The sequence below is a fragment of the Convolutriloba macropyga genome, chromosome 2, assembly GCF_964194025.1.
Source record: "Convolutriloba macropyga chromosome 2, txConMacr16.3, whole genome shotgun sequence".
NCBI classification, from domain to species: Eukaryota; Metazoa; Xenacoelomorpha; order Acoela; family Convolutidae; genus Convolutriloba; species Convolutriloba macropyga.
In genome coordinates this window covers 55,188,764-55,260,852 of record NC_134469.1, presented here as the reverse complement: position 1 = coordinate 55,260,852, position 72,089 = coordinate 55,188,764, and the positions used below count along the sequence as shown (strand labels likewise).

Below are 72,089 nucleotides of genomic sequence, written 5' to 3'. Positions count from 1 at the left end.
AAAAAACGGGGTAAAACTGTTTTAAAATAGTTTAGGGCTCAGATGTTTTGAGATCAAATTTGATTTTCAACGTCAAGTTTTTCGTAGTTATAGCTTGCAGATCATATACCAGGTTGGGGTGGTGATACAATTGTCATTCAAAAATTTTGTTTTTCTACTGGTAGTTTGATATTCTCTTCATGTTGTATATTTGATGTGACCGGGTTTTCCGATGAAGATTTTTTGTCAGCGTGTTATCAGTATGACAATTGTGAATTTTATATCTTCTATATTTTTCTTGTGTTCTTTTATGTGATTACTAATTTTTTCCTCAACCGTCCCTTCGTGAGCAGGGGAGGACGATTCGCATGTTCCCACCAATCTGTTTCTCACATTTTTTGTACTGAATTTGTTGATATCGCTGTTTCTCATTGTCACTTCTACTAAACCGGGTTCTTTGACTACAGGAATTGTAGGAGATAATTTCTGGGTGTAGAAAACAGTGCCCAAAACCTCGAACAAACACTTAAGGTCTCTATTTGAGTGTTTGTTACACTTTTGTGCAAGCTTCACACCAAGGGACTTTTCTGGTTGTGGAATAAAGTTCAACACCTGAGGATGCAGATGAAATGCGACACTGAAGTGTTGTGATCACCATTATTCTTTTTGCCTGTATCTAGTTGAGCCTCTGTCATGGTTTCTTCTATCTGTATTTCACTTGTGTCGACCCATCTTCTTTCTTCAATGATAAAAATTTTCCCATACAGTTTGTGCTTTTTTGTTGTGTGCTTTTGTAACTTAGGAGAGTGTTTGGTGTTCTGCCGCAATTTGCCTGCATAGATAATGCAAATGTTGTTTTTTCTTTAGATATGCAAAGTTGATAGATAATTGATTAAAAAGAACTCTTTATTGTAAATGAATCCATTATTCTCGTTAGTTAAATGCAACCTAGTCTTCATTTCAATGTTTGTATTAACCGCTCGACTAATCCAATAGATATATGATCATTTGCAGCAGCAGTAAATATGTTATTGTTTGTGTTCTTACAGAGATTTTGCGCTTTTTTCAATTGACCATATAGCTTGATCTAAACGTTTGTTTCTAGATAAACCATTTCTGGTTATAGGATCTTCTACAAACTTTAAAAGAATTGGATTTTTTGCTATTTCGAATACTTCAACCTTCGGGTACTTTGGACAACAATCGATTCATGCAAGAAAGTTTACATCTTGTTCCTCTTCATCAGTTATTTGACCACCAAAAACTCTCCTTGTTCGATTCAAGACACTCTTTAGAAAATTTTCATTGGGATTTCGATATAAGAGTTTCACTGTTCTTACTTAGGTCAGTACAGGGTTTACAAGTACCTGACTTATTCAGGACTTCGCGTGCATATGGGCCAAAGTTTATAATGCCCCGACTACATCAAGCTTCATCCACTAGGGTGTGTGGCTGCATTGATTGGAGAACGGAAATCTTAAAGCGGTATATACATTCTTTCGTCTATACAAAAAGAAACGAAACAGATTTGCAGGTCCCGCCAGAAAGAATGCAGGTACGGGCTGACGTCCCTGCAACGTTGTTCCTCAATCGGCACGTAACTTTCTAAAATTCCTTAAATGGGAGTTCAATGGCAGATGAGTGGGTGCCTTCAGTTGAAGTCTTGATGACTTTTCCATTAGAGTTTGTTCCGGAGTGAAGGGTTACACAGCCGGCCGTGCTGCTATGGGTAGTTGTTCAATCTTTATTGAGAAGATAGATGGTTGTAATTGCGACGCGTTTTTAGGTCTTTTTAGAAGCAGTATGTTTTGTTCGAGAGATTAAGGCGAAAAGCAGTGCAAAATTGTTTGCTTTACTATCTTTCGTGGCGCGAAAGGAATGTTGGCTGTTCAGTGCGCTGTGCTGTCATTGACTTTTCCTGAGGGAGATTGAGAGTAGACAGATGAATCCGCGTCACAAATGCGGACAAAAATTGTTAACGGAAATTTTTTTAATTGCTTTTGCTTTTTCGTTTAGTTGTCATTCTATACAAATAATGTTTGTATTTTCTGTAGGGGCTAAAAGGGGTGACATAATTGTTATATGAACTTAACAAGATAGTGGACAAAACATAGAAAGGATATCAGTTGATAAAGGTTTTTAGGTACCGATATTTTGAGTATTGCGAATGTTTTCAATTTTAATGGAGATACAGCTGATTGATTAAATTTCTAGCCTAATTATTCACATTTAGGGGCTGCAAGAATGACATATGGGTAAAGTTGTTCTAAGATTTTTGCCATCTAGTTATTCGCCATCAAAACATTGGTACATAACTTCAAATAGCCTTCTTAAAAATCACGACTAACAAACAAGTATAATTTCATCTAGAAAGCATTGAATGATTTTAAAACCAACTAGTGTGTTTTCCAATTTTTTTTGAATCGCTGCCCGCATGTCTGTCAAGCTACAAATACAAGTTACAGACCTAAAACATCCAGTAGAATTGAAACTATTGATGTTGAAGTTTAATGGCGAGAGATCGTATCGATCAAATGGTCCATACTTGCATACTTGGCATTTGGTAATTATTTTAGAGTGTCACGTAAATTAAATTTTTATAGTCCAAATAAAGTTGAACTTATTCGTCTCCTTTTACGCTGATTACGATTGAAAATATAAAACATCATTTGTTATCACCGTAAAGAATATCTATCTGAAGATATAAAAAACACTTTCATCAATTAATGTTTTCGTTCACTAAAATATCCTTTAATTACCAAATCTTGCATATTAATTGGAACTGAACGCCACTTCTGGTCTGCAGGATTAAATTTTTTTTGAAATGATGATTTTATGAGGAATTAGAGATCCGTGAAATTAGAGGAAAATCATTATGTGTTTCTGTTTTTCTAGGATGTCGATATTGATCAATAGATTCCATTTCTCTAACTGATTTTGTGTAACCCGACAATGCAAAAAAGTTTCTTCCAATAAGATGTCAATGATAATCTTCTGCAATTTTAACTATTTTCAACGTACTCTGCAGTCTAACTGTTACACTTTACAGCCGTATTCACTATATCAATTTTCATTATTAACTCTTGAGAGAAGGTATTCAAAGCCGGACGTTGGTTGAGTTGGTTGTCAATAGCTCTGATTGTCAATATTAATTTCTGCATGAAACAATTTTTGTGTTTGATTGTGCGCACGCTGCCCGAATCCACCAAAATTTTCGTTTAAATGTTCCCAAATTGAATTTGTAGATAAACGGTTTCTGAAGTACGAAAGTTGCCGTTGTCTGATATGAATGCCACGCAATTGCCACGGTATTCGTTGTAGTCAGAGTCGCCAGTGTTCTCAAGCAGATGAATTGTTGAAGATCATGAAAGAAATGGAAAAAGACGCTTTTACAGAAAAGAACACAAAAATTTAGAGTCCGGGCAAGCAATCACTTAAATTCTGCGGAAAAATGCAATCAGATGGGCAGAGAATATTCAGAAAAGCTAGAAGTTTTATAGTAAACATGACAATTTTGTAAAATTTTGACAAAAATTGTTGGTTTTAAATTCTTGTTTTTCCACAAGTTGGTGCTTTTTTGCAAAACACTGAAATCATTATCAAATTCTCCAAAAAAAAGGAGAGGGAGATGCTGGGATAATAACCAAATAGATGCCATCTGACTCAATTGAAAATTGATCTGCAATAATGGGGCAACAATTTTGAAAAAAGATAGTACTTTGTACAAATGAAACAATTGAATGGGGTAAAATTGTTTTAATACAGTTTAAGGCTGTTTTTTTGTGATCAAATCTGATTTTCGGCGTCAAAAACCGATATGTTGATCTCCCATTCATTACTTTGTAATAATAGCTCGTGGATTGACTACCAGGTTGGTGTGGTGATACAATTGGCATTTGATTCTTCTGGTGGTTTGACATTCTCTTCATGTTTTACGCGCCGAACTAGTTTTAGAAATATCAGATTTCATTGGGGATACTTCGAATGTGTTATCAGTAAGACGATTGTGCTTTTTATCTCCTCTATAATTTCCTTGGGTTCTTTTATGTAAATACTAATTTTTTCCTGAGTCGTCATTTCGGAAGCAGAAGCGGACGATTCGCATGTTCCCACGATTTCGCATGTTCCCACAAATTAGTTTCCGTCGGCATTTGTGCTGAACTTGTTTATATCGTTGTTTCTTATTGCCAATTCTACTTAACCGAGTTCTTTGGCAACAAGAGTTGTAGGAGACGTTTTCTGGAGTAGAAAACAGTGCCAGTTCCCCGAACAAACCCTTAAGGACTCCTTTTGTGTTTTTGTTACCTTTTCGTGCAAGCTTCACATCGAGGGACTTCTCCGTTTGTGAATTGAGATTTAACGGCTGGGGATGCAGGATAAATTGCAACACTGAAGTGTTGTGATCACTATTAAATTTTTTGCTTGTATCTATTTGAGCCTCGGTCATTGTTTTTTTCTATCTGCATCTTACTTCTTTCAGTGTTGATTAATCCTCTGTACTCAATAATAAAATTTGAAAACTTTCTCAAACAGTTTGTGTTTCTATGTTGATTGCTTCTGTTATTTAGAGGTGTGTTTGGTGTTCTGCGAAAAATTGCCCTGTTATATGATGCGTTGGTTGTCTTTTCTTTAGATATGGGAAATTGATAAATAATTGATTAAAAAGAAGTCTATTGTAATTGAATCCGTTATACGCCCTATTTTATTGCAACCTAGTCTTCATTTCATTCTTTGTATCAATCAATTGAATAATCAAATAGACCTATGATCATTTTCAGCAGCAACGATTATGTCAGCTTTAGTTGTTCTTACAAAGATTTTTCTTTTTTTTCAGTTGAGCATGTAGCTAGACCTAAGCGCTTAATTCTAGGTATACCATCCCTGTTTATATGATCTTCTTCAAATTTTTAAAGAAGTGGATCATTTTCTTTTTCGAATACTTCAACCATCGGGTAATTTGGGAAACAATCGATTCATGAAAAAAAATTTACATCTTGTTCATTTTCATCAGTTACTGGACCACCAAATCCTCTCCTTGTTCAATTCAAGGCGCTCGTTGGAAAATTTTCATTGGGATGTTGATATGGGAGTTTCAGGGTTCTTACCTAGGTCGGTACAGGGTTTACAAGTGCCTGAATTATTCAGGACTTCGCCTGCATATGGGCCAAATTGTATAATGCCACAACGAAATCAAGCTTCATCCACTAGCGTGTGTGGCTGCATTAATTCGAGAACGGCTTCTTGAAGCGGTATATACATTCTTTCATCTATACAAACACAAACGATACAGATTTACAGGTCCCGCGAGAAGAAATGCAGGTACGGGTTGAAGTACCTGCAACGTTGTTCCTCATTCGGCACGTAACTTTCTAAACTTCCTCAAATAAGAGTTCAATGGCAGATGGTGAATGCCTTCAGTTGAAGTTCTGATTACATTTACATTAGAGTTTGGTACAGAGTGAAAGGTTACACGATTGGCAGTGCTGGTAGAAATAGTTGTTGATTGAATTGTCTCGATCTTTTTTGAAAAGATTCACAATAGAGTATGGCATAGTAAACAGTTACACGGTTGGCACTGCTGGTAAGGATAATTGGTGAATAAATTGTTTCACTCTTTATTCACTGGATGGATAACATTTCCATTAGAGTGTTGCAGAGTGAACGGTTACACGGCTGGCAGTGCTGGTAGGGGTAGTTGTTCAGTCTTTATTGAAAAGATGGATGGTTGAAATTGCGAAGCGCTTGTAGGTCTTTTCAGAAGCAGCATATTTCGCTCGAGAGATTAAGGCGAAAAGCAGTGCAAAATTGTTTGCTTTACTATCTTTCGTGGCGCGGAAGGAATGTTGGCTGTTCAGTGCGCTGTGCTGTCATTGACTTTTCCTGAGGGAGATTGAGAGTAGACAGATGAATCCGCGTCACAAATGCGGACAAAAATTGTAAACGGAAATTTTTTTAATTGCTTTTGCTTTTTCGTTTGCTTTTTGGCAGAAAGCAATCGGGAATTGTTTGCTTTACCATCATTCGTGGCGCGAATGGTATGTTGGCTGTTTAATGCGTTAACGTGCTGTGATTAGAATTTTCGTAAGGGAGATTGAGCGTAGACAGTTGCATCTGCGCCACAAATTCGGACAAAGGTGTTATTGGAAATGCCTCGTCATCTTTGTTAATTGCTTTTGCTCGTTCGTTCGGCTGGCGCAAAGTGTAGTCTACCAACCCCTCTTTAGCAGCCGGAATGTGTTTAACTATAAAAAATAATGTTATTGAAGGATGCACCTAAAGACCGAAGGAAAATAATGACAGTGAAGGACCAACCAAATAGATAGTTTTTCTAAAAAGTCTTACCAACCAAAACACTTCAAAAAATTCTAATTCATTAACACTATATCCATCTTCATTTTTCTAAAGAAAAAGTGCAGCAAATTTTACTGTTTGCCAACCAGAAGTTGAACGTTGTTAAAGTACAGCTCCTTACCCTGAATGAGAGGTGTCGAAATTGACGCCGGCTTCCGAGTTCGAATTATAATGTGCACTTTCTGTTTCTTTGAGAATTGATTATTAATTTGCTGGAATTGTGCCTCAAATGTGTCATCCTAAACAACTATTGATTGCTTTTTCAGTAGTAGTCTAACAGGATGTGGCATAATTGTTGAATGATCTTAACAAGATCGTTAACCTAGAAAGGATCACAGTTGACAAAGATTTTTAGGTACTGATATTTTGAGTATTGCGAATGTTTTCAATCATAACGGAGATACAGCTGATTGATTAAAATTCTATCCTAATTATTCAAATTTAGGGGCTGCAAGAATGAAATTTGGGTAAGGTTGTTCTTAGATTTTCGCCATTTAGTATTTGAAGACATATGTACCAAAACTTCAAATGGTCTTCTTCAAAACCACGACTCACAAGAATAATTTCAACTAAAACGCAATGAATGTTTTTAAAACCAAGTAGTGTGTAATCCAATTTTTTTTGTATAGCTGCCGGCATGTCTGTCACACCGCAAATACCAGTTACAGACCTAAAATTTCCAGTAGAATCGAAGCTAATGATTTTGAAGTTTAATGGCGAGAGATTTCCAGGTCTTAGAATAGATGACTGTATGAGTATTTTAAAACCAATGTTGAAAAGTAGGCAGTTTCATGTGTTGTGTAGGATTAAAATTTTAATGAATCGTATCGATCAAATGGTCCATACTTTGCATTTGGTAATTATTTTAGAGTGTCACTTAAATTAAATTTATATAGTCCAGTTCAAGTTGAACTTTTTCGTCTTCTTTTACGCTGATTACGATTGAAAATATAAAACATCAATTGTTATCGCCGTGAAGAATGCCTATCTAAAGACATACAGAACATCTATCTAAGTTAATTGTATGTCTTTCATCAGTTATTATTTTAATACAACAAAAATTTCTTTATTTAACAAATCTTGCCGATTAATTGGAACTGGTCGCTACTTCTGCTGTGCAGGAGTAAAGTTCTTTTTACATATTCTTTTTTTCGTCTGTCTGTTTAACATAGAGATCGGTGAAATCAGATCAAGAAAATCATGATCTGTTTGTGTTTTTCTAGGATATTTATTTGGATCATGAGGCTTTACTTGTTTTAACTGATTTAAGGTTAAACCGACAATGCAAAAAGGTCTCTTCCAATAAGATGCGGATGATCATCTTCTGCAAATTTAACAATTTTTAACGTCCTTGCAGTCTAACGGTTCCACTTTACAGCTGTATTCACTATAGCAATTTTCATGATTAACTCTTAAGAGAAGGTATTCAAAGTCAGACGTTGGTTGAGTTTGTTTCCGATAGCTCTGATTGTCAAGATTGGTTTCTGCATTAAACAATTTCTGTGTTTGATGGTGCGCACGTTGCCCGAAACCACCAAAATTTTTGTTTAATTGTTCCCAAATCGAATGTGTAGATTAACGGTTTCTGAACTACGAAAGTTGCCGCTGTCTGATATGAGTGCCACGCAATTGCCACTGTATTCATTGTAGTCAGAGTCGTCAGAGTTCTCAAGCAGAGGACTTGTGACAGATCATGAAAGAAGTGGAAAAAGACTTTTTGACCGAAAAAAACACAAAAAATTAGAGTCCGGGCAAGCAATCACTTAAATTCTGCGGAACAATGCAATCAAATGGGCAGAGAATATTCAGAAAAGCTAGGAGTTCTATAGTTTACATGACAACTCTGTAAAATTTTGACAAACATCCTCTGCAGTCTAATGGTTCCACTTTACAGCTGTTTTGACTATGCCAAGTTTTTTTGATTAACTCGTTAGAGAAAGTTTTCAAACCAGAACTTGCTTGAGTTGGTAGCCAATAGCTCTGATTGTCAACATTCGTTTTCGCACCAACCAAACTTTTGTGTTTAATAGTGCGCACGCTTCACCAATCCACCAAAACTTTTGTTTAAATGTTCCCAAAATGATCTTGTAGGTTGACTTAGAGTCTTAGTTAGCGTTGCAGATATTACGCTCCGTCATCAGTGAAATAATTTGATTTTACTTGTTTTGATAGACATGAGTTACCACTCAGCATCAGATTGCGCGTCTTCGGCGATATTTAAACAAGGCTTCGGTTCCAATTCCTTTTTTTGTTTTCTACAAGAGTTTTTTTCATTTCTTTTTCTGCAAGACAGCTTTGTCGATGACCAGAATTTGGACAAAACGATAAGTTCATGGAAACGACCTGAAACAGACTCACACTGTATGTTACTGACTTTTCGATTCGTTCTCCCCGTGTTGATGCGGTAGTTGGAACTTCTGGCCATCTTCAATTGATTCTGAAGATGATGATTGCTAACTTTAATGCTTTTTAGTAGGGTTTGTCTACCTCAAAAACTCTAGTTGAAATTTTCAATTGAGCATATTGCGATAAATACATTTCGTGTGACCGACTTTCAACATCTCAATTCAACGACAGTTCGCGGAGAGATCCAAAATTTTGTTCGATTGGTTCTCTCTTTTGTTGTTTTTGGTTTTAAAAAAACATATTGATACAACGTGATGTAGCGTTGTTTTTTAAATACATCATCAAGCAGCCCCCGAGCTCTTATGTTGTCATCTTGTCATTTTCATAATTAAATTCTTGGTATTAACAATACATTAACTAGTAACAAGGAACGGCTTTATTGCCACAAAGTTTTCATCGTCAATCCTCATCGTCAATCAAGTTTAATGGCGAGAGATTTCCAGGTCTTAGAACAGATGACTGTATGAGTATTTTAAAACCAATGTTGAAAAGTAGGCAGTTTCATGTGTTGTGTAGGATTAAAATTTTAATGAATCGTATCGATCAAATGGTTCATACTTGGCATTTGGTAATTATTTAAGAGTGTCACTTAAATTAGATTTTTATTGTCCAGTCTAAGTTGAACTGTTTCGTCTTCTTTTACGCTGATTACGATTGAAAATATAAAACATCAATTGTTATCGCTGTGAAGAATGCCTATCTAAAGACATACAGAACATCTAAATTAATTGTATGTCTTTCATCAGTTATTATTTTAGTTCAAGAAAAAGTTTTTTATTTAACAAATCTTGCCGATTAATTGGAACTGGTCGCTACTTCTGCTGTGCAGAAGTGAAGTTCTTTTTACATATTCATTTATTCGTGTGTCTGTTTAACATAGAGATCGGTGAAATCAGATCAAGAAAATCATGATCTGTTTGTGTTTTTCTAGGATATTTATTTGGATCATGAGGGTTTACTTGTTTTAACTGATTTAAGGTTAAACCGACAATGCAAAAAGGTCTCTTCCAATAAGATGCGGATGATCATTTTCTGCAAATTTAACAATTTTCAACGTCCTCTGCAGTCTAACGGTTCCACTTTACAGCTGTATTCACTATAGCAATTTTCATGATTAACTCTTAAGAGAAGGTATTCAAAGTCAGACGTTGGTTGAGTTGGTTTCCGATAGCTCTGATTGTCAAGATTGGTTTCTGCATTAAACAATTTCTGTGTTTGATGGTGCGCACGCTGCCCGAAACCACCAAAATTTTTGTTTAATTGTTCCCAAATCGAATTTGTAGATTAACGGTTTTTGAAGTACGAAAGTTGCCGCTGTCTGATATGAGTGCCACGCAATTGCCACTGTATTCATTGTAGTCAGAGTCGTTAGAGTTCTCAAGCAGAGGACTTGTGACAGATCATGAAAGAAGTGGAAAAAGACTTTTTGACCAAAAAAAAACACAAAAAATTAGAGTCCGGGCAAGCAATCACTTAAATTCTGCGGAAAAATGCAATGAAATGGGCAGAGAATATTCAGAAAAGCTAGGAGTTCTATAGTTTACATGACAACTCTGTAAAATTTTGACAAACATCCTCTGCAGTCTAATGGTTCCACTTTACAGCTTTTTTGACTATGCCAAGTTTCTTGATTAACTCGATAGAGAAAGTTTTCAAACCAGAACTTGCTTGAGTTGGTAGCCAATAGCTCTGATTGTCAACATTCGTTTTAGCATCAACCAAACTTTTGTGTTTAATAGTGCGCACGCTTCACCAATTCACCAAAACTTTTGTTTAAATGTTCCCAAAATGATCTTGTAGGTTGACTTAGAGTCGTAGTTAGCGTTGCAGATATTACGCTCCGTCATCAGTGAAATAATTTGATTTTACTTGTTTTGATGTGTTGTGTAGGATTAAAATTTTAATGAATCGTATCGATCAAATGGTTCATACTTGGCATTTGGTAATTATTTTAGAGTGTCACTTAAATTAGATTTTTGTAGTCCAGTTCAAGTTGAACTTTTTCGTCTTCTTTTACGCTGATTACGATTGAAAATATAAAACATCAATTGTTATCACCGTGAAGAATGCCTATCTAAAGACATACAGAACATCTAAATTAATTGTATGTCTTTCATCAGTTATTATTTTAGTTCAACAAAAAGTTCTTTATTTAACAAATCTTGCCGATTAATTGGAACTGGTCGCTACTTCTGCTGTGCAGAAGTGAAGTTCTTTTTACATATTCATTTTTTCGTGTGTCTGTTTAACATAGAGATCGGTGAAATCAGATCAAAAAAATCATGATCTGTTTGTGTTTTTCTAGGATATTTGTTTGGATCATGAGGGTTTTGTTTTAACTGATTTAAGGTTAAACCGACAATGCAAAAAGGTCTCTTCCAATAAAATGCGGATGATCATCTTCTGCAAATTTAACAATTTTCAACGTCCTCTGCAGTCTAACGGTTCCACTTTACAGCTGTATTCACTATAGCAATTTTCATGATTAACTCTTAAGAGAAGGTATTCAAAGTCAGACGTTGGTTGAGTTGGTTTCCGATAGCTCTGATTGTCAAGATTGGTTTCTGCATTAAATAATTTCTGTGTTTGATGGTGCGCACGCTGCCCGAAACCACCAAAATTTTTGTTTAATTGTTCCCAAATCGAATTTGTAGATTAACGGTTTCTGAAGTACGAAAGTTGCCGCTGTCTGATATGAGTGCCACGCAATTGCCACTGTATTCATTGTAGTCAGAGTTGTCAGAGTTCTCAAGCAGAGGACTTGTGACAGATCATGAAAGAAGTGGAAAAAGACTTTTTGACCAAAAAAAAACACAAAAAATTAGAGTCCGGGCAAGCAATCACTTAAATTCTTCGGAACAATGCAATCAAATGGGCAGAGAATATTCAGAAAAGCTAGGAGTTCTATAGTTTACATGACAACTCTGTAAAATTTTGACAAACATCCTCTGCAGTCTAATGATTCCACTTTAAAGCTGTTTTGACTATGCCAAGTTTCTTGATTAACTCGTTAGAGAAAGTTTTCAAACCAGAACTTGCTTGAGTTGGTAGCCAATAGCTCTGATTGTCAACATTCGTTTTAGCATCAACCAAACTTTTGTGTTTAATAGTGCTTCACCACGCTTCACCAATCCACCAAAACTTTTGTTTAAATGTTCCCAAAATGATCTTGTAGGTTGACTTAGAGTCGTAGTTAGCGTTGCAGATATTACGCTCCGTCATCAGTGAAATAATTTGATTTTACTTGTTTTGATAGACATGAGTTACCACTCAGCATCAGATTGCGTGTCTTCGGCGATATTTAAACAAGGCTTCGGTTCCAATTCATTTTTTTGTTTTCTACAAGTGTTTTTTTCATTTCTTTTTCTGCAAGACAGCTTTGTCGATGACCAGAATTTGTACAGAGTGTTGACTGCTGTTTTATGTTTACTTGCGTAAAACAATAAGTTCATGGAAACGCCCTGAAACAGACTCACACTGTATGTTACTGACTTTTAGATTCGTTCTCCCCGTGTTGATGCGGTAGTTGGAAGTTCCGGCCATCTTCATTTGATTCTGAAGATGATGATTGCTAACTTTAATGCTTTTTAGTCGGGTTTGTCTACCTCAAAAACTCTAGTTGAAATTTTCAATTGAGCATATTGCGATAAATACTTTTCGTGTGACCGACTTCTAACATCCCAATTCAAGACAGTTCGCGGAGAGATCCAAAATTTTGTTCGATTGGTTCTCTCTTTTGTTGTTTTTGGTTTTAAAAAAACATTTTGATACAACGTGATGTAGCGTTGTTTTTTAAATACATCATCAAGCAGTCCCCGAGCTCTTATGTTGTCATCTTGTCATTTTTATAATTTAATTCTTGGTATTAAACAATACGTTAAGTAGTAACAAGGAACGGCTTTATCGCCACACAGTTTTCATCGTCAATCCTCACACTATATACCAGCGGCCTCAATTTTTATTTTTTTAAACCTCTGATAAGCCAAGCATTTTTGAGTTGTTCATTAAGGATTCTGCTGTATTTGATGTTCTCACATTGAGCCGTGCCGTTTTCAATGCTTTGCTTTTGAACGGGCTTGGATGACAGAAATAATTTATCTGGTGGAATTTCTTTTAGAATATTCTTCTTTTGCAATTACAGAAAGCTTTAAAATCACATGCCATTTTTCCCAGCGTAGACGTAGTTCCAATAAACGTTTGTTCCAATGCAGTTCTATACCAAAAAGCGTCCACGCTTTAGGTGCTAGTGGCGCTAAGTGGTATTCTCCATTATTATATAGTATCAAACGCGCAAAGAAATCGTACCATTTATTTAGCAGTGGATTGCGTTACGAAATGAAGTTATATTGAAGCACAATTGAACAATTCTATTTCAATTAGGAAAACCGTTGCAATTCCAGTAAACTTCATGTGTTTTGCAAATGTCAAAGAATTCTTCCAAACTGAAATATCGGGACGAAAAAAATGTAGATTATAATTGAATTTCAAGTTTGCTATCCCAAAAATAAAAAATACCAAACGATTTCCTCAGACGGAGATAAATTTAATTGATATCAACAAATAGCAACGCAAAGGTTAACATAACTTTGAGTGGTACAAATATTTTGTGTACCATTTATCTACCCTCACATCAATTTAACGCTTATATTGTATTCAATAAATTGTGTATTTTCTAAACTCTTGGTAATGGAGAACTAAGTGGTCGAACTCGGAGGTCAGGCCCAGCAGGCAACTTTCTTGTTAAGACTCACAAAACATTTCAGCCATAGTTTTTGCTTTAGTGACATTAATCAGACAAGAATTGCAACTTTTCTTCAAATAGTATTCAATTCCGAGAAAAAGAATTGGTTTTATCACTTATTGAGAGCAATCGCTTTTAACTGCCTTTAAAGACTCGTAGATGTTGCATCGTCCATTTTTTTTCAAATTGATTCTTCAGATGTTTATTATTGTTCTACAGTAAGGCTGTATATCAAGCCATAGCAACACAAAAGCCACAGCTGAAACCTAATTTTTGTTCTGGAGTTCAAAACTGCTGTCGCGGAGCGGTTTTATTCCTTTCCTAATTATAAATTTGCCTTTTCATGATAATTGTAATTTTTGTAATAATTGTTAATTCCGGAATATAAAATTCGCACTAACGAAAAGTGACTGTTTTCAAAGTTTTCCTTGAAAAATGAACCCGTCAAAAAGACGTTAAGGAATTGATTCACACAATTCCCACGATTGACTAGTTTTATCTTTTTTAGCCATTTTCTATTTTCTGCCATATATAACCTTTTTATGTGGGCAATCGTTTTCTTTTTGTTAGTTTAACGTTCATTATATGAAACCTCTATTGAAAAAGTGCAAAAAAAGATTCGATTGAGATTTTAGTGACAAATCAAGTGAAATTGGTTAAGAGATTTGGCTATTTACTGGCATCAACGACTTGTAGAAGGTTTTGCATTTTTCAGTTTTATTTTTTCAACCCGTTTGCTCACAAGCTTAATAGTGTTATAGAATTAGGATATATCTGAAGCCATAGGATGTATCTAAAAAACCAAATCCTTTTTGTTCCTGAATCCACATTTATTGTCGCTGAGCCTTTTTGCTTTCTTTTTCTCTGTGTGAATTTATGCTAATTATGATTTTAATACCGAAATAAACAATTCGCACGATGGCAAAAAGAACTTGCCTCATATCAAGTTGTAATCTCATATTTTCTCACTTTTACGTTTTAACATTTTCCATTATCAGATATGTTCTGAATTCACTCACTTGACTTTTTAAAAAATATATAAACACGGGTTCTGTGTAATTGAAGATACCAAACAGTTTTTTTAAATGTTAAAAAGAACTGTGTAATTTTTTTAGTTTAAGAAGAACACCTTTGATCAGAGTAACCTATATTGACAAAGACTGATGACTAATTGACTTATATTGAATTCTGTTCCATATTTGGAAAAGTATTTGAAACTGTTTTCTTTACAATTAGATAATCGCCGATCGCTTATTGAGTTGCAAAACGAATGGCTGATTTATCTTTTTCTTACGCTAAGAAAGTTCTCAAGTGAGAATTTGTTTTCATCTTTTGTTGACATGACGTTCATTATATGAACCCTCTTCTGAAAAATGCAAAACTTACGTGCCAATACAAAATTTTGATTGAATTTGAATTTGCAATTTACGTAAAATTCGTTGAGAGACCATATTTCGACAGTTTTTCAGAGTTGCTGCAGGTTGTTGTTTTTGGATCTTATCAAGTTATAATTGTCTCCTTAAACTTATTCAGTTGCAGTTTCGTTTCTCTCAGCCGTTCAAAATCAATTTAAACAATGCGTGCTTTTTAACTAAATTATTATAGAATTGAATAACTGATTATTAGTTTCAGCCGTTTTTACAGATCTCAGATGCCAAAACAACCCAAATTTCGAGTGGTTTTTGATTGAATTTGAATTGGCAATTTACGTAAAATTCGTTGAGAGACCATATTTCGACAGTTTTTCAGTGTTGCTGCAGGTTGTTGTTTTTGGATCTTATCAAGTTATAATTGTCTCCGTAAACTTATTCAGTTGCAGTTTCGTTTCTCTCAGCTGTTCAAAATCAATTTAAACAATTGGAGCTTTTTAACTAAATTATTATAGGATTGAATAACTGATTATTAGTTTCAGCCGTTTTTACAGATCTCAGATGCCAAAACAACTCAAATTTCGAGTGGTTTTAAATGGCCAAAAACTTAAAATTTCATGTAAATTCCACAAGAAATCCTGATGCTCAATCCCAGAATTTCAAGTTAGTAGATGAAATTCATGTTTACATGAACACCCAGATTTAGGTGCGCGACCCTAGACTGCTCTGATCAGTTCATTTGAGTTGCACACTGGTCGCGTGGGGCGACCCAAAATTTATGGTCTGGGAAACGCTTGAGTCTCACAATGGTCTAGACAATGGTCGAACTACGGACTGATCAGAGGGCAAAGTTTGGGAAATGGTCTGGACAATGGTCTAGCTATGGTCTGATCAGAGGATAAAGGCGCACTATAGTCTGATCAGAGATCGCACGAAAGTTTGGACAATAGTAGCACCACCGACTGATAAGAGGATATGTCGCACTATAGTTAGTCCCACCCCCTATTAAATCTATAACAAAGAAAGCAGTATAAATTATTTAGGTTTAGACCGAATGGCTGATTTATGTTTTTCTTACGCTTAGAAAATTCTCAAGCGAGAATTTGTTTTTATTTTTTGTTGACATGACTTTCTTTATATGAACCCGTTTTTGAGAAAGTGCAAATCTTACGTGCCAATACAAAGTTTCGATTGAATATTAATTGGCAGATTACGTAAAATTCGTTGAGAGATATGGTTATTTACTGGCTTCAACGAATCGTAGAATGTGTTGCATTTTCCAGTTTTGATTTTTCAATCCGTTTCCTCATAGGCTTAATAGTGATATAGAGTAAGGATGTGTCTGAAGCCGTAGCATATAAATTCAAATCTTTTTTGTTCCTGAATCCAAGTTTATCGTCGCTGAGCATTTTTTTTCTCTCTATACGTTTATGCTACTTATGATTTTAACGCCGGAAAAAAATTCGCACGGTCGCAACTTGCTTCATATCAAGTTTTTGAGACTTCATAGTTTCACATTTTTAAGTTTTTAACATTTTCCATTATCGGATTTGTTCTGAATTCATTCACTTGAATTTTTAAAAAATTATAAAATTACGGGTTCTGTGGAACTGAAGATGCCAAGCATGTTTTTCAAATGCCAAAACAACTGTGTAATTTTTTGGTTTTAGGAAAAAACCTTTAATCAATGTGACTTATATTGACAAAGATTGATGACTAATATGCCCATTTGAAAACACACTTGAAACTGTTTTGTTTACTATCAGATAATTTTTGATCGGTTGTTGGGTTTCAGTTTTGCTTCCCGCCACCAATTTAAAATCAATAAATAAACCAGCAGTATTAAATATTTAGTTTTTGAAGGAATGGCTGATTCATGTTTTTCTACCGCTTGAAAAATTTTTAAGTGGTAATTCTTTTTCTTTTTTGTTAGTTTGACGTTCATCATATGAACACTCTTTTGAAAAAGTGCAAACCTTAAGTACCAACACAAACAAAGTTTCGATTGAATTTTAATGGGCAAATTACGTAAAATTCGTTGAGAGATATGGTTATTTACTGGCTTTCACGAATCATCGAATGTGTTGCATTGTCCAGTTTTAATTTTTCAATCCGTTTCCACACAAGGTTTTAAATGTTATAGAGTAGGGATGTATCTGAAGCCGTAGCACAAAAAACCAAATATTTTTTGTTCCTGAAACCAAATATATTGTCGCAGAACTTTTGTATTTTTTATCTGTATACATTTACGCTAATCATGATTTTGCGGCCGGAATAAAAAATTCGCACGGTCGCAAACTGAGCTTTCCTCATATCAAGTTTTTGCAATTTCATAGTTTTACGTTTTTAAGTTTTTAACACTTTCCATTCTCAGATTTGTTGTGGAATCTGAAGAGGTTCTGTGGAATTGAAGAGGCCAGGCACATTTTTTAAATGTCAAAAAAGATGTGTTATTTTTTTGGTTTAAGAAGAACACTTTTAATCAATGTGACTTATATTGACAAAAATTGATGACTAATACTGAATTCTGTTTCCCATTTGGAGATACACATGAAACTGTTTTGTTTACTATCAGATAATCGCTGATCGGTTGTGGGGCTGCAGTTTTGCTTCGCGCCACCAAATTTAAATAAAAAAAAACCAGCAGTATAAAATAATTAGCTTTTGAAGGAATGGCTGATTTAACTTTTTCTAACACTTAAAAAATTTTAAAGTGGTAATTCGTTTTCTTTTTTTGTTTGTTTGACGTTCATTATATGAACCCTCTTTTGAATAAGTGCAAACCTTATGTTCCAATACAAACAAATTTTCGATTGAATTTTAATTGGAAAATCAGGTGAACCAAATTTGCCAAGAGCTACGATTATTTATTGGCTTTAATGACTCGTAGAAGGTATTCCATTGTACAGTTTTAATTTTTCACTCCGTTTCCTCAAAAATTTAATAGTGTTCTAAAATAAGGATGGATCTAAAGCCATAGCAAAACAGAAAACCGTAGAAGAAAGCTATTTTAGTTCTTGAATCCAAATTTGCTTTTGCGGAGCCATTTTAATTTCCTTTTCTCTGAATAAGTTTATGCTAATCATGGAAATTCGCACCACCGCAAAGTGATTCTCCTATAACTTTTCGTTTAAAAAGAACGCGTCAAAAAGAAGATAAATAATTCATTCGCGTAATTTCCAGGGATGATGAATTGTTTTGTTTTTATAGTGCATCTATTGGAGTTTCACTTCAGATGTTCTCAGTTCGTTTTTGGACCATTAAATGGGTAGGTCACAAACATAGGAAACTCTTGTCCCCGAAATTTGAAATATTTTGGTGTGAACAGAGACCATATTTAGACAGTTTTTCAATGTTGCTGTAGGTTGTTGTTTTTGGATCTTATCAAGTAATAATTGTCTCCATAAATTTATTCAGTTGCAGTTTCGTTTCCCTCAGCCCTTTAAAATCAATTAAAGAATGCCAGCATTTTAACTAAACTACCATTAGAATGAATGGCTGATTATCACTTTCTGCTGTTTGTACAAATCTGAGGTGCCAAAAGATTTAATTTTGAGTGACTTTAAATGGCCAATCACGTGAAATTTCTTGCAAAATTCCACAAAAAAATGCTGATGCCCAACCCGAGAATTTCATGTTAGTCTATGAAATTCATGTTTACATGAACACCCAATTTTAGGTAAGCGACCTTAGACTGCTCTGACTAGACCATTTGGGTTGCACTCTGGTGGCGTGGCGCGACCCAAAAAACATGGTCTGGGAAACGCTTGAGTCGCACAATGGTCTGGACACTGGTCGAACTACGGACTGATCAGAGTGCAAAGTCTGGGAAATGGTCTGGACAATGGTCTAGCTATGGTCTAATCAGAGGATAAAGGCGCACTATAGTCTGATCAGAGATTGCACGAATGTCTGGACAATAGTAGCACTACGGACTGATTAGAGGGCATGTCGCACTATAGTTAGTCCCACCCCCTTTTAAATCTATAACAAAGAAAGCAGTATAAATTATTTAGTTTTAGTCCGAATGGCTGATTTATGTTTTTCTTACGCTTAGAAAATTCTCAAGCGAGAATTTGTTTTTATCTTTTGTTGACATGACATTCCTTATATGAACCCAATTTTGAGAAAGTGCAAATCTTACGTGCCAATACAAAATTTCGATTGAATATTAATTGGCAGATTACGTAAAATTCGTTGAGAGGTATGGTTATTTACTGGCTTTAACGAATCGTAGAATGTATTGCATTGTCCAGTTTTGTTTTGTCAATCCGTTTCCTCACAAGTGTAATAGTGATATAGAGTAAGGATGTATCTGAAGCCGTAGCATAAAAGTTCAAATGTTTTTTGTTCCTGAATCCAAGTTTATTGTCGCGGAGCCTTTGTATTTTTTTCTCTCTATACGTTTATGCTAATTATTATTTTAATGCCGGAAACAAAAGTTCGCACAGTCGCAGTGAACTTGCCTCATATCAAGTTTTTGCAATTTCAAAATTTCACATTTTTACGTTATTAACAATTTCATTTATCAGATTTGTGAATTCAATCACTTGATTTTTTTCAAAAAAACGGGTTCTGTGGAAATGAAGAGGCCAGGAAGGTTTTTTAAATGCTAAAAAAAGATGTGTTATTTTTTTGGTATAAGAAGAACACCTTTAATCAATGTAACTTATATTGACAAAAATTGATGATTAATATTGAAATCTGTTTCCCATTTGGAGATACACTTGAAACTGTTTTGTTTGCTATCAGATAATCGCCGATCGGTTGTTGGGTTGCAGTTTTGCTTCCCGCCACCAATTTTAAATCAATAAAAAACCAGCAGTATAGAATAATTAGTTTTTGAAGGAATGGCTGATTTATCTTTTTCTAACATTTAAAATGTTTAAAGTGGTAATAGTTTTCTTTTTTTATTTTTGCATGACGTTCCTTATATGAACTCTCTGTTGAATAAGTTCAAACCTTATATTCCAATACAAACAAAGTTTTGGTTGAATTTTAATTGGAAAATCAGGTGAGCCAAATTTGTCAAGAGCTATGATTATTTTGTTCTTGAGTCCAAATTTGCTGTCGTGGAGCCATTTTAATTCATTTTTCTCTGAATAAGTTTATGCTAATCATGGAAATTCGCACAACCGCAAAGTGAATCTCCTATAACTTTTCGTTTAAAAAGGAACGCATTAAAATTCATTCACGAAATTTCCAAGGATGACGAATTGTTTTGTTTTTATAGAGCTTTATTGGAGTTTTACTTCAGATCTTCTCAATTCGTTTTTGGACCATTAAATCGGGAGGTGGCAAATATAGGAAACTCTTGTCCCCGAAATTTAAAATATTTTGGTATGAACAGAGACCATATTTCGATAGTTTTTCCATGTTGCTGTAGGTTGTTGTTTTTGGATCTTATCAAGTAATAATTGTCTCCATAAACTTATTCAGTTGCAGTTTCGTTTCTCTCAGCCCTTCGAAATCAATTAAAGAAATTACAGCATTTTAACTAAATTACCATTAGAATGAATGGCTGATTATCACTTTCTGCTGTTTTTACAAATCTCAGGTGCCAAAACAACTCAATTTTGAGTGACTTTATAAGGCCAATCACGTGAAAAATTCCACAAAATTCTTGCAAAATTCCACAAAACAATCCTGACGCCCAACCCGAGAATTTCATGTTAGTACCTGAAAATCATGTTTACATTAAACAATAATGCAATAAACAATTTTCTAGTGTGTCACTTTCGTGCGTCAACGCAAGATTTTTCATTGTGATCTCTCACCCGAGAATTTTTTTTTGTTTAAACAAGTAAGTTGCAAATATAACCCAGGGGTTAAATATTACAAGTTCAAAATTATATAAACAAAATTAGTACAATGCTAAAAATCAAAATTAGTGGTTCCGTTTTTTAAAGGTAAAAATAACTTTTGAAGCCACCAACGTTCCTAGGAAGAACTGTCGAAGAGATTATTTTTTTTTGGGATTTTGGGAAGTCCAACAATTGGGACTTTAAACCAATTCCAGAGTGGAAATTCAGAGCTTTGAATTGTTTCTTCTATGGATGCGCCATGCCTCAAAAACCTGAATGAATTTCAAAACAGTTTCAACGGGGTGAGTGATCTCTAGAATTAGCCACCAATAAAAAAAACTCAATACACAAACTCTATAGTTTATTTTCTGCTTTCGTTTTCCAATCGGTTGGAATTATGGAGGTAGATTGTAGTTGAGAATATTTGTGCCGTGATCACATACGCAGTGTAAAGCCTCTTTTCTCTTTCTAAATTATTAAAATCTAGCGGACGTTAAAGTTTTGTTTCAAGGATAATTAGAAAACTATTGTTATTGTTCCAACCCATGTTAGTGGGGAGGGAGGAACTTTATACTGAAGTGTTTTTTTTGTTCAGTCAATTTTGGCCGATCGATATATTCATCGTAGAGAGCTGTGAGTGGTATCATTAGAAAGCCCGTCCAGAGTAGAAAATCAAATTTAAAAACATTTTTTTTAGGGAGTTAGAGACGTTCAAAGTTTTGTGAATAATACGGATTTCCGCTGTATTATTCGAATTTCCGCTGTTTTTATTAACATTTTCCAAAAATTTTGCTTAAATTGTTTTCAGTTTTGCTTTAATATGTTGAAATTGTTTTGAAAACGTGTGCTTGAATTGTTTTCTAAGGATTGGTCAGGAATCCAATTTTTGCTACCTATTTCAAAAAATCAGCCCTTTTGTCGTCAACAATTGTAAGATCTAAATTTCTTTAGTGAGCTTTGCTTATATTCACCGGAAGTGAACACCTAAAAATTTCTGACATAATTTGCTTCAACTTAAAAGAGGGCTAATTTAATTCTCCGATCGCTTTGAAAGTTTTCTGGGTAGGAAATTTTGCCGGTTTTTAGGTACAGTATTTTGATAATTATACAAACAGCATCATTTTTCTTTAAAATATGAAATTTTCTGTCAAATTATTAATTTCGATAAAAATGGGAACCATTGCATGTTTTTAATGTGCGAATAGTAAAAAAGAGGCTAGTTATGGTCTGGTCGTGGAATTTTAAAATCAAAAAATAATCCGGATTGTAATCAGTGGTTGTCTTTTTTCTCGAAAAAACTATCAACTTTTTATCTTCAGCACAGAACAGAACAATACATATCAAGGCTCACTACTGACAGGTCCAATTGAACAGACGCCAGTTAATGTTTTTCGAAATTTTTAGTCGAAAACTTACTATCGTTTTGATTTCTAAACTCGTTTGTTCTCAAAATAAACATGGGATCATAGAGCTACGCCACTATTTTTCACTTATCTTTCGGTCAACTTTCAGCTCAGTATCAGCAAAGACGGAATACATCTGCTTATTAACGTTTAATCTCTTGGGCGGCTTCACGCTCTAAGTTTTCTAGCATCGATAATAGAAAGTTTCACAATTTTTTTTGGACATTTGCCTATTTTTTAGATTTTCTAGTTTTGTCACATTACCAAATTTTGCTTTGTGGCAGGTCTCAGTACATTCTTTGGAGCAATGAACAAACATGTTTATATACATTAATTTACGCCTGATAGATTTTTATGACTTCGGAAAATAATTGTTTTCAAAAAACTATATTTTTTAGCTTTGAATCTTTTTTTGCTCGTTTTGTAACCCAGCTTCAATAGATACAACTCATATATTTTTTTGGCATCGATGGAAGGTGCAATTAATAATTATTTATTATCGGTTTTTAAAAAACATAAAACGTTCAGCTTGAACAAAAAGGGACCGAAAACTTCTAATTTTGCTCCTTTCCTGTCTACTTGTTACCTATACTCATTAATGACTGGCCAGATGTCACTTTATTGGCTTGCGCACAACGCGCAACCACACGTTTCTTATTCTTAGGGAATAGTTTATGGTTTCAACGGCTTCGGCGCCGTTTTCTCGCAAAATTGATTTTCTTATGCGTTTGTTTTTGAAGTCGTATGAGTAAAAAATCAATAATGACAGGTTCAATCACTATTATTATGGAGTATAATGACTGTTTAAAAAACGTTTTCAAAGAGTTCAGTTCATATATAAATGTTTTCATTACTCTGGAACCAATTGCATTCAAAAAATTTTAACGCTATTTTTATGGTAGCCGCTTTTGTTGTTTTTTGTCTCTACGGAGTCTCACAAAGGACTGCTTTTTCCATAAGTTTTTCAGTGAACAACAAAGAACTGGTTATTTTGTTTGGTTTAGGTTTTATCTGCCGCTATTTAGACTTTGTTATTAAGTTTTTCCACAAACAGACATCGAGTTTTGGATGTCATTGATTTTTGTTGTTGTTATTTGATTTTGTTTCTCTCATAATCTTATCTCGTATTTTTATCTCGTATTCTTAATAATGACAAGTCTCCTCGGCCTTCTTAATTGGCGTTTTTTAGTCCACTGAGTGATTTGAGTTAGATGCAATTTTTTTTCATACACCAGTTATTTTCGAAAAAAATGTGGAGAGTCGAAACATTATGCGCAAACGCACATTACCGAGCTTGTTTGTTTGTTTATTAAATGACTGTTACATATTTTATTGAGTGATGCATGTTTGTCGTGCAAAAATTTACGATACAATTTGACCTCAATTAACGCGTCAAAAAGTTTGTTGCGAGCAGTAAGGCTGGTTTCAAAAATTGCGCAAATGCACGTATAATTTATTTTCTGTACTAAAAATAGATTATTTAGCTGATAAGCTTGAGTTACTAAACTTATTATCTAAAACTAAAATAATTAAATTGTAATTCTGATATCATTAAGTAAGTTTGTATAGCTTGATGACATCGTCAATCTTCTGTCTGCACAGGGGACAATATGGGTTCACAGCCAACAGCACAGCTGCACAAGGAGTACAAGCAATCACGTGACCACACTTGTAAAATGCACTGTCCACCGGCCTGGAATCATCAAGACACACGACACATTTTCCAGCTGTTTCTGGTTGCACTGAAATGTTGATGCCCGTTGCATTTGTCGACAACAATGTCTGATTCAGGATAACTTGTTGAACAGCATTTTCAAGTTGTGCTTGTGAGGTAGTTTGTCGTTCCAGGAGGCTCTGAAGAGATTCGATCATCTGCTCTAGCCGGTCAATTCGGTCGTCATCGCCTGTCATAGACCTCGAACCGTTCTGTCTTTCATTTCGGTTATTCTGATTACGCGTCCGGTTCTGTTGTTGCGCAACAAAACGAGGTCTGCGAGTTGTTGTGGGCACCTCGACAAATCCGATATCCGAGAAGTCGTTTCGTCTTCTTTGACTTCGAGGTAAATTATTCAACATTTGCACGGATCCCTCGCGTGCCTCCCAGGTGTACACGGAAGGCGCAGATTCCATTCGATGCTGCAAATGACTTTCCAGAAGGTCAGCAATTGTACTGTTGAGCGTTTGAGTAACAATCTGATCGCTGATCAATCCGCTGATTTCGGCAAAGACGTCGAACCGTTCGTTTCTCACGACCCTTTCCTCGCCAACGTGTTCTCGAAATGACTGCCATCCAACTGGAGGCGGAGCAGGGTGACCAGCTACCGGAGGTGGAATTTCAGCTCGTGTTTCCACATCGTTCCTAGATTGTGCTCCTCGCTGATTTTCAGCGCCGGTATTGTGATTTTGGCCCAAATTTTGTCTGCGAGATGTTCGGTTGTTTTGAGAACCCGGAGGTGGTCGGCGCAAAGCCTCTTCGAGTCTGTTGCGAAAAGTATCCGACAACAGAGTTCTGACTCGTTGAGCATTTTCGATAGACTCCAGTTCAGACGTGGTTGTGGTATTAGAAGTTGTTCCTTGGCGTAACTGTGCTCGTTGCAACATGTGATTGACGACGACCCTTCGCTCAATATTGGCAACTCTTCTAGTAGCAAGTGATTCAACTTCATTGAGACGCTGCGCCCTCTGAGACTCAAAGAATCTGTCCAACTCAGATGTAACTGCGGGGTCGATTGAGTTGTCTAAGTTGATAACTGGCAAATTATCACTTCCACAGCAATCGTTTTCTTCCTCCTTAGCCTGTTCAATTCGTGAGCTCAGCATCTGAGTTAAAGTGTAATTTTCGCATCCTAGCTGTACTGCCAAATTTGTCTGGTTCAAAGAGCGGAGCTCCCTCTCGCGCTCTTGTCTTTGCTTTTCAAAGAAAGAGTCCAAGCTGCTCTCCATCTCAGGAATATATTGTTGAAAACTCAAGCAACTCGGGGAATTTGATTAGATTCACAAGCAAAAAGCGCACCTTTTTAAGCGTATGAACTGGTAAAATTGCAAGCGAAATGATAGCTCAAATGAATTGAAAAGACTACATTCTGCCTTTTATAGTTATAAACAGCTCATCACTGGCAAATTCAGAGAACAGAGCTATATTTTACCACAATTTGAAGAAAATTCTCTGCAAGGCCATTCAGTGAAAATTTGACGTAATCTTCGTTTCGAATAGAATTCCGTTTCATCAGTGAATATATTTATAGTAGCTTAAATGCACAAATGCTTTGAATTCCACTCGGTATATTTGCATGAACAAATGTATCTCTACGACTAACATAATATCAGAGCTTTTTACCACCAGTGTGCATGCTCATTCAGCATTATAAAACAGTATACTAAAATTCGTTTTGATCAAAAGAAAGAAAACAACTCAGGCCTTCAAATGTTTTTTTGCTTGATTTAATATCATTCCTATGCGTCAGAAATCGGAACAATGAATTTTTCTCAAGGAGTATTTCAGAAAAATGATTGAATTAAAAGCAACTTCGACTAGCTACTCAAAAATCCCGTACTACCAGATATATGAAACAATTTCTCCGATGAAACGTTGCGTCGGCTAAGGGGTACTGCCAGTTTTTCACATAACATTTTCCTATCTTTGCTTTTCTCCAACAGTTATGATACAAAGCAATCAGAAACAACACAACATTTATGTCACTTGTAAAAACGCGCATAATTATTGCACAAATTGGAACAAAAACCGTCCAAGTTTTCAGACCTAATGTACATTTCAAACTCCTACCAATTCATAAATTAAATTCCCTGCCATCTTATTTTGATAAGAACAAAGTCCTGTAAACTGCCTCCGTTTTCTCCTCGTTTCGTTCTCCCAAACAATGAAAATGGCAGAACTACATAAGGTAAACTTGTATCACCATGGCATATCATCGTAACTTTTATTGTTATTTTGAGTTTATATTTCTTTCCTGCCACTATTAAACTGGCGGCTGAGATATCTTTTTCTCGAAAAGAACAAAATTATAATCGCAAACAAAATACGACACCCGCTTAAGACCTGAACTCTTGACAAGAGTGAACGCCTGCGAACATAACCATCTATATCATGAGCAACACAGCGAACTTTAATCACATACACTCTATCATTGAGGTAACAGTATTAACCCACATGAAAGCGTCAGTCTAACCTAAACATTTCAAAATATTGAGTCCAACTTGTACACCAAAGGAGAGATTTTAACCTGAAGTTATTGGAAAATATTCCAAAGACCATTTTTCCGTGTTCTCTGGAGAAAAAAGGCATCGTTCAATGATTTAGTAAGCTACAGAGATCAAATACCTCTTCGAGTCGCAGCAAGATTCTTTACCTTTATAATTGTTAGTAAATGTAAGAATTCGATAGCACTGAAATAATAGCATTGACGGCAACTATTCATAATCGTTCCAAAAAACACTCAGCGACAACTCGGTACAATGATTGTGATAACTTTGATTGAACTAACTTACCAGACATCTTGAACGGAAATTTCAAAGAGCGGTAAAACCTGGGTGGGCGACATTCAAAACAAATATTAGGCTATGTTTGTTCTACGATTCCCCCGTGAATTAGATTGAACACTACAAATTATGCATAGATTCAAAAGAGCGAATTGGCATCAATTCTGATGACAAAAAAATGCGAAGAAAAAGCACTGAGATCAGACAAAAGTCTATAGTTTTGATATTGATCTATTGCATCTATCAAAATTATTAGCGCGAGCGCTTAGACAGAATCATCAAAGTGAAAAAGTAAAATGTTTCATCACACAAAAAGAATTGGAAAAGTCAAGTGCAGGTAAACGAAGAGTGAAGAAACTGAAATCGGCACGAAGAAACAGGCTCACGTAAACTTACTCAAAATAACTAAGAGAATCTTTGTAAGAGTGCAAATACTATAAAATATATTTGTTAAATCAGATAGAATAATGGAAAATTTGTTCGAGAAAAATAATTGAGAGCAACTCAAATGAAGAGCACTTCGCATAACTTAAGACAATTATATTATAGACTCTAATGTGCTTTCAATAATGTTTTGGCAGGAACTCAAGATGGTTTCTTTCCTAAATGAAAGATTAAGTGCGGTTTTCTTGGGGGAAGGGCAAACTCCATTATATCAAATTAAATTGATTTTTGAAAAAGAAAATCTCTCCTTGTGATACAAAAATAGGCTGTAGAGCCTTATTGTGCTCGCTTACGTGTTGCTCAGGACGTAAAGATTATCTTAATATGAAAATTTGTTGAGTCAATCTGGAAACGAATTTATAACTAAATGGTTCAGTATAACTAAATGCAACAATTAATGGTGCAATTGTTTTAAGTTTTATATTCCACTTCTTGATTTATTCCTTTTGCTATGATTAACAGCACCTAATATGCTCTAACGCCTGTTTTTTAATTTTGTTATTATATCGGCGCCAATAAAATGAATTTCTCTGTGTATTTCATTTATTTTGACATATAAAAACTCTTTTGCATCTTCTATAAAAAATACGGTGTCAGGACAATTTACCCAATTCCATTTTACCCAATGCCATTATACCCAATGCCATTTTACCCAACCTGCCATTTTACCCAATGCCATTTTACCCAATGCCAACTTACCCAATTTACCTCCTTGCTAAATTAACCAGAACGACTATTTAGCCGACTATAATACAAATAGCCCGTGGGACTTGATATGAAACTATCACAACCGAACATGGGATTAGATCGTCCACAAATATTTTAAATCATCCTTCTAATAGCGACTGCTAATTTGTTATCGGATAATTGAACGAAAAGATCAAAGAGCATTGGGTAAGTTGGTATTGGGTAAAATGGCATTGGGTAAAATGGCAGGTTGGGTAAAATGGCGTCGGGTAAAATGGCATTGGGTAAAATGGAATTGGGTAACGTTGTCACGTAACCAAAAAATACAAAGAGTGATGAAACAACGTAGATGAAACCGAATAAATAATTCTTCGTCTCGAAAATGACACTCATTTAATTGCGTTAAGTTTGAAAGAGTATCCACTTTCAAAATTGTTTTTAAATTCGCACTCTTAGCCACCTGCTATTCAAATTCTTGGCGCGTATCAATTGGCGTAGTCAAACGTTACGACGGCTTCTGCTTGAAATCTGGTCAGTGAAAAAATTTTACATTTACATATGTCATCTTTTCCCAAAAACGCAACATGAAAAGAAACTCATTCTATTCTCTCTGCTCTTAAAATTTGAACAGTATTTTGACCTAAACACGTAGTTTTCGCGACTGACATTTGCCGTTCCTCCAACAAAATCATTGCTAGAAAGAAGGGGCACCACCAAGACTCTCCCCCCGTACTCGACACTACCTTTCACATAATTTGAATTATGAAAAAAGGACTTGATAGCTGTTCGAGTATGTAATGGCAGCTAGTAAAGACAGTTCAATCCAATGATCTTTGAGTTGCAATAATAGCATTCTTTTCTTAATCTCTCAATGATGACTGTTATAGCTCCGTATGACCTGACTTTTGAGTGGTTTGCTAGTAAATAGTAACAATAGGCAAACAATGGCTGACTTTCAGAACTACTATTCGGTATTCTGTACGGTACCTTATTGACTTAAATCGACAGGTAAAAAATTATTCATTAGCCTCCAAGGAGCTAATTTAAAAGATATCTTATGACCTCTTACTAGCGCAGAAAAACGTCTTGAAAATGAACGATGATCTATGGTCTCTAAATTGATATATAACACTGTGTCCAGTCTTGTCACTTAACAGTTCGATATAATTAATCCCCAACAAACAATCAACCAATTTTTTTAATGTGTGATATCTCATTTCATCAAAAAATTTAATTATAAAAATCTGATATGATGTGCTGCCTGTTTTTGTATATTTTTACTTTCTATATTTCATCGTCGCGAATTAAAATAAAGTTGTTTGAATATTTTATTTAATTTTGATATACAAAATGTTTTAATATGTGCTTAGAAAATAGCGATGATAAAACAGTGTGGAGATAACTCATGTGTATAAATTTATCTTGCATTTCGAACACGGAACACTCATTTAATTTAATTCAATTAGAAACGTCATTCTCTGTCAAAAGGTCACATAAATTTGCTCTCCTAACCGCCTATTGTTCAAATACTTTATCAATACGTATGAGTGGTCGTAACCAAGTTTCAGAGCTGCCAGGTTCCAGAGAATGAACTGTTGGTTGTTTCTGGTAAACAAAGATGTCAGCAAAGATACCTCTTGCTGATATTTATCGTTGCAGAAATGGACTCATTTAGTTCTAGAGAATAAAATTGTTAAACAGCTTCTCCTACACATGAGCAACAATTTCACCCGCATGTTTCTTTGAATGACCTCTTCATCTCGTCGAACAATTGCTTGCTTTGTAGCACCTCCAAGGCTGTTTTAGCCAGACACTCTGCGGAGTCCATTGCATTCTTGAATGACTGTGGCAGTTTGGCCGCTTTCGCAAAAGGTACTGAATGACCAGGAGCACCACCGCAAGGAATTAGGAACCACGGATGAATGGCCGGCACAGCTCTGGAGCAAAATTTTAAGTCAAAACAATCTTATTTAAAAATGTCAAATCTTTATTGCAAGATTATTGTTGCGTAAAAACGCATTTCTTGAAAGTCACGAGATAAACCACAAACCTTTGGCTAAATAGTTATATTTAGCAGATTTAGGCTTAAATTATTAGCAGATATTCAAATGAAACTTATGACAGAATATAATCTGTAAAAGCAGTGGATCTTATCAGAAAGCAGTCAGAATGCTCGAAGAGAATCTTACAAGCAGAAACAGCAGCTGTACTCAACAGATATAACAAATTACCCCGTGTTGCCTTACCAAGCTAGAAGAGACAAGAGACCTGTTATTGTTTAATCAACGCAACACATGGCAAAAGTTGGGATGCTCAGGAAGAAATCAGTTTAGAGCACTGTTGGGATTGCTCGCGACGCTGAAGAGTGAAGTATGGATAAACTCAACCTAGACAAGAGAAAGGACCATTTTTGATCATTGGAAACAGCATGGAGTGACGTATGAGATTAAAAACCTCTACCACGGTGCAAGAACCTAGAATTTGGACTGAATAATATTTAATTGTTTTGAAAAAATAATCAACCCCTGCTACCAATCAGCATCACGAGACTGGTCAAACATCTGGGTCATTTCGGAACGACAACAACGGCATCTCAACTTATGCCCTCAAAGCAGGCTGAAAAGATAAGAACACAGGAAAGAAGAAGTTATGCATATAGGTGCTCTATTAAAATGTTAGATCTCTGGAAATACAATTCGGCGAAATCAAAACTTTGAGACACATTTATGTACCAAATGAAGACAATTTTTCTTTACAATTTTTTTTCTGCTATCGTTAGGTATAAATCACTAAAGCTTTTAGAAGTTGAAAGTGTGCGTTAAAAAACTAGAAGTAAATCACTACTCTATTTGGAGACGACCAACAAAAAAGCGGAAGATGTTTCATGTAAATAGGATAACAACTTATCTACTGACCAAGATTTAGACTTTGAGCAAAACATTGAGACCATGGCATCTTTCCATAAAAAGTTTCTATTGGAGAATAGATTATGTCCCCAATAATCAAAAACAGCAGATTTTTCTCAAATAAAAGGATTCCCGATTAGTTGAGAATAACAATAAGCCTACTTCACTTCTCATTGTGTGGAGCAAAATCTATGCAAAAGTTATTTTCAATAGTAAATTTTTAATAAGCGACAAAAATTTGTTAACAAACACAGTATAATTAATGCTCTTGTTGGCTTTAATGAGAAAACCAGGCTTTATTCAAACCAAAAATTATTTTTCTCATTTTCCTTTGATCTAAAAAAAACTTGAAATACTATTGACCACAATCTCTTTATTAACCAGCTACGCTAGAATATAAGGGTGTCAGCGTCGATTCGAACCTTGACGTGAAAATTTCGTTATTATACATCAGATAGGTTTATCAAGAAGCTGAAAAGCAACGAAATGTTGAGCTCCCCTAAGGCCTATACTTGGACCACTTTTTGTTCCGACCCCACTTGTGGGGGGGAGGAACTATATACTCAAATGGGTTTTTTTTTGTTCAGTCGATTTTGGCCGATCGATATATTCATCGCAGAGAAATTTGAGTGGTATCATTAAAAAGCTGGTCCAGCGTAGAATTCAAAATTAAAAAGATTTTTTTGATTTTCGCTTTTTTTCGAGAAGTTATCGAGGATTCAAGTTTTGTGTGGACACGGGACATTTGTTCACTTTCAGTGTGATTTTTCTTCAAATTAAGAAATTTTCTATAAAAATGGTATTTCAAACTTAAATTTCTTGCGAAAAAATGATCCAAATTTGTGTTCCTAATAGACTAAAGGCGATAAAAAAGACTAGTTCGGGTCTCATAGGGAGCTTCAATATGAAAAAAAAATCGAAATCTATTTGAGAGCTCTTTTTTTTATAAAACTTTTCTATTTTTTTTTGCTTTTTTAAGTCACCTAGAGACAAGTCACTTTTCATATCGATGTTCCGTTAATGACAAACCTCCTTTACAGTCAACTGTAGCCCAATGAACAAAAAAATTGTTTTCAAGGAATTGCTCATGTTTTTTTAAAATTCGACTCTAACTTTTCGTAATTTTAAATGAAATTTTTAAATTTCTTTTTGAGGTTTTACTATTTTTAGAGTCTTATGACATAGACGCATTGGCTAACAGTGCAATATATTCTGTAATGAGATTTAGGTGAGCATATCTAGTGCTTTGAGTGCACAGCTATTGGCTGTTAAGCCTTTAAAAAAAAGTTTGTCAGTCTCAATATTGACAGTACCTACCTGCTTTCTAGTGAAACTAAAGTAAATTTCAACGGCGGATTTATCTTCTAACTTTTGATTATATGACTTCAATATCACAAGAATTCAAAATTTTGAGAGAAAAAATTTGGAACTTTTCGTATTATTGGTTACCTTTGAACTCTTGTCACATTATCCAACAATTATACACATTACCCAAAAAATTTTCTAATCCCATTGGCTTGGAAAAGACATTCAATGGATCACAGATAAAGTTTTCAGAGAAAAGCTAATGGTTTAAATTGCTTTGAAATAATCTTCCCGCTTTTTCTATTGAATTTTGGTTTTCGCCTGTTTTTGTTGTTGTTTTCAAAGTCTTAAGACTTATTGTGATCTCCTATTGATTATCTATGCATGACAACCATCTTTTTTTGTCATCATGATATTTTTGATCGTAGTTATTGACCTCCGTTAAAAGCTTTTTAGTTCAATGGCTATTAAGACTTTTAAAAAAGTTTTTCAAAAAGTTTTTTGAACATTATCCGATCTTAAACGTTTTTCACGGACTGTTAGTCAGCCTTCGTAGTTACAGGATCTCTTTTTATTCTTAGTGCAGCCAAATTTGACCTGCTTAGCATTTTCATCTTCTACCTATTATTTTAAAACTTCAATGCCGCGAGTTTTCATGTTTTAAAAAAAAAAATTTTGGTACTTTTCCTTATTTATGGATCCGTTTGAAATCTTATCACATTATCCTATTATTGGTAGTTCCCAATGGTTACGGGAAGACTTTTAAAGGATCATAGATAAAGTTTTCAGAGAAGAGTTTATGATTTAAATGGCTTCGATACTTTCCTCTGTCACTCTTTTACTGAATTTTTGGCTTTTGCCTGTTTTTGTTGTTTTTTATAGTCATAAGAATTATTGTGATCTCATATTTATTATCTATGCATAAAAAACATCTTTTTTCTTCCATCGTGTTATTTCTGAGCTTAGTTATTGATCTCCGTTAAAAGCTTTTGAGGTTAATGGCTGTTAAGAGTTTAAAAATAGTGTTTCGAATTTTTTTTGGAACATTAACCAATCCTAAACTTTTTATCGTGAACTCTCTGCCGGTCTTAGTACTTTCGGCATGCCTTTTGTTTCTAATGCAGTCAACAAAAATCTGGTTAGCGGTTTTATATTCTACCTAAGATGTTTAAAACTTCAATGCCACTATTTTTTATTATTAAATTTCCGGGTACTTTTCTTATTTTTGGATCCTTTTGAAATCTTATCATATTATCCTAATACTGATAGTTCCCATTGCTTTAGGCAAGACGTTCAAAGGATCATATATAAAGCTTTGTGAGAAGAACTTGTGATTTAAATTGCTTCGACACTTTTTTTCTGGCACTTTTTTGCTGAGTTTTTGGTTATTGCCTGTATTTGTTGTTGCTTTCATCTTCAATAACTTGTTGTAACGTCTTATTGACCAAATTTGAATGGCAAACAAACTTGTTGTCCCGTGGACACCTAATTTAGCGTATTTAGTGAATTACGTGGAAAGCTAATGAAATTAATGGCGTCGATACTACTATGGAGTTTACTCAAAAATTTCGTGTTTCTATTATATTTGTTCATATTTGATTTTTTGAAAATACATTGATGGAAAATAGGAATCCCATTGCTGTTAAAAAATTAATTGAACATAGAAAAAATCTTTTATTGAAAAGTTCAATTTTTAATGCCTTCGACACTTTTCTCGCTCAATTTTTTCCTTGAAAATGCTGTTTTTTGCCTGTTTTTGTTTTTTAGGAAGCGGTAAATTGCTGACAAGTGCTTTAAGCTTGTAAATGAGGATTGAATTTATGATGTTACCGGAATCAGTTAGTCATTTTATAGCCTTTAGTCTTAAAGTTTATGATATTTTATTTTCAAACATTTCTTGTATTCCATAAAATAACATATCTACTGATACTATTTGTCATCGATGCTTTGTTTGTTGGACAAAATGCGTTTTTATGGACGTTTTTTGAGTGGTCATTTTTCGCGCTTCTTTTTGTCTTCTTTCAGAACAATCGCGTAGTAACAAATCCCAATGGTTTACAAATGTGGCCCAAATAAACTTATTTAATATCTCAGTATAATTTCTGCAGCTGAATCAGTAGAAATAAGAATTGAATTAGGAATACATACCATTCAGATAATAGCCAATGATTTTTATGGTAGCAATAGTTTGTGTTTTCGCAAATCGTTTCTAATTTTTTAATTTTTCAATAGTTAGTTTCTAAGGCTTAAACTAACCAAAGACATGAAGGTCTTTTGGTTTTGTAGTAACTTTTTAGTAATTTGTCAAGGATTACGTAGTTAAAAGCTAATGATTTTTAAGATTTTTGAATTTTCTTGGTTAAAAAAATGTTAATTAATTTTTGAATTTCGCCTAATCGATCGTTTTCTTTGTTGACTTGTAACATAGTCTCATTGAGAAAACTTTCCATCTGCTGTATAGTTAAGAGAAATTAATTTCGAGTAGTTAAGGTTTTATCTGACTGCATTTTGACGTTGTAACTATGTGCTTTTAAATTCAGATATTCAGTTTTTGCCGTGAAGTTTTTGTTTATGCTATTTTTTGGTGGTTTTTTTGCCTCGTAGTCTCTTTAAGGTCAGATCTCATTGGCGCTGTAATAAGGCATGGCGTTATGTAATTCAATTAGTAGATAGGTTGTGAAGCGATTGTTCTAAACTCAAACATCTATTTTTGTTATTTCTTCATTTGATTGACAATTAAGCCAAAAAAAATAGATGAGCTCGTGTCGGAACATTATGTGCGAGCGCACATTAACGAGCCGCCTTGTATGTTATAGCCACAATAACGACTTATCTCAAACTTGCAAAAAAATTTAACTTATTTTTCTTGCCTGCAACAAAATTAACAGCTGCATTAGTAACGTCATGTTAAGTTGAATAAAAACTGCCTGATTGGCATCACTGTCTTAATTAAAAAAAACAGATCTTAATGAGTGGATGCAGGGGCTAGCATCAAAACGCATTAGAGATGTTAACTAAGACTTATTGGAACAAAGTTGAAGTAGAGGGCATCTAAAATTGGGCTATCTGCTTTGATTTCGTTTGATCTAAATAATCACACCAAGCGATTAACAAATTAATCAAGCAAACAAATTCCGTTGCCATGTGGTAAAACTCAGTAAGAAAGTCGCGGTTGACTTTTTCGAGCGTGATCAAATAGTCGCAACAAAAAAAGAGCAATAATCTAAACGAAATCATGATGAGACCAATAATAACCTCAATTCCGCTTCGCGGCTATTCACAACAACGTGATATCGTTAGAAATGATTCCAAGCCAACCGAAGCATTTAAAATCAATCAAAATCTCCACCTTTTGCCATTTTAGCGTGTATTCGGAAGCTGTTAATATATATGTAAAGAAATTTAACAACCTGACCGATGTGCGCTTTGAAATTGGAAGTTGAATCAATGATAGACTTATGCTAATGGCAACTTATATCTGATTCCAACTCGATGGCAGATTAAAACACTTGTGCAACAACCTGTTTTTTTTGTCCCACATGCAGCATTTATTCGCATTTCTTATATGTAATTCCTATTTATATTTTCATAAATCTTCGGAACAAGATCCACAGCTTTTAATACAAAACTTAAAATTCTGTGGTACTGTAAAAGAAATTACGGAAGGACCTCGAGACGTCGCCCATGTCTGTGCTGCCTCGGAATGTCTTCTCGTCTTTTGGGGGGAACTGATAACCCATGTTCTCCATATGTTTCTCGTAGATACGACCCAGCACCGGGTTTTGAATGACACTGTCGTATGCTTCACTCTTCTGAAACAAGCATCGAAAGTTACTTTCATAAGCCTTACCGTTTTTTTTTATAATAGAAGTCGCAAAACTGAACATAAGCCAACTATCATCAGTCAACGAATTGCTTTTGAACGACAGCTGGTAGCTCGACTTCATTTAGCCCTATTCAACGGGGGATGGTACCGTGGTTATATGACATTGGACCTTAAATTAGACTACTTCGTAGAAATACAGTTTAAAAAATCAAACTAATCTTGATCCACTTTATTTGAACTAAATTAGCTACTATGGATGAAATCACTGAAAATTCAACAAAAACGGTCAAGCAATGATTTTGCTATAAAAACACCGATACGACTACATACTTCATCCGACAGCATTAAATCAATATTAGGTCACAGGTACCAATAAGCACTGTCCCAAAATTATAACAAGGATGCGAATAAAGCCACCTGGATGCCGGACAGCTGAACCTCCGACGTTAAAAACTTTAAATTCTCTTTATCCTTCCTTTCAAAAACTATGCATTTACAGTACGACAGTCTATTATTCAAAGATTCATCCCTGCGACTTCTATTGAATTTGCATTACAAAATATATTCTAAATTTCGAAATAAATAAATGAACAACCACTTTATTAGTATGTTAAGTCCTTAAAACTTGACCTTCCTCTCGGTCGCAAACTGCTCCTGAACTATGGATGAAGTCGCTTAAAATTCAGTAAAACGGCTAGGGGTTGGCTCTGATTGCAGTTAAATTAAATTTCAGGAGGCCAGCCTCACTGGGACGACAGGAGGAAATGAGGAAGGCAAAAATTGCAAAAAATTACAAGATTAAAATTGGCCGTCACAACATAAGTTCCGCTTCCTCAGCAGTTTTGGTATTCCTCAGCAGCACTAGATAGCCACTTCATGCCTTCGAGCTTTACCATTTGATCCCGTTTCTTTTGACGAAGCATCGCATTGCTTATGTGAGCTAAATAACATTCTATAAAGAGCGAAAGAATTGATTTCTCCTTTATGATAAGATCAGAACAGTTTACAAAAAATGACTTCAACAAAACAAAAAAACGAAAAGGACAAATATACGGTGTTAGGTGACCTTGAGGTCTGCCCATGAGAATATGAAAAACAATTAGGGTATAAAATCAAAAAATCGATAAAATCTAATTGCACAGTGATGTTATCTGCCAAATCATCTGTCATTCTCACTTGTGTTCGAGCGCAGCAATGCCTATAAACCATAATTAAAATCCATAGAAAAATTTTACTAACCCGGCGTTATTTAGTAAGTAAGTATCCTTGAATGAATGATAAAAACTGCTTTAAGTTTTTTCAAAGTTCTATAAGCTTGAGTACTTGTTGCAGCCATATACGAGAACACCATACCGAAATATTGGACGTACATTACCCCTGTAATAGCCAATCAGTGTTTTACGTGGAAGAAAACGTGGTAACTTTCTGAATGTGTCACAAAGCTTACTGAGTTTTTAAAGGGAAAAACGACGTGGCAAGCGTAACATAACTTATTGTCCACAAAACACCAAGCTATTTATAACAAGTCCTGCTCTCAAAGTTTTCACAATTTAACTGAAATTTAAAATCAGAAAATCCCTACTGGAAGCTCAGTAGGACTGTTTTCTCGTGATTAATGAATGACCAGTTTATTTGAATTTAACTAGTTACTTAGATTGAGCAGATCCTCCTCAATTTCACTAACTTCACATTCAACAGCTGTTAGCTGTCTCCTCGTCGGCGAAAAGAAAAACACCAGGATATTTACATAGATGAGGCAGATCATTTATAAAAATTAGCAGGAGAATTGGGCCGAGGACTCAGCCTAGCGGTAAACCACATTTGAGTTCAAGGCAATCAAAATTTCCATTTACCCAAACACGAGTTCCTTTTCATTGTATGAAGCAAACCAATTATAAGCGATACCTCTAACAAAAAAACTTTGCAACAAGCAAATAGTCCTGTCTTTGCTTTATAGTACGCGTTTGGTAAAATCTACTTGACCGTCTATTGTGCTATGTGTATTTCTAATACCATATAAATCCGAGAAAAGAAGTTTAAAGCTGTCAAGATAGTCGTAGATGCAATCAAACATCTGCTTCTCAAAAATTTTACTCCAATCAGGTAGCCAGAATATTGGCCTATACTGCTTTTCTTTAAGTTTGGGTCCCTGTTTATGGATCGGAACAACTTAGCTTTTTTCAAGAGTCAGAAATATTCCCTCCACAAAAGATAGGTTAATCAGACTTGTTAAAAAGGGTACAGTATCTGTAGCTGCTAATTTCACTAGAGTACACAAATGTGATCATCACATGATGGAAACTTGTTCTCCAGATTTTTTTACAATAGCTTCTATTTCCTCAACGGTGGCTTTGTACAAAAAGATAGACTGATCTGCTTTATACAAAAAGATAGACTAAATTTCCGCTAACCTCACTGCACGAATTCAGATTTGGGATTTTGCTGCCCATTGAAATATTTCCACTCAGCTCGTTTAAAAACTTGTATGTAAGCCTGAGTCTCGTATAAATGCACCAAAATTTTTTCATTGAATTTTTTCTACAAGTTTTACTTCGCATTCAAACTCTTTATCTATAATTGACTCTATTTACCTTCTTTGCTTTTCAGGATATTGTTTCTATAGCGTATGTGATGCGTTTCATTCGTGTAAAGATTCATGTAAAAGATTGACATCGATGCGGAGTTGTAATATTACAATTCCACTTCGTACACATTTACGAGTTTTCGATCAATAACTGGAGTATCCATTTACTAAATAACATTTTGGATCGTCGTTATTATTTAGCCACGTTTCCGTCAGACATAATTGCAGGAAGTAGTTCTAAGCTTAAAATAAGATTTTCTAAGCCATTATAGAGGACTCCAATGATCGGACATTCACCAAAAGGAGACAGAGTACCAGTACATAAAATTAATGGGGTTAGCATCCCCTTCTTCAAATAGCAGTGTGTGATCAAGTTTATTGGCGAAAAACTTATAAACATCATCTATATCTTAATTGAGTTCGATTCCGATTGGAGATTTTATACAGCTTTATACTCAGGCACAGTGTAGAAAATTGTTACTTCCCGTGTCCATGAAGAGAGCAGTCTACAATCCGATTTCATTGAGTTTAGGAAGTTAGGACGCGGTTTGCTCAGATCTTCGTATATTTTGACAATTTCACGAAACCATTTTTTTTCCTTTTCATGACGTCAATTTTCACCGTTTGTCTCGCAAATTTTTTTCAAGTATTACGAAAATGGGCCTGATCGCGCCTTTTTGCTGCTAAACGCTGTGCAATTGATGTCTTTACAATCCACTTTAGCATCCAAGTTATTTGCAAGTTCCAGGACCATTGTAATAGCTTCCTCAGGTCGCTCGTATATCGCTTTACCATTCTCTGAATCAGTCCGCAGCGAAACACCACAAATCTTCAAGTCATCGCGCCGGTTGTACATTTCGATTTGCTCTACTTGCGTGTCTTTGCATCAACAGCAACTTGCACGTCTTCTATTAATGCTGCTTGTTGCTGACTGGAAATACTTGTAACTAATTGTTGCTCAACAGCTAGCAATTGCTTTTTACAGTTGCATAATGCTCGTTTGACGACTCGTCAGCCGAATTTAACATACGATCACTTATTGATCGGCTTGAGCGATGGAGTGAGGCCCAGGTAGCGCAACCCAGGCGGTACCGCACCGGCATCAGCCGTGTCCAACAAAGGTTCTTCCGCAATAAAGTCATCTTTAAACATTTCACAATGTTATATAGCACCAGAAGTAAGATTAGCACATAAGATGAAAAGAATCTACTTAAAGGATAGAACGCAAAAAGAAAAACGCAAAGAAGAACAAAATCACAGTCAGCCACTCCAAGGAAATAAAGCCACAAATAGCTACTGACTGATGTTTAGCACCGTAGCAGATCTTCAAATTTTTTAAGCTAACCAATTATATCAATGGATTGCTTATGGCGCCCCGTGAGAGCAAAACTCGGTCGCTCCAAAGCACAAAGGCCTCAAAACCTACCAAGCACACAACAACACTTGAAAAGAAAACAAATCATGCAGCAGCAGCAGCAGCAGCAGCAGCAGCAGCAGCAGCAGCAGCAGCAGCAGCAGCAGCAGCAGCAGCAGCAGCAGCAGCAGCAGCAGCAGCAGCAGCAGCAGCAGCAGCAGCAGCAGCAGCAGCAGCAGCAGCAGCAGCAGCAGCAGCAGCAGCAGCAGCAGCAGCAGCAGCAGCAGCAGCAGCATCATCATCATCATCATCATCATCATCATCATCATCATCATCATCATCATCATCATCATCATCATCATCATCATCATCATCATCATCATCATCATCATCATCATCATCATCATCATCATCATCATCATCATCATCATCATCATCATCATCATCATCATCATCATCATCATCATCATCATCATCATCATCATCATCATCATCATCATCATCATCATCATCATCATCATCATCATCATCATCATCATCATCATCATCATCATTGACCTGTTTCATGTTTCTTTTGTTTCTGCTGCGTTTTTCGGCGACCTTCTTCTCAACTTGGATGTTTTCATCAGTGTTAGTTTGCAAAGATTTCCTTGGTGCTGTATGAGTGTCTTTAAGAAATGGACATGCAGGTAAGTTGCAGGGTGTACCTTTTGTAGCTCTTCCGCAAACCGATAAAGCATGTCTTAGACAAAACCTTCGTTATGTTGATAATTAGCATACCAGTGGCGCAGATATCAGCAAAAATGTCCAGCGAGCCCAATACAAGACAGCAGATATAAAATGCTTGTTCCTCTTCATTTTGTTATTGACTTGCTCAGTCAACAGGTGTAAGTGCTTAATACTCTTGTTATTATAATGAATTGCTGATAGTATAGCGCCACAACATCTTATCGGTTTGCTTTTGTAAATTCCCGTTTCCGAAAAAGTAATCAATATCGTTCTTATCAATATTGTGTTGATCGAATGATGATTCCAGCTCAATCCAGGTTTGGAAAAAATGATTGAATAGGGTGCAGTTTTCAAGGCGTTGTGAAGGCAGCTAACTACGACTATGAATACGACGACCCGCGTGGCAAGCAGGGGGGGGGGGTGGGCAAGTGTTTTATCAAGCGATGGGGTAGGGTTGCGAAGGCTAGATGAGAGGGGGGTTCAAATCGACAAGCCGAGGAGGGGGGACAATGCTAGTCTTGAGGAGGGGGGGGGGGGATAACGAAGGAGGGCTGATGACGAGCGGTGGAGGGGTAAATGGTTGGGGTCAAACTTTTGTTTAAGAAGCGTCATTCACGCAATAAAGTTGTTTCATCAAAACAGTTCTAGTGAATCGCAATTTTAGACTATACTAAGGCGTAGGACTGTCTAAAGGCCCTCTCAACTCAAGGCCTTCCGACCACTACCTGTCTATTCGATTTTTGAGGACGAAAGGTCAAATGTGTCAGATGAAAAATTGGTCGGATCTATTCTGTTTTGGCCCTCAGTGTTTATTACGCCCCTAGTTAGACAATTATATGTTGTTATACAGCACGTTACTATGTAACAAATAGCACGTGAGCCTGGGGGGTAAAAAATATACGCCCATTAGTGGCGCACATGAACTTATCTACTGAGCGGTATAGGCAACTTAGTTGTTGGTATTAAAAACAGACAAATGGGGGCCGACGAACAACCGGGTAAAAAGTTGTCGAGAAAAACAAAAATTGTCTAAAACGGCTATCACAGTGCAAGTAGCGTTTGATATACGTTAATTGTCTGAAAAAACGAAACACGACCTTGGCAAAATAGGAAAGGGTGCTCCAATGAGGCGTAGAATATAGATAACAACAGATGCAGAACTGAGTTGACGCTGTTGCCAACCTTCATAGAGACTAGAACGTTTTCATACAAAAAAGTTCGGCTCAAAAAATTCAAATTGGTTATTTTGGTCACCCTCCTTTATTATTAACATTGAAAATTATATAGGAGTCCTCCATTGACATCAAAAGTAAACGCAAGTGACCCTAATAAAGACAGTGAGGTGAGTCAGTTATAAAAAAAATTATCACACAGTTCAGCTAAAAACTCACCGCCAATTAATTTAAAAAAATGCGGTCAGGCACATAAAAGCAGCCAAAGAGCAGTGAAATAGCCACATGAAAAGATCAACAAAAATGCTGTCTTAAAGTTTGCGGCGAGAAAAAATATAAAACGAGAAAAAGCCTCACACAACGAAACAAAATTAAAAACCAAGACCGCCGCAACCTCTACGCTCAGCTTACAGCTTCGCAGCTATTAACACAAAACATAACCGACTAAAGTCGGCAAATTTCTCTGGAACAACTGGTGGGGCTTGGATTCATTCTATTGTAGTCAGCGCTAGTACATAGGCGTCGGCGTAGGAGCATTGTAGGAATGAAAAGGTTCACCAGGGGGAGACCAACTGACGTCGTAAGGATCAAAACAAAAAAAAATGCAGCCGATTTCAGTGCACTTTTCAATTGACCATTAGTAGTAAACTGCCGCCAGCTTAAAATTGTGAATGCGAAAGCATCATTTAATGCTCAAAAACTCATGGATGCAAAAGTCAATCGAAAAGACAAAACAGTCAAGGATCGAAGAGAAACGAACGACGGCTACGAGCTGCATCAACAATAAACATGATCATGGCAAAATGTCAAACACCGCAGTTGTAACTGAACATCAAATCAATTTAGCTATTAAAAACATACCCTGCAGATTTCCAAAAAATCCTCTATTGATCTCTATATACCCGAGATTTAAAGAACAAAGAATTTGTGGTAGAAAAAAACTTTTAAAATGGAAATTATTTTGATTTCAATTTATAGCTAGACATACTTTAAAATGAACTAACCATATTACAAAATATGAACACAAATATAAATAGTTCCTTTACGAACAACTATACCATCACAAGCACCAGAACCAAACATGATTGAGTTGTTGTAGCCAGATTGCAGAATAGTAAAAAACAGTATAATTAATGGACAAAACGCGATCACAGAAAGGCCAATAAAGGGTGGAAAGATGATGAAGGCGATGAAAAGGAGAAATAAAAAATTTTGGATAGGTAATGGAAGAGAAGGACCCGGGAGTTAGAGTGAGAAACGAGGACATTTACATGACTTAGCAAGTAGCTTGTGGGAGATGGCTATTAGCGGCCAAGTTGAAACTTGAAGCTGAGACAGTACCACAGGATATGTTGAAGGCGATGTAGGAAACAGATGAGAGGGCGAAACTGAACTGTTTCAAAGACTTTTATCTTGAATTAACACTATTGTAAACTTATTGTCTCTATTGCAATTTAGCATATTGAATTTTTCGCTCCACTTTCCACACTACATTAATATGACCTCGTCCCTCGTCGGTTACGGAGAAAACTAGGTAAATGGCGGGTGGCGAAGGGATAGCAAGCATGCCCGCATTAAACATAAGTGCCTTTCTGACTGTCTGGTGAACTGACAAACACATTTAACCATCTTCAGTGGATGCACTGCAACGTACCCCATCGGGGCATCGAATAAAAAGCAATTTGGCACCGACTCTCAAAGTCGTTTTACCTAGTTTTAGAGAATTCCTCCAGAAGCTACGTCAACAGTAAGTACCACTGATAAAGCTGCGCATACGCTATTATCGGTATAATGAGCACCACGTAATGTTTTAGCATGTTTAAAACTGAGTAGCATCAAGGGAAAAGGAGTTGAAACGATTATAGGAATTAAGTACTAAAAACATATTCAGACATTCGACTTTGAGTATAACAATTTACCCACTTTTGGAATTTCGAGAGTGGATTAGTACCATCCGATGGCAGACATAGCTGCATGAATAATCACGCCACCAGTTGCCTATTAAGGTGAACAAACTGTCCGGTTCGAGGGACAAAGACGCGCTGCTGAAACTGTCGACAGTTAGTCAAAACCCTTTGGCAAAGTGGTCGCAACTTTTCAGAGTGGTATTTCTTGCGAACACTACGTTGCATTTTTAAAGGCTAGCGAGATCGCCTTCCTGCTGGTCCTTAGCTAGGGTAGAAAAGACGTAATCGCAGTGCAGGAATTCTTTATCGTTCCTAAAGAGTTCCCGGTCTCTAATAGTGAAGCGGTGTAGTTTAACTCTTAAATTCCTTTCTTTGAAGCAGTAATTTAGAAGACATCTCAGAGTTTTGGAAATGTAGAACTTTGCTGTCGTTTATACTTTTTGGATCAGCGTAATAACTTGCTTGATAAAAAACAATTAGAGGCAGGCAAAACAAAAACTAGTATTGAAAAAAAAATTAGAAACAAGAAGAAACTGAAGATTCGCTGGCGCCAACATCTTTAAAACCTATTGGAAACAGCAGGAAAACCCAAAGCATTTTCATTAACTAAACAAAAACCTAGATCAAGTCAAACCTAGAGTTGACTAGGAATTGACTCAGAAAAGGATTCAGAAAAAAAAACGAGCAAAACAATCGACAAAACCGTAAAAACAGAAGTTAGTTTGCCGACCATTAACAAACATCACAATCGGGAAACCGATTTTCTGTCCAAACACCGTTTATCGCTCAACCTCGCAATGAGGGTGAAAAAAATCTGAAGACAGAAACTCTTGCGTTCCCGCTCCATTTCCTGTTTTGGTGTGACCAAAAGCATCATTTGCAATCAACTTCGAAAATCACCATAATATGCGAACATATCATAAGACAGCCCACCAGGGGAGGTGGTAGCCCGGAGGAGAACGACTGAAAATTTCATTAAGGGGCTCCAAATGACATCATTGGAGGTTATTATATACCACTATTAAGATTTGAAATTTAAGCATAACACTAACTTCGACGCACTTTTCAGTGGACATTTAGTTGTAAAGTGCCACCGATTGAGTTCAGCAGCTTCCGAAAGACAGAAATATAGACCACGCAAAACGTCGAGGGCGTAAAAGTCACTGGAAAAGTCAAAACGGTCAACCAAAAAATGTTGCATAAAAAAGCCACACACGTTAACAAAGATTGTTTCAAACTTCGTTCGCGATTAACTAAAATTTTTTTATTTATTCTATAATAACTAAAAACAAGTTGTACCACAAAGTGTGAAAAACAGGAGCTTAAAAATAGTTCGATAATAACAGGCGGTCGCAAATCAACTTCTTAACTTCCGAGCATCAAAACATTGCATATATAGAAATTAGGATTAAGAAGTAGGAAGTCGACAAAACGACACCTTGAAGCCGAAAAAGAACAATTTCTCAATAATTTTTAACACGTTTGCGATAAGGCTGTTATTGACAACTTTTTTATTAGCGTCAGATGAAAAAAACTATTAAGCCCCACTTGCCTCGAACTAATTTCAATCAACATTTTGAACTTAAAGATCCGCAAGTTTCATGAGGCTTTAGAACAAAATCTTTCAACGCATTCATGAAAAAAAAATCGGGATTCTAATTTAATTTTCATTTGAATTTTCTGCATTGTGAGGAAGACTATACCTCGCATATCTCAACAGTGCATCCCGTGGCATCTGCACCTGCCTTGAAGCACTGCTCTGCTCTCTCCAACAGAGGCTTCAGCTGTTTCTTGTCTGGTGCTCGGAAGTAGTACAGCAGCTCTGCTCTGTCCGGGATGATGTTGGGTGCCTTACCACCATCAGTAAAAATCCCTTAACACGTTAATAGACTCAATCACCTAGCATTACCGAAGCTTTATTCTGCCATTGGTTTATTGTTGAATAATTTCACTGGCTGATTAAAATACAAAGAATATGCAGATCAATCTTTGTATTTCAAATTTCTTTATGAGCGACAATGCACATTTCGTGAAACAAAACCACTGATTGGCTTAGTAAAAAGCGCAAGCAGACAGCAGGATTTAGAGATTCAAATAAAACATACCCAACAGAGCGCCGTAAAATTGCCGCGATTGATTTCCATAACCCCGATTGAAAAACAAGCATAGGAAAAAATGAGACAAAATTGATGATTGTTTTTACAAAAACAACGTGATAATTTGATCGAATTTGATAATTAAATTTACTTCCGTTTCTTATAGAAATGCAAAAACGAAGGGAGTAGTAGCAACACAATTATGTACCAAACCTTTATACTAACATGACTTGACAAATTTAAGTAAGGGCATCGAAAATTCGACTTTAAGGGTTTATCCATTTTCCATTTTCAATTAGTTTTTCTAAATTAAGCCCGCTCATTATTAGTTGCTTTGATAAATATTAGTTGCTCTTTAAATGCAAATTGAGTTGAATAAATGAAGGAAAAAATAAGACTAGGGAAGTAAAAACAAATCCGGTAGATTGCTGAAAAATGGCCGCCATTGATTCCCATGACCCCGACTGGAACTGAAAGAACAGTAAAAAGAAAAATGATTTCTCTACACACATTTTAAAAGTGCAAACTATTTTGATATCACTTTGACGTTAAAGAAAACTCCTGTTTCTGAGGGCATACAGGGGCTGTTATCAGTTCCAATAAGCAGTAGAGATGGTAACTAAGAATTATAAGTACAAAGTTCAGTTAGCGGGCATCTAAAAATGGGTTTCATGCGTTTATACCGTTTAGCGCAAAAACAGTGAAAGTATCCAACAGATATGAAAAAGATATTACGCAAATTGTCAAAAAATGGCAAAACGAAGTAAAGAAAACATAAACACTCCAAAGAAAAAATGAAAAATATAACAGAACATGTCCTAAATTACAATACAAAAAACTGAATTAACTAATCCTCTGACGATTAACAAAATCACTTCGAAACCAAACAAGGACAAACTTAGTCAAAAGCGCCCATAACCCTTTATGACAACAGACAAACAGAAATCTCAACATATTCAGAATCAACAATAAAATCAATTTTTTTTAAAAAAACTGAATATTAATATCTTTAGAACGAGAACAAAATACAGCAAGGTTGTGGGCAAATATGATAGACAAAGCATGAAAGAGGCCAAAAAATAAAGATTATTGCAGAAATCACAATACTTTTGAAAATCAGTGCCAGCAAAGTAACAAATATAGCTGGCAGATTTCCAGAAAAAAGCCGCAATAGCTTCGTAGATCTGCAGTCTAAAAAAACAGTGAAAAGCACAGACGAAAAAACACTCTTTTCATTAAAGGATGAGATTTTTTCTTCTGAAAAAGAATTTGCATAAGTTATTGCTGCCTCTATTATCAATTTCAAAGTGAGGAAGTCACTTTTGAGAGAGGTAAATCACGTGTGAGCAAAAACTTAATCCCGCAAATGAACAAACTAGCTCCACTAAGAGTAAAAAATGACGTCACGCACGCAATTCAGTTGACATCGCATGAGCGAATAAATAAAAAGCAGATTTGAAGTGGTTGTGACGTCATATGGTCGTAACAAAAATCTTGACGACGAAATAAAAAAAAACAAGAGAAGGCCCATAATAGCCCCAGCCATCGCTGTGCGGCTAATAAAAACTATACAACTTCATGCCCAAAATCCTTAATCACAGCAAACGTAAAATTTAAACGATTAAAACCTTTTGCCAGTTCTAATGGCTTAAAACAGTTCTTATGGCTCAGACAGAACAGCAACAGAACTCTAAATTAAGACAAGAATTACAAAGTCACTTACACTTTTCGAAAAAAACAATTCAATCAATAAAAACGTTAGCTCAAAACTTGGAACCAATAAATTGGCCAGAATTACACCGCACTAGAAGGCCAATGACAACTGCTCTTTTTGAGACTACGAAAAATGACCGCAAGAAAACAAGGAAGAAAAAGACAAAAAAAAATCAACTTTTATCTTTTGAAAACATATAAACGATTCTTTTGAACTCAAGGTGGCAACTAATTAGACGAACTTAATCCTGACTATCAACTAGTTAAAACAGCCGTATATGAGAAAATATGATATCAGAAAATACAGCCGGTCCTCGCAAAATCACAAAAACTTGCCTATACTATAACACAATTAGCTTAAAAACACAAAAAGCATTAGCTAATGACCGGAGGAAATATTTCAAATATCTTAATTTCTATAACCAACTGACGGGACCTGTAATAAAAAAGAATAAGTCATAAGAGACCAATAAGCACAACAAATACAAAAATCAAAAATTCACTAATTTTTTTTGAACGAACAGCGTATAAGTTACAGAAAGCAATACTTATGAACTAAAGCAATTATTTCGACCACTTTAAGTAGCTTAAGCAATTATAGGAACTATCAATAATGAGAATAGGAGATAAGGCAACCAAGTGAACAATAGAAACTCGCAAACCCCAAAAATTCGATAAAATTTCTTGGAAACAATTGGTGTCAAAATCATAGAACTTTGACTTTGAATTTACACAATTAAATCTCCCCAACTTTATTAACTTTCTCCCCAATACCATCTCATGCGATTAGTCCTTAATGAGATAAAAAGATAGGAAAAATACGAAGCACAACAATTTATTGCCAAAACCACTAAATTCGCAAACAATTTGTTCAGAAGAAATAGTGTCGAAGTCATGAAAAATAAGTAGCTGAGGAATCAAACTATTTATTAGGTTAGTAGCCAATGAGACTTATCAAAATTGAAACTACGTGATAGGACAACAGAAAAGTTTTTAAAAATGGGAAAATTCAAATATTCAATAATGTTTTATGACCACAATTAGTGTGTCATAAAAAGCATTAGCTTTCAGTTGATGGAATCACACAACTGCAGGTGGGTGCAATTGGAACAAATATGTATCATAATAATTAAAAATCAAGAGAAGAAAATAGCACTCGTTTGACATTGACAGTATTAAATACATTACGTATTTCAATGAGTAAACAAATTTAAAATCCATTCAGCTGAAAATAGTGAGGTAAATCTCGAGTCAAACATTAAAATCGTGACATATGTAGAACAAAAAGGTGATCAAAAGGTAAAAGGAATAACAAAGGAGAACGCCTAGATAATAGCCATTGAGAGGCTGACGGCGGCTGTTGATTTATATCACCTAAATAAAAAATCAATCCACACACATCGAAACCGCAAACTATAAAATAGCTCGCAAATGAATTTTAAGTCTAAAAAATGCTTAAGCAACCAGAATTGCTGACACTTTTGAAATTATTATTTAAATAAGAGAAAAATTAACATTTGGTTCAGGACTTGAGAGCTCAAACTGAAAAATGCTTAGAAAATGTCGCACGTAAAAGTATTTTTCAAACTTGGTTATTTGGCTCTCTCGTTAATCCATACTCTTAGCGCCAACTAAGGGTCTACGAGTGGCTCGGTGACTTAACACTCTCCAGGCTTTACATGTAATCCGTTTCGAGGACGAAACGTTAAATGGCCTGCCGAAAAATGGATCAAGCGAAAAATCACATTAATAAAGACAGTAGGACTAATAGAATTGCTGCAAACTTCGTCTGAGAGACCTCATATACTTTATATTATACTGTTTAAGCAACAACACTTTATGACCTTAAATGGTTTGACTATGAAAACGTACCATGCGCCCTCATGGAGGGATGCATCCAATGTCTAAGAGTGTTGATATTGTTATACGCTAGCACTGCAGCATCCAGGGCATTGTTACCCATCCAGGGCGTCGTCCCATGCGCATTCTTACCTAAATAGGAAAATAAATCGACTAGCAACGGACAAACTACTCCCTAATGAAAGGCGGTGCAATTGAATTGAGAGGGGGCTGCAGCCTAGATTGATGGATGCAAAAAATTCCGACCAAGGGGCGTCCGATCCCCGACCACCGGCGTAAAACCCTGCAAGATTGACCACTCGGTGATATAAATAAACATAACCGGCATATTGCCGGAAAATAGCCGCCGTTGACGCGCTTGATGAACATCGGGATTGAAACAGAAAAAGAGAAACTGACCGAATTTTTTTTCTATTTTTTTCAGTGTCAAAAAGTGTTCTAATTCGGGTTGCAGTTTCATTCCGATTCTAAAACTATACTTAATTCAGCCTCTAAACTGAAAAATAACAAGCTTAATACCGATATCAGATAGCAAATACTCGATCTTTGATAACCTAATTCTTAATGACCGGGCTTTATCGGTTTATCCTGTCTCTTTCCATTTTGCTCTTTTGACTTTGACCGTATTCACTATATTGCGTAATTCAATGCATGAAAGAATTTAAAATCCAGTTAAATTTAGTTGAAACAGTGAGTGAAGTAAGTCAGAAGTCAAACGCGAAAATTGTGACTAATGTAGAAATTTCCATTGACTAAACAAAAAAAAACTAGACCTAGAACGGACTATGAGTGAAATGGGGAAAAAACACTTCTAAAAAACCAAATTTAAAAAAAAACAGAAAATCAATGTCAAAACGCCGCATGTGAACAAAAAACCACTAGCGAGAAAAGGAAAATTTTGTTCAACCAAAACACTAGGCCTAGAATGAACTATGAATGGATTGAAAAAATCATTTAGAAAAAAAATGCGATTCAAAAAATAGAAAAACCGTAAAAATCAAAGTGAAACTGCTTCATTTGAACAAAAAACCACTACCGAGAAAACCAAAATTTGACTCAACCAAAAAGTTGGCCTAGAATGAACTATGAATCGATTGGAAAAACCATAGAAAGAAAATGCGATTCAAAAAATAGAAAAAACAGTAAAATCAAAGTGAAACTGCCTCATGTGAACAAAAAAACCACTAGCGAGAAAGCAAATTTTTGTTCAAACACCGTTTTCTCAATCTACTTTAAAAATAGAGTGAAAAAATTTCAAGCCGCAAAATCACTCGCTTCTTCGCTCTACTTGCTGTTTCGACGTGAAAAAAATCACTACTCCAATTTGACTTGGACTGTGAGAACAAAATCATAAAAATGTGTGAACAGATCTTAAAGACAGCGCCCCAATAAAATTCAAATTCTTTGAATTGTAAACAAAGGAGAGCGCCTAAATAATAGCCGTTTGAGAGGCTGACGGCGGCTATTAATAATAGATCATTTTGTTTCTGCGTATTCGCAGCGAAGCAGCATTAGGCTTTTATTCTGCAGTCCATTAACAGTCTTATTTTGTTTCTTCGTAACCGAAGCGGAGCAGCTTTTGGCTTTACGTCTGCAGTGAATTAACAGTATCCGTTTCTCAGCTGTCATTTTCTGATTAATCCCCACATCTCAGACTGTTCATTTTCTGAGAATGCATGCATTTTTTGGTTAGTATGGCCAACTTTTTTTAGGTCTGAGACTTTCACCTGTTGCCATCATTGCAGCCAAGAACAGACTATGAGTGAAATGGGAAAAAAAAAATTTTAAAAGTCAGATAAAAAAATAAAAAAAAATCAGAAAATCAATGTCAAAACGCCGCATGTGAACAAAAAACCACTAGCGAGAAAAACAAAATTTGGTTCAACCAAAACACTAGGCCTAGAATGAACTATGAATGGATTGAAAAAATCATTGAGAAAAAAATGCGATCCAAAAAATAGAAAAACGGTTAAAATCAAAGTGAAACTGCTTCATGTGAACAAAAAACTACTAGCGAGAAAACGAAAATTTGGCTCAGCCAAAAAACGAGGCCCAGAATGAACTATGAATGGATTGGAAAAATCATTTAGAAAAAATGCGATTCAAAAAATAGAAAAAACAGTAAAATCAAAGTGAAACTGCCTCATGTGAACAAAAAACCACTAGCGAGAAAGCAAATTTTAGTTCAAACACTGTTTTCTCACTCTACTTTAAAATTAGAGTGAAAAAATTTCAAGCCGCAAAATCACTCGCTTCTTTGCTCTACTTGCTGTTTCGACGTGAACAAAATCACTACTCCAATTTGACTTGGAATGTGAGAACAAAATCATGAAAATTTGTGAACAGATCTTAAAAAAGACAGCGCCCCAATAAAATTCAAATTCTTTGAATTGTAAAAAAAAGGAGAGCGCCTAAATAAGAGCCGTTTGAGAGGCCGACGGCGGCTATTAATAATAGATCATTTTGTTTCTGCGTATTCGCAGCGAAGCAGCATTAGGCTTTTATTCTGCAGTCCATTAACAGTCTTATTTTGTTTCTTCGTAATCAAAGCGGAGCAACATTGGGCTTTAGGTCTGCAGTGAAATAACAGTATCCGTTTCTCAGCTGTCATTTTTCAATTATTCCTTACATCTCAGACTGTTCATTTTCTGAGCATGCATGCATTTTTTGGTTAGTATGGCCATTTTTTTAGGTCTGAGACTTTCACCTGGTGCCATCATTGCAGCCATCATTCGTCAGGCTATGGCCAACCTGAATCTATGGTTACATATGAGCTCATTCTCACACAGACAGCTTCGCAGGCAGGGGATCGAACTATTAATCATTGGTGTGTGAATCACACACCATACCTCTTGCCTATCAGGGGTACTTAAGCCAGCTTATCTTACAATCGCTTTTGTTTTAGCAACAGACTTAATTTCTGAATAAGAGCAATTTAGGTCACACAAAAATCCAGAAGTCAAGCTTGAGATAGTTACCCGAGAAATGCAATTGGAAGAATATTGCTGAATATAACCGAGTAATATCGGGCCAATTGCTCTCAAACGACTTGAGTGCGGTTGGCTTCGTGAGAAGCTAGCTGCGGCTTAGGAAGGGTAGCTTTAGTTCGTTTGAGAAAGATAAAGAGGCAGAGGTCAAACTCTATGACTTATGTCTCATATTGCTTTAGTGAATCAACTGAAATACTTAGAATAGTGAGCCATAAGGCTGAGCGAGACTTTAATGCAATCCAGACTTAACCCGTTTTTGAGGTCGAAAAGTCAAAAGGGTCAGACAAAAATTGGGCAAACGAAAAGTCGCATGAAAAATACCGAAGGACTAATGTACTTCGTTTTGAGAGCAATGAGACAAAACGGTGAACAAAAAATTTCCATAAAAAGGTTACGCACAAGTTGCCCTATAATTGCCCTAAACTGCATTCGAGCGCAATTAAAAAGGTCTAAACAACCATTAAATTGATAGACATACTTGCGCTTTACATCAGCTAATTGTAGCCGTAAGAGCAAAAATCTCTATTAAAACAGTACCTTAAGCTAAGAGTCTATTAAAATAATCTAAAATGGATCGGTAACAAAAAATCATGTCTAATTGTATGTTATACTTCTCATAGTTTCCCTCGGACTAAAAGTCACATTTCAATCCAATAATAATTCTATATAGGGACCCCTACAAACAATTGAAAACATGTAAAGATAACCCACTAGCGTTGAGCGAATGGCTGTCAAACGACCGCCGAGCTGTCGGCTTTGGTAGTAGCCAGGTGGGCCTTAGGGATTGGGGGGGGGGAGGGAGAATGGTCAAGCCATGTGGGAGGATTGGGTCTGCTGGACGGTGGGAGGATTCAAATCAGAAGGTGGAGGAGGGTGGACATCGACGGGATGAGTGTTGGGGAGGTCAAATTTTTAAGGATAAGAACAGCTCTATACACCACAAAAACCTCTCCTCAAACCATTTTTGGTGAATCGCATACTTAGAGACTAGTAAGGCGTTCTAGGAGAGCTGTTCAGTCAATTGGTGCCCTCTAAGCTTTACCTATTTATTCCGTTTTTGAGGACGAAAAGTTAAAAGGGTCAGACAAAACTCGATCAAACCAAAAATCACAAAAAAGACCAAATGACTAACATTATTGCCACAAATTTCGTTTGAAATCAATTAAAAACATGATTGCCTCAGCTAAAATTTACGATAAAATTTACATATGACCAAATGAACTTGATGAATTCAAAGAAAGCAAAAACACGAAGTCGTAGTTCCCTCAATTTTGCCGTGCATTCGAACCCTTTGTTGAATAAAAACAAACTAGTGAGCTAAATATATCCTAACCAAGCCAAAATTTTGTCTCATTTTTTATCAGCTCGCTTGTGTCGTGCAAATATCATTGCAGCATTCTGGCTACAAAATTAGAAATTCAAAACATTGTTTAAAAGTTCATATTTGAAGGTAGAGGATTGACAAGGCGGCTCGGTAATGTGCGATGGCACATAAGGTTCCGACCCCGCTCATCCACAATTTTGGCATAATTGTCTACCAAATGAGGAACAGATAGAAAAACCCAAAATTTTTTTTGGGAATCCCAAAAAACCCAAAAAAGCCCAAGTCTTTTTCAAAAAAATTGTGATTGAACAATAAGATAGCCTCCAAAGCAAATAACTCAGTGGAGTAAAAATTGATGCATTAGATTGCTGTGATATGCCAATATTAAGAAAGCGAGACAAGACGAACAGCAAAATCAAACAACAACAACAACAAACATTAATTACATCAAAAAACTTGTCCGTTTTAAAAAACGAAAGTTAATAACAAAATCAACATACCGTCAGATAAACCTAAAACTAAACAAAATAACTTATAATTCACCAGAAAACATATGGGACCAGTCCATAAAAAGGTTTGGTAACAATTAGACAAAAAAGAACAAAAACAGTAAAGTTAAAAAATTAACTTATTTTTTTGAAACAATTAACTTCAGAGTATTGAAAACCATTAGGAATCAAGTAAAATATACAAAAAATTTACGATTACCAATTCTTCTATAGAAGGGCATTAGGATCTGTCCTTATTCACTTTTTTTAAGCTGCTAAAAAGAACAACAAAAAAAACAAACAAAATTTCAATTGCAACTTGCCAGAAAACGCTGTCAAAACCATCAAGCCATATTTTGGCCCTCAAAATATATTCGATTGCGCCCTCCTCAAACAGCGATAAAGTAGTATGTGGCCATTCATTAGTGAGACTAGTTAAAAAGTAGACAAAAAGCGAAGGGCAAAAGCATGTAATACTTTTGACTTTTTTCGAAACAAAATTACATCCAAAGTCATGAAAGATGTTAATTACAAAAAGAACCATTTAAATAGGGTCGTTTATTCATGCAAAAAAAGCCCTTGACATCTGCAATTATCCAGAATATTTCTTGCGTCTACAAAAAGAACGCCAAATATGACAAAAATCAAATTAATTTACTTTTTTACGTGAAAAACCGTTGTCGAAGCCAGTGAAGTCATAACGAAATCTTTAAAAAAGTATTTTGGGACACCAATCCCTTTCGTTCTTTTGACACCCGTAATGTCATATTTGACCAGTAATTAACTATGGAGATTATGAAGCCAGTGAAGTCATAACGAAATCTTTAAAAAAGTATTTTGGGACACCAATCCCTTTCGTTCTTTTGACACCCATAATGTCATATTTGACCAGTAATTAACTATGGAGATTAGGTAACAAAAAGAAAAATTAAAAGAACAAAATTGCGAAGTTAAATTTTTTTTTTATTTTTGGAAAACGATTGATTTCAAAGTCATGGAAGCCATCAGCTATCTACTAATATCAGAATATCGGTTCTTCTATTCTTCCATGAAAAGCCAATGAAATCTATCACTATACAGGAAATTTCAAACGACTGAAACGAACGACAAAGTAAAAATGACAGTTAAAGACCAATTTAAAAAATTCAATTCATTTCTTCAAGAAAGAGATGTCGAGGCCGTTAAAACGATAATCTATATCTTTCAGGATTTTAATATGTTCAATTGTGCCTTACTTTTAACGCTAATAATGTGATATGACAACTGTCAATAATGTGATAATGTGACAAAACTAGAAAACGTGAAAAACTGCCAAATATCAAAATAAAAAAATCTGAAATCTAGTAGTATCAAAGCCAGAAAACAATAACTGCAGGCTTAAAAACGCAACCGAGACTAAATTTTAAATCATTAGAAAGAAGAAGCGTTTTTTCTTTACTGACACTAAGCTACAAGTTGAACAAACTAAGAAAAAAATAGTGGATTCGTTATTTAAGCCATTATTTTTTGAAAAATCAATTATTTTTAGAAAACGATACGACCATAAACTTTCAAGTAAAAAACTAAATGCATTAGCTTGGAGCTGCTTAGAAAGCGAATTAGACCTATCACTCCTCGGCTTTGATTTGATATGTTCTGTTCTTTATTATTAAAAAAATGTCTTTTTTTTTCAAAAAAAGACCGACTGATTACAACCCGATTTTTTTGGACTGTAACAGTCCAAGAACGGCCCAAAACTCGCCCTGCTAATGCTTATTGTCCGTTAGGAACAATTGATTTTTTGAAAATTGTAGATATAGATAATTTGTTAGTTGAAAACTCAAAAATAAATTCTGCATTTTTTAATAATCAACGAGTAAATTTATCAAAAAACGGCGAAGTTTTAACTACAGAGCACTCTCAGCGGACTCTGAAGTAGGAATAGCCCCACTCTGAGTCTACAAAGATTTTATGAGTGTTGTTTGGGGGTGTACTCTCGGCAAATTTGATCAAAGTTTTTGATGAAAAAGGCTGAATTTTGAAATGTTTATTCAGAATTTTCGACGAAAAAAATTAAATCAACACAATCAAGAATGCTTGTTCGTCTTTAAAAATAAAATCAACGACACTATTCTTAAAAATTTTGACAAAATTTAGCAAAATTGACGAAAATTTAGGAAAAATTCCAGAAAATGTGAATAAAAACAACGTGAATTCACTCTACTTTTCTCAGAAGTTTAAACATCGATAACTCCCTGTAGAAAACGAAAAAAAAATCTTTTTAATTCCATATTCTACGCTGGACGAGCTTTCTAATGATACCAGTCTCAACTCTCTACGATGAATATATCGATTGGCGAAAATTGACTGAACAAAAAAAACCCATTTGAGTATATAGTTCCTCCCCCTTCAAGAGGGTCGGAACAAAAAGAGATATACGGTAAACGTTTCATTCAATAGGAGCACAATTCGACGATAGAAGGCAATCTTTACATCAAATATATTAAAATGATACTATTCGTATATCGAATAAAGCCTCTCTGGCATCTGTTGACTGCCACAGAAACTAGGATTTAAAACATACACGCCAGATTGACGGAAAATGACCGGAATTGATTCCCATTACCCCCCATTGGGATTGAAAGAACAGGAAAAATGAAAAAAAAAATGATTTTTGTACGAAAACATCGCTAAAGTGCGAACTATTCTGATATTTTGTAGTGGGGCATACTTCTGTTTCTCAGTGAGAGGATGCAGGGTCTACTATCAATACCAAAAAGCATTACAGATAGTAACTTAGACTAATAAGAACTAAGTTAAAAAAGCGGGCATCAAAAACTGGGCTTTATGGGTTCATCCCGTATTTATCTTAGATTTCGTTTGCCTCCAATGCTGAGTTTTAAGAAGACGTTTCACCATTCGAGTCAAAAAACAAATAGCGCCCCGATAAAATTCAAATTCTTTGAATCAAAACTAACCAAGAGAAGGCCAATAATGATCCAAGCTATCGCTTGGCATCTATTAAAAGCATACGCATATAAAGCCAGGATATTTCAAAGTATTAACCGTGAAAGGTGGCTCTCTTTTCTTCCATTGCCTGTGTAATGGTAGACGTGCAGCAGTTAAGAGCAGACGGATGACCCATCAGGGAAAAATCCACCCCACTTAGAGCCTCATTATTCATCATCTTAATTTTCCCACCACCCCCCTCCTCCGCTGGAGAGCCCAGAAGAATCACCCTGGCAGGGGTACCAGTTGCTTTCAAAGACGAACACAGCTAGAACAACGATAAGTTTTCACTGCATTTATTATATTACCTATTCATTCTAACAATTTAAAATCATTTTCCAATTGAACAAGAAAATTTTGAAGACCAAAAATCACTCAACAAAAACAAGTCTTTAAAAACCAGTTGATAATGGTGAACGCAAAGATGCTGAAGCATCGCGACTTTGAAGAGAGATTAACTAAAATTAGTGGTTTAATGTTTTAACACAGAGAACAGTTACAATTTTCCGCGCCAACAGCCAGTAGTTCTCAACTGACATATAAGTTCAAAAATGAGAGCACCAGGTGCTTGAAACCTTGCCTTGGGAAAAAAGGTACGAAGCAAGGCACAAACCAATCGAAGTTCAATATTTGATCAAAAACAATTTCTAAAAAAATCAAGCTTTCATTTCGAGAACAATTCGATAACATACCCAGCAGATTGCCGGAAAATAGCAGCCGTTGATTCCAATAAGCATGATTGGGGTTGAAAGAATAGAAGATATTGAAAAAAAAAAGATTTTTGTACAAAAACATTTTTAAGTCCGATTTATTTTGATGCATTTCGTAGTTGAACATATTTCTGTTTCTTAGAGAGAGGCTACAGGGGCTACCATCAATACCATTAAGCATAAGAGATGGTAACTAAGACTTATAGGAACGAACCTCAAATAGCGGGCATCTAAAATTGGGCTTTATGGGTTTATCCCGTTTCTATTTCTGACTTCAATTTTTTATCCTGACTCTGTTCATTTTGAATTGCTTTGCTGAGCAACTGATGTTCAAATTCACTTTTAGCAGAATGAGAGAAGAGAAAAACTAGTCTAGAGAAGTCAAAAAAGATTTCACGCAAAATGCTGAAAAGGCGGCAAAATGGTAAAGCGAAAAAAAGTTCGACGAAGTAAAAAAAACATAGCCGGAAATCCGGAAGCGACTCGAAGCCTCAAGACTACCCAAAAAACCGTCAAGGCAGATGAGGTCATTACCTTTTGTACTAAAACATTAACTAAATACCCTCCAGGCCTGATTTAAAAATTGGTGAAAATTGAACCAGTGTCACCAAGAGAAACAAAATGCAGCAAAATTTTATATTACTGAAAACGTTTGGTAACATTAAAAAGTCCGAAACAATTAGGATGGTCAAAAAACTGATAGAAGACTGATAGGGCTATCAATTACCCTTCAATAATTCGTGATTCTAATCTCAAAAAGATTGCGAAAGCAAACGGATGATAATAAAAAAAACTTAGAAACAAAGTTAAATTTTTCGAAAAAGAATGCTCAAATTCAAGAAACAGAAGACGAATACAACTCGATTTCAAATCACTGCAATTAAGACAAAAACAGCACATATTTCTTTCTTGTTGTAAATATTCTAGACATGACTTCATATTAATTCAAAAATTAAATTAGACATAGGAAAGACATAAGCAACAGAATAAAATTTTTGTGGGCCAAAAATCGTTTAAAAACAATACCAAGGTCGGGAAAAAATGCAATGAACAGTAATAGAAATTTTGGCAAAGGCTTTTTAATAAACTCTCGATACTCTTAGTACTAGCCTTAAGTTGAATGAAATAATTGCAAACCAAAGAAATGACGAAAATCTAAGAAAAAGCTGGAAATCATTCATTTTTTCAACAACTGAAAAATCGATGTAACGAATTAAAAAATAGGTGCCAGAACAAAGCTAGAAAGATACAAACTAGCATGTCAAGAATATGGACACAATGCAAGGAATAGCGTAACAAAAAGACTAATTCTCGATTTTTGAAAGCTAAAAATAAAATTTAAACAAAAATCAAGAAAAAGGAATACATTTCATTGTTCAGCATTCGAGACATAGAAAATACGACGAGCCATCCGAGACAAAGATCCATCCTCCTGAAAAGAACAAAAAAAGAAAAAGCAGAATTCAAACATAAGAAACATGGAAACATTTTGCAAAAAAATTGCCGATATTTTTGAGACTGCATTTATGAAAAAATTTTTCACTGTTTTTCAAAAAATTAACGCCAAAAGTGGTTGATTTTTATTGAAACGAAATTAAAGTCCCTCATGTTGCACAAAAAGGCTATTTCTAGTAATTAAAACCAAAATTCGAACAAAAAACTGAGAAAAATTGAAAAAAAAGCTACCAAAAGAGGATTAGCATATGTACAATTTTAAGAAACAAAATTACATCGAGGTCAAAAGAGGACTTGAGTATATGATTTATCAAAGGGAAGTTGCCATAATAACTGATTTTTGACAAAAAGACGGCTGGAAGATTCAAAAATGAAGAAATTAAAGAAAAGGCCAAAAATTAACAAAAAATCAAGAAATATGTGCCAATTTTGAACTTCAAAAGCTTTTTCAGGCTCTTAAAAGCACTGTGGTATCAATTTCCGAGGTTTACATTTCAATATAGCATCGAAGAACTATTAATTCCACAAAAAACTAAGTTACAAGCAAAAAAAACTAGGCCACTTAGACGAAAAAACGGCTAAAAACGGTTATCTTTATGTGCCATTCAGTCAAAAACTACTTTTCAACTTTTCAAAGCCAAAAAGTCATTGACTAAACGCAGCGCATGATCAAAAAACTTCTCTCGCTCAGAAAAAATAGCTCACACTGCAATTTTACTCGCTTTCGCTTTTAGGTCAAAACATCGTCTGAACGAATCGTACTTCCGGTAAAAAAAAAACCTTAAGAAAGCCAATACTCCTCTTCGAGTCGTAAAAATAGGAGCGCTATAATAGCCGGCTGAGAAGATGAGGGCGGCTATTAAAAAATTAAATTAACGTTGACAGCTTTGTGTTCAACTGCATAAGCGAAGGTGCGAATGAGCAATTTTCTGGATGAAGAGTGAGCTATCAAAGCAAATCTACGTCCTACAGCCCCCCCCCCCCCCCAAACATCTATTAAAATAATTTTAACACCTCTACTCTCCTCTTCCTGTGTCCCCAACAACACGACCCGAATTGGTACGCATTCACAATTGAGAGTGTCAGACGGCTAAATTTTGCAGATAGACTTTAGTTCGCGGGACAGGCGAGTTCACACGCGAACAACTCGGGTCAAAAAGAATAGTTAAGCAGATAATTGTGGAAAACAATCATTGTTAGTAGATTGAAAACGAATCGCCAAACGTAAATTATGCATAAGATAAGCCTGAGAAGAAGTTCTACCCGCTCAACCTAAACTGGCTAGAGAGATGAAGCCTTGAGGATGACAAAGAAAGAACAAGAGAACGGATTACAACAGATAACCAAGTTAGAAAACTTAAGACCAGGTGCCGTAATGGTTAGCACTCTAGGCTTGAACGTACAGGATACTGCTTCAAATCCAGTACTTCTCCATTTTCACAGTAGTTGCGCCTGTCTAGTCTCCATAATAATCAACAAGATTCAACGGGAAAAAAGCTCTATCATTATGAAAGTTAGCAGCGATATTGTCAAGATATTTGAACGTTTCGTTAGTATGTGCTGTGGACAGAATCGAAATATGGGCAAAAATGAAAAGACAAGCAGATGTTAGGCGCTTATTTCGAAACATGAAAAGTCATGGGCGTTGAAGCTTCAGTTTGTTTTTTATTTCCAATTTATTAATTGAATTCTTGATTAGCATGATTTGATTTCTAATTTCTATTCATTTCGATTGCGTGGGATATCTTCACATGCGAGTTCGGCTTATAGTCAAAAGTTCGATTAGGCAAAACAAATTTTTGTAGTCATTAGTCGAAAACATTGAAAATGTATTTTTTGGACATTAGGCAAAAAAAAAGAATTAAAACACTTAAAGGCGGTACCTCTTGACTCAGTAAAGCACCCAAGTGTCCCTATAGCAATTATTTTGACATGCAAGCGAGTTAGTAAAGTGCATGTAAAATGTATTATCTGTTCAATCTTATTTCTCCACGTCTGGGCAAATGACTTTGATATGAATTTCAAATGTTGTGACTGAAAAAGTGGAGAACATGATAGTTTCCATTGCTTTATTCTGAATAGCTAGAGCTATGAGAATATAGGTGTGTGAGGAGATTCCATAAAAAGTTGCCCGATGGACCTAAACTGAATTGCTGCAATATACGTTGATTGTTTTTCTTTGCTGCTATAATGTAAATACAATTTTTAGGGATATTCGAGTGTCTTACAGCGTCAAGAGATTTTGAAGTACCGTCTTTAAGTGTTTTAATTTGTTTTCGCCTAATATCCACGAAACGTTAGTTCAAAATTTTTGCCTAATGGCTGCCAAAAATGGCTTCGCCTAATCGATTTTTTGCCTAATATCCTACGCCCTCTTAACATGCTTTGGTGTATTTGGCGATCCAATCCGTGAAATCCTGGAGTCAACAAAAAGTATTAAGATGAAGAGAAGGCAATATGTGAGCTCAGTGCATAAAAACCAATGAATGTAGCTTGCAACTGAGTTCTCGCTTGATTGATAGCATTCAGACACAGGGTTGTCGAAGCGGGGTGAGACATCATGGCTAAGTCTACTCCAGTTAGAGCACCCTCGCGTAACAAGTAGATTTTTCCTCCTCCTCCCTCTTCTGCAGGAGATCCCAGAAGAATCACGCGTATTAGAAAGTCATGTTGGTCCAGGTACCAGGTGAGCTAAAGGGTGTGGATTATATAGTCTTAGAGGTCATATATAAGAATATGGTGAAATTCAGTCATAAGAGATCGGTGGTACTAATCAAAATGAAATCGGACATGTAAAAAGTACGAACTTGACATTTCTGAACTCAAAAATTTTGACATATGATGTTGCTTTTATGGCTACATTTTCTACACTCGACTACAATACCTCTAATACACAGCTGTAAAACTACAACTGTGATTTTTTAGTTGTCACAAGAGGTCAAAACAATGCAGTTTCGTTAAACCGATATCTAGAATCACTGAGAGCACTCAGCTGCAACAATAACAAGATTCCTTTCAAAACTGAGTTCTATCTTTAAAACGGAACAAATATCAAAATTCCGTAACAGTCAGATATGGAAATGGCAACATTTGTATTGCCCAGAATATAATAGTACTTAATGAGAAAGTATGACAAGCTTTCAGTGTCAATTCGCGCAGAACAATGTAAGTTATCATCGTTTTCAGTTTAAAACTATCGTCACTTCATCATATATCCAGCATTATCTCATCATGAACAAATATCAAAATTCCGAACAGCAGTAAAGAATTCAAAAGATTTTACTAGTCGCAGATATGGAAATAGCGAAACTTTTCCCCCCGAAGATAATAGTACTTAATGAGAAACTATGACAAGCGCTTTTAGTCTCAATTCACGCAGAACAATGTAAGTTATCATCGTTTTCAGTTTAAAACTATCGTCATTTCATCATATATCCAGCATTATCTCATCATGAACAAATATCAAAATTCCGGACAGCAGTAAAGAGTTCAATAGATTTTACTAGTCAGAGATAAGGAAATAGCGAAACTTTTCCCCCGAAGATAATAGTACTTAATGAGAAACTATGACAAGCTTTCAGTCTCAATTCGCATAGATCAATGTAAGTTATCAACGTTTTCAGTTTAAAAGTATCCCCATTTCATCATATATCCAGCATTATCTCATCATGAACAAAGTGACACAAAAACTTAAGCTAATCTTATGACACAAAAAAGACTTAAGCAACAAAACACCTCGTAAAACACCTCGTAATCCAGCATTGAAATCGCGATCTAATTTCTAATCGTCAGTTTAAAAGAAGCCTTGCATATCCTGATCAATTCGAGCCGAACTGCCTTTGCAAAACTAGAACCAACAAGTTAGCTCTAAATGAAACTTTGCCGATTACAAGATCTAGCACACTTAACTTGAAAAGACTTAAGCACACTTAAGTTGAAAAAGAATCGAAACAGAGTCAAAATGAGATTCAACTGTTCTTGGCAACAGTTTCTTAACGTTATAAATACAATGCCATTTTACTATATAAACAATTCGGTTACGGTAACTAATAAGATAAATATCATCTATAACATCGTTGTTACTCATTCCTCATTGGTTGAAAGAGGAGAGTCAATATTTGAGGCAATATTTAAACAGTATATACAGTATGCTTGTGCTGATAAAAGCAAGGATGGTAAAAACGGAGCAATGCATACCTCAACTATATGGCATTTGAATATGAATAAAAAATAAGGTATTACACAATTAACAAATTAAGATAATTTAGAAAAAACAGCAAAGATAGAACTCAAATTTCCTCGCAAAAAAATTGCCATTACTTTGCAGAAACTGCATATATTCAGTCTGTTATCACCTTTCGTGTACAACAATGGCAATACTTCGTCATATTCCCATTTAACGTCAATGGTATCCACGATTAAAAACTATACGTTAACTGCTGACAAGTGTAACGGAACAAAAATAAATTTCCGCAAAAGTGGAAAAAGTGACCATTATTCGCAACTTTGATGAGGCCAATTAACCAATAACCACATTGCACGATTTCAATAGGTAATTACCTGAGACCCAATTCAGAGACTTTAATGCTGTTATGAAGAGTAATTTGGGTATTTAAAAAAACTACTATTCGTCTTTCTAATCCATATTTCATAATGCCAGTGATATTTCGGTAATAAATCACCAATTAATCATCGAGTTTTCTTTCAGTTCGGTCTAATTAACATGGATCAGCTAACATTGCTATTAGATACTATAATTGTGGGCAAGAGTTACGTGGACAACACTGACGATGGGCGTGGAAAACAGATACAAACTCGTGTCACGCCTGCTCAAAAACAGTAATCATGGTAAAAAGTCACAGATATTTTTACACTTGACTTAAACTCAATTACTGCTACAGGTGTCCACGCACGCTCAGGAGCCTAATCCTGACATCTTCGAGTAGATTTATAATGTCCCCAAAAAACTGAAAATCTGTTCAAACAACTTCTCAATCTTTAAAACCAGTACAAAAAATTAACGCCGTAAACAACTTGTTGTTTCAGCCCCTTTTCTACTGAAACATCACTAAAATCAGGGTTCCAGTTTCATTCCGAAATGACATTTAAAGAAATGAACACACCGTAGTAGAAAAACATAGCAGTACCATTACATGAACAACAGTTAAGAGAGTTTGGATCCACTTAACAAAAACGAGTACTAAAAACGAACTGGAATGGGAATTGTTTTGATCATGAATTGCATGTGAACAGCCATATAAAATTTTATACCAATTTTTGTTCGAATCACTTTTTCCTAATCGGCTTAAAAATTATAGTTGAAAAATGTATGCCGCAAATGACTTCCTAGTTCGGCCTTCCCAAAATCGCAACTCAATTTTGACATCAAAAATCAATCAACGTGTGAACAGGAGAAACATTGCCGGGAAAATTTGAATACGATTCGAAGAAAAAAATGACTCCATTAGCTTACGCCACTAATTTAATAAAAACTAAAATCAAAGTCAGCCAAAATCAAACAGATATAAAATCACAAAATATCACAAAATTTGTTCTGAAGATTTTAAAAAACCTCATATAAAAGAACGACGATTTTATTTTCAATCCTATATCTTTATTAGCCCTAAAATTGGCCAAAGTTTGCTTCTTCTGGTTGCGTTTGCGTTTTCTGAGAAAAGTAAAAACGTTTCATTCAACTTTCGTAGCCAAAAAACTTAAATATTAACTCATTGCGGTTAGTCAGCAAACGCATGCGCGACACTAACAAAATTGGTGCTATTGAAACGCGAAGAAAAAAAAGTTGAAAAATGGAACAACCAAAAAAAACTTGTTTCTTAGAATCACAAAAAATTTTTATCTCTCAGCACAAAACCCACCCAAAAGAAGCTACCAATTGCGCTAGAAAAACATTTTGTTTTTGAGAGAAACCAGAAAATTTCGGAGCCAATAATGAAGAGAAGAAACAAAAAATTAATTATTAAAAGTGTTTCTAAATCAAAATTACATTAAAAATTATGACCACAGAGAAGACTGGAAATCGGTTCCATCTTCAAATTAATGAGCTAAGAACGTTTGAAAATACCTGATCTTCAAAACATAGCCGGCAAATTGCAGGAAAATAGCCGCGCTAGACGCTTGGGGCCTTCCATGAATTTAAACAACTAAAGAGATTAGATAGACAGATCGACCACCAGTCCTTTAATAGACCGCTAGCACTAGACTTTTTCGGTAAGCTTTGGACTGTCGTTTTTATGAGACACATAAGCTCTAAGGAGAAAGCCTTAATAGGGCTTTTAAAAATTAGGATCTTTTGCGTTTGTGCCCACTCAGCTTAGTGGGCGCATATTATTTGCACCCCTTAGATGCACGTGCAATAATTTTTACATAAGGACTTACTATGTAATGGCACGTGATCTGTAACTGGGGGCGAATAACGTACTGGGGGCAAAAACGGTGAAGATCCCAAAATTAATATTCGAAATCAAAAACTCAAGACTCTAATAATCACGAATTAGGGCATAGATGTTTGGCACTACTTAGATGCACACTATTGACCTTTAACAAGTAAATGTTCATAAAACTTAAAGTCAATTTTTTGAGTGAGGTATATCATTGAAAAAGTCAATTCCAAGAAGTCAGGGTAAGACGAAACAAAAATCTGCTGGACGAAGTAAAAAACCAAACATAGCACGACAAGTCCTGACGTACATTTCAAAGAATTTTCATTGAATAAACAAAAAACTAGACCTAGAAGGGACTATGAATGAAACAATCCAATCCAAAACATACCCGGCAGATTGCCGGAAAATAGCCGCCGTTGATTCCATTAAGCATGATTGGGATTGAAATAACAGAAGATATTGAAAAAAAAAAGATTTTTGTACAAAAACATTTTTTTAAGTCGGATTTATTTTGATGGCATTTCGTAGTTGAACATACTTCTGTTTCTTAGAGAGAGGCTACAGGGGCTCCTATCAATAACAATAAGCATTAGAGATGGTAAATAAGACTTATAGGAACGACGTTCAAATAGCGGGCATCATGGGTTTATCCCGTTTCGATTTCTGACATCCATTTTTGTACTAACTCTGTTCATTTTGAATTGCTTTGCTGAGCAACTGATGTTCAAAATCACTTTTAGCAGAATGAGAGAAGAGAGAAACTAGCCTAGAGAAGTCAAAAAGATTTCACGCAAAATGTTGAAAAGGCGGCAAAATGAGGTAAAGCGAAACATTTTTTTATTCGACGAAGTAAAAAAAAAAAATAGGAGCGCTATAATAGCCGGCTGAGAAGATGAGGGCGGCTATTAAAAACGAAAAACAGTAAAAATCAAAGTGAAATTGCCGCATGTGAGCAAAAAACCACTAGCAAGAAAGCAAATTTTTAATCAAACACTGCTTTCTCACTCTACTTTAAAATTAGAGCGAAATATTTTTACGCCGCAAAACCACTCGCTTTTTCGCTCTACTTCCTGTTTCGGCGTGTGACCAAAATCACTACTCCAATTTGACTTCAAAAATCATGAAAATGTGTGAACAGATCTTAAAAAAAAGACAGCGCCCCAATACAATTCAAATTCTTTGAATTGTAGAAAAAAATAGGAGCGCTTTAATAGCCGCCTGGAATTGAGGACGCGGCTATTAAACACAAGCCAAAAATCTTAAAAATTCAGGAAACAGAATTAGATAAATTTAGTAAGCCCATTATAAGTCATCAATAAGTCTTCATCAAAATTTTAATGAGCTAAAAAGCACTAAACAACTAAAAATGAATAGCTGAGACGAGCTGACAAAAATGGCGCCAAACAATTTGCATATGGTAAAAAACATAACAGGATACGTCTTGAACTACAAAACGAACAAACTTCATCCAGTTAAAAAAACTAGACCCAGAAGTGAATTGGAATGGATTTGAAGAACCATTTAGAAAACAATAAAAAATTGGAAAACGGTACGTACAGAAGTCAACTACCGCATGTGCGCAAAGAAACACTACCGAGAATGCGGACTTCTATAGAAAAACAGTTTTCCCACTCCCACTAATCCATCCACACCGCAAATTCCCTTCCTGTTACGGCGCGACCAAAAATTTCAACTTCAATTTGACTTCAAAAAGCATCAAAACATGTGAGCAGATTCAAAAAATGACCACAAATTAGGATACTACTCAAAATAGGGAATTGACCTCACTATCTGACGGCACTAACTTGAAAACAACTTGAAGCAACACCATTGATTTTTGAACATTTTTTACAATATTAAAAACCAACTAACGTCAGGAGAATTGCTCTCCATTGACCAGCTAGCCGGGGCTTGGGAATGATAGCATTAGGGGTTGAACTAGGTATCGCAGAGCGGAATGGGGGTCTCAGGGGGAGCAAGCAATTTGGCAAGACAACTACAATGCAACAAATTTTCATTGACTAAACACAAAACCCGACTTACATCGCACTTGGAGGGGATCTGAGAAACCATTTAAATAAAACCAACACAAACAGCAAAAAGAGTAACGCAGAAGTCAAATTAAACTGAGCAATTAAACATAACCAATTAACCATCGAATTGCTCTCAAACGACACTGGCCAGCAGTTGGTTTTGTTAGTAGCTAGCTGAGCGGCTGCGGGAGGATAACTTTATCTTAAATAAGGGAGTGGTGGATGAGAATGAAGGTTGGGGGAGGGGTTGTGAGCGCGGGAGGTCAAGCGTGCGAGTTACGAGTGGCATGAGGGGGGGCGGCTCAATCTGTAAAAGCTAAGAACCTACCTTTACGCCATAAATCTATGTTTCATGAACAATTTCGGTGAATCATATACTTACAGACCAGTAAGCCGTATGGCTCTAAGAGAACTGGGATCTTTTCCGTCTATGGTACCCCACAGCCTAAAGGATGCAGTTTAATTGCGCCCCCAACGTACATTCCATATTTTTACATGATGAATTACTATGTAAAGGCGCGCGCTCTGTTACTGGTGGGGGACACAAACGGACAACATCAGAGCACTTGCAGCATTCTTGTATTTACCTGTTGATCCCCTGTTCAAGGACAAGACCAAAATCAACAACTAAGAGCCAGGCAGCTAAACATGACATAGGTAACAAAGAGTTTGATTTGAACTAAAATTCCAAAAAAGCGTCACACTTTCGAGAAATGGGTACAAAAAACATAAACCGATTAACGTCGGAAAAATTGCTCTCGAATGACAGGCGGCGGAATTTGATTCAGGTGCTGTAGCCTAGACACATTTTTCTCTATGGGATAAAAACATGACCCGAAGGTAGGATTCGATCCCCAACCCCCTGAGTCCGATTCCGTCACCTCGAAGCAGGTATTAACTACTCAGCTATCAGGTCCTTGTCATCCCCTCTCTAACAATCGATTTTGTTTGAACAACAAACTTTATTTCGTCGTGTGAGCAATTGAAAGCACTCAAAAATCAAGAAGGCGAAGTCAAAGATGAAAAGCGCAAAACGGTAAAGCAAAAAAAAGACACACGTTTAAAATAATTGCTTCTCATTTGAGAGCAACTAATAAAGAAAAACAGCTGGACAAGTCCTGAATTACAATTCAAACAGTTTTCAGTGAGAGAAGAATTAGGCCGACATGACTTGGAATAGATTTGCGAAACAATTTAGGAAAAGCCCAATAAAAGACTGGAAATCAACCCAAATTACCAAAAATGTCAAAGCGCCTATGATGGGCTGCAAAAAATCATATCTAAGCAGAGTAAAAACAAGTGCACAATAAACTTTGCTCACTGGGCCAAATTTGTTTTGCAGCTCACTTTTTCGCTTTTTTAAAAAATTTGGCTTGAACCACCCCCTCTTCGCTCTCCTCTTCGATTGTGTTCCGGAGTTTGAACAAAACACTTTGTTTCCACGTGCGGCAATTCCTGTTTCAAATTATGCTCCCAAAAATTATCAAAAAAGACGCTTCACCAATAGTCATCTTCGGAGAAGTTGTTAAAAACTGCGCCCAATGAAATCCAATTTTTTTGGATTGTAATAAAAAACACGATGAGACCAATAATGGTCTCACCATCGCTTCACCGCTATTAAAAAATATGTCACCAACAGATATTTCTTGTTAGCTAAAATACGGCAAATACCAGGTAAACGAATCACTTCATCAAAGTTCGGAAGTTTGAGCAAAAACTAGCAAGCAAAATTGGCGAGGCTTCCAGAACTCGAAAATCATATTAACTCCACTCAGTAATTTATCATTAACCCGACCTTTGAAAACAATGAAATATCTGAGAACCAGCATCAAAATCATTTACAAGAAGATCTAAATGAAAGTTGGCAGATCAAACCGTGAAAGATAGCCTCGACTTCTGTGAGGCATGGCGATACGGCGTTCAGGCAACACTGGACCTCGGAAGGATGTGCCATAAGTGCAAAATCTACTTTATTGAGACTTCCCTTGCGCATCATGAGTATTTTGCCACCTTTGTCCTCCTCCGCTGGAGACCCGAATAATGTCACTCGAGCTGACCGAGCGGCGGAATCGAGTCTCGAAATCAACTAAATCAAACTGATGGTACGGTTTGAGGAAATGAGAATATTTCTCTCATCATAAATCAACTGTGACTTTTTAAGAAACTTAAAAACATCAACAACAACCAGGTGAACCAGAAACCAGCGTGTCAAGTTAGTCTGATAAAAAAACAAAAGATAATCTGATTTTCTATAATATTATAAACTTGGAATCCACTTCCCAAAAAAGGAAACGGTTCCATAAATTTTGCTCTCAAAACAATTAAAAAAATTCAACAATGTCAAGTAGTTGTTACTGTATTCTTTTCACTGTACTTTTAGGTCGTGATTGAATGCAACAGAGATATATTCGCACTAATCAGTTTAAAAAACAACTATCAAACCATTCTGACCTTAAGGAAGGAGGCAATGCCAACAACTGCAATAAGGTTATGCCCACACGCATGTCCAATGCCCGGCAGAGCGTCGTACTCGCTAAAGAAAGCCACACATGGCAAATCACTCTCACTTATGGTTGAATCACTCCTCTCTTTACCAGTCACGTACTCAACTAAATACATCAGGAGCTGTTAAAAGGTTTGTATAGCTTGTGCAAAGTTTACTCGAAACACTCAAGCCATTGAGTTGAGATACAGTCAAGCTTGGGATTAGTTAATAACTCAATATCAAGAAACAAAGCAATGATTTCAACCCTGTTCTTTTTGCTCCGCACGAAGTACGGACGTTGAGTGCAGCTAACATTAAACATAACCGGGTGAGGGAGGTGGGAGGAGGGGCGAAACTCTGCACTCGAGGTGCGAGCGGTTGGCTTTGTCAGTAGCTTGCTGAGGCTTAGGGAGGCTAACTTAATTATAATTGAGAGAGGGGGGATTATTTTCTAGCCTTGCGCGTGACAATATTCACAGGGCTAACTTCCGACAAAACTGCAAAAATTTCAAATTTATGTTTTAACAACTGAACATCCGTTTCCTTTCCCTGCAGCTCATAAACAATAAAAATCGTTAAAATTTTCGAAAAAAATTAAAGGTTGAGAAAAACTAAGATTGCTGTACGTGGTAAAAAATTTGATGACAGAAATACCTTTAAAAGCAGTGTCAAGTATGTAGTTTTTGGTAACAGTTCCAATTCCGGCTTCAATAAAAAAATCTGTGATAAGATCATGTGCAAACTTTTCTTTGAAGGCTAATTCAGGATTATCCCAAATCTGATCGGAGAGCTGATGCAAGTCCTTCTCGTGCTTTTCGAAATACCCATTAGCCATCTGAAAAGTTGAATTCATAAAGTTGAATCTCTTAGACAAATCAGTCAGCATCATGAAACATAGCTTCATGTGACCGAAAGGTACAGCAGGCTCTTGTACACTGTAAACAGAAGGAGCAAGAATGCTATTGTCCCTTGTCAAAGAGATGTACGAGAGTAAAAGTGCTGGCTTGAGCATGGGCGCTGGCTTAAGCTGAACAAAAAGCTATCTGGAAGTAAGCGATGACATCAGCCCGTAACAAAAATATTGACGCAGAAATAAACACAAAGCCAAGAAAATGCTAATAACAGCTCCGCTTATCTATTGCGATTGCAGCTCTGAAAAATGGTACCAGTAAAAAAAGATGCTAGCAATTTTCGATTTAAAAAACTAAAGAAAACCATTACTCAGCTTTGGTTTTCGTAAAAAAACAGTAATACCGATAACAGCCCAATGACACACAAATGAGACTAGTAATACTATAAGACCAATAAAGCACTACAATTTTAACATCTATGACAAATGGAACACTTAAATAACATAGCCGGCAAATTTTCGGAAAAAAGCCACGGTTGACCCGATTGACGCACATTCGGATAGAAACGGAAAAAGAAAAAAATAAGAGACAGAAATTTACAGAACCTTTCTGAGTGTCATTTTTTATTTGTTTTGCAAATTCTGCATATTCTGTTATATTCTAAAATTACACTTAATTCAGCTTTTAAATTGAACGCTATTAAACATAAAAATAATGCCAGCCAGCAATCGCTTTAATGAATTTAGATAAACTGATGCACTAAGACTTAATGACTGCGCTTTATATACTTGTCCTGTTTCTTTTGATCCTTTGATTTTGCTCGTTTGACTTTGACCGTATTCAGTTCATTATGTAATTCAATGAGTGAAAGAATTTAAAATATATTCAGTTGAAACAGTGAGTGAAGTAAGTCAGAGTAGAAGTCAAACGTGAAAATCGTGACTTATGTAAAATGAAAAACGTGATCAAAAAGTAAAGCCAATTAAAAAACATACCCGGCAGATTGCCGGAAAATAGCCGCCGTTGATTCCAATAAGCATGATTGGGATTGAAATAACAGAAGATATTGAAAAAAAAAGATTTTTGTGCAAAAACATTTTTTTAAGATTTATATTGATGGCATTTCGTGGTTGAACATACTTCTGTTTTAGAGAGGCTACAGGGGCTACTATCAATAGCAATAAGCATTAGAGATGGTAACTAAGACTTATAGGAACGACGTTCAAATAG

At 35.6% G+C, this 72,089-nt stretch overlaps 2 protein-coding genes across 4 annotated transcripts; both read right to left on the bottom strand.

The window, feature by feature from the left end:
* Positions 1-23,575: 23,575 nt before the first annotated feature.
* LOC142334511 (uncharacterized) lies at positions 23,576-25,246 on the bottom strand. Its single transcript, XM_075382606.1, has one exon. The coding sequence runs from the start codon at positions 24,995-24,997 to the stop codon at positions 23,606-23,608; it is 1,392 nt and encodes a 463-aa protein (XP_075238721.1). The 5' UTR covers positions 24,998-25,246; the 3' UTR covers positions 23,576-23,605.
* Positions 25,247-28,992: 3,746 nt separating this feature from the next.
* LOC142334510 (peptidase M20 domain-containing protein 2-like) lies at positions 28,993-70,933 on the bottom strand. Of its 3 annotated transcripts, none has more exons than XM_075382603.1 (7): positions 70,663-70,933; positions 69,975-70,132; positions 69,399-69,609; positions 49,147-49,266; positions 45,169-45,338; positions 35,563-35,705; positions 28,993-29,619 (listed from the first exon to the last, which is right to left on the bottom strand). In XM_075382603.1, the coding sequence occupies exons 1-7, from the start codon at positions 70,910-70,912 to the stop codon at positions 29,409-29,411; spliced, it is 1,263 nt and encodes a 420-aa protein (XP_075238718.1). In that variant the 5' UTR covers positions 70,913-70,933; the 3' UTR covers positions 28,993-29,408. The 3 variants fall into 3 exon arrangements, with proteins under 3 accessions (XP_075238718.1, XP_075238719.1, XP_075238717.1); XM_075382604.1 differs by lacking the exon at positions 69,399-69,609 and adding an exon at positions 61,570-61,780; XM_075382602.1 differs by lacking the exon at positions 69,399-69,609 and adding an exon at positions 56,982-57,192.
* Between the last annotated feature and the right edge of the window lie 1,156 nt (positions 70,934-72,089).

Bases quoted from the DNA above. Each gene is read 5' to 3' on its own strand.
- LOC142334511 (XM_075382606.1), bottom strand. From the start codon at position 24,997: ATGGAGAGCAGCTTGGACTCTTTCTTTGAAAAGCAAAGACAAGAGCGC.
- LOC142334510 (XM_075382603.1), bottom strand. From the start codon at position 70,912: ATGAAGCTATGTTTCATGATGCTGACTGATTTGTCTAAGAGATTCAAC. The intron at 49,267-69,398 runs GTTTGATCTGCC...TTTCCTATTTAG, and splicing joins AGTCGAGGCTATCTTTCACG to GTAAGAATGCGCATGGGACG. The intron at 45,339-49,146 runs GTACGTTTTCAT...TAACGTGTTAAG, and splicing joins TCCCTCCATGAGGGCGCATG to GGATTTTTACTGATGGTGGT.